Source organism: Mauremys mutica, chromosome 2 (genome assembly GCF_020497125.1).
Source record: "Mauremys mutica isolate MM-2020 ecotype Southern chromosome 2, ASM2049712v1, whole genome shotgun sequence".
Lineage (NCBI taxonomy): Eukaryota > Metazoa > Chordata > Testudines > Geoemydidae > Mauremys > Mauremys mutica.
The window spans coordinates 147,588,727-147,656,037 of record NC_059073.1 but is presented as its reverse complement, the minus strand read 5'-3'; the positions used below and the strand labels follow the sequence as shown (position 1 = coordinate 147,656,037).

At 60.6% G+C, this 67,311-nt stretch overlaps 4 protein-coding genes across 4 annotated transcripts; all 4 read right to left on the bottom strand.

Moving 5' to 3' along the window:
- Nucleotides 1-1,351: 1,351 nt before the first annotated feature.
- Nucleotides 1,352-5,285, bottom strand: LOC123364438 (28S ribosomal protein S24-A, mitochondrial-like). Its single transcript, XM_045006578.1, has 4 exons — nucleotides 5,165-5,285; nucleotides 3,491-3,571; nucleotides 2,351-2,462; nucleotides 1,352-1,888 (listed from the first exon to the last, which is right to left on the bottom strand). The coding sequence occupies exons 1-4, from the start codon at nucleotides 5,195-5,197 to the stop codon at nucleotides 1,605-1,607; spliced, it is 510 nt and encodes a 169-aa protein (XP_044862513.1). The 5' UTR covers nucleotides 5,198-5,285; the 3' UTR covers nucleotides 1,352-1,604.
- Nucleotides 5,286-11,440: 6,155 nt separating this feature from the next.
- Nucleotides 11,441-32,407, bottom strand: LOC123364038 (NPC1-like intracellular cholesterol transporter 1). Its single transcript, XM_045005755.1, is given in 21 exon segments — nucleotides 11,441-12,138; nucleotides 12,845-13,007; nucleotides 13,126-13,239; nucleotides 13,781-14,012; nucleotides 14,628-14,778; nucleotides 15,187-15,242; nucleotides 16,071-16,197; nucleotides 17,357-17,475; nucleotides 18,078-18,268; nucleotides 19,027-19,116; nucleotides 19,361-19,498; nucleotides 19,639-19,766; nucleotides 20,037-20,151; nucleotides 21,350-21,532; nucleotides 22,163-22,291; nucleotides 22,816-22,988; nucleotides 24,322-24,422; nucleotides 27,519-27,681; nucleotides 27,684-28,149; nucleotides 28,152-29,060; nucleotides 32,263-32,407. Coding segments are annotated over 21 exon segments (3,972 nt in total). The 5' UTR covers nucleotides 32,317-32,407; the 3' UTR covers nucleotides 11,441-11,968.
- Nucleotides 32,408-43,511: 11,104 nt separating this feature from the next.
- On the bottom strand, nucleotides 43,512-52,426 carry LOC123364170 (probable ATP-dependent RNA helicase DDX56). The gene is made up of 14 exons (XM_045006046.1): nucleotides 52,322-52,426; nucleotides 51,334-51,495; nucleotides 50,680-50,840; nucleotides 49,237-49,407; nucleotides 48,760-48,850; nucleotides 48,277-48,521; nucleotides 47,678-47,797; nucleotides 47,085-47,198; nucleotides 46,370-46,464; nucleotides 46,016-46,089; nucleotides 45,540-45,629; nucleotides 45,017-45,122; nucleotides 44,421-44,521; nucleotides 43,512-43,915 (listed from the first exon to the last, which is right to left on the bottom strand). The coding sequence occupies exons 1-14, from the start codon at nucleotides 52,373-52,375 to the stop codon at nucleotides 43,829-43,831; spliced, it is 1,671 nt and encodes a 556-aa protein (XP_044861981.1). The 5' UTR covers nucleotides 52,376-52,426; the 3' UTR covers nucleotides 43,512-43,828.
- Nucleotides 52,427-55,551: 3,125 nt separating this feature from the next.
- Nucleotides 55,552-59,417, bottom strand: LOC123365087 (transmembrane emp24 domain-containing protein 4). Its single transcript, XM_045007715.1, has 5 exons — nucleotides 59,204-59,417; nucleotides 58,680-58,780; nucleotides 58,255-58,380; nucleotides 57,664-57,810; nucleotides 55,552-56,942 (listed from the first exon to the last, which is right to left on the bottom strand). Exons 1-5 carry the CDS (start codon nucleotides 59,400-59,402, stop codon nucleotides 56,793-56,795), a joined length of 723 nt encoding a protein of 240 aa, XP_044863650.1. The 5' UTR covers nucleotides 59,403-59,417; the 3' UTR covers nucleotides 55,552-56,792.
- Between the last annotated feature and the right edge of the window lie 7,894 nt (nucleotides 59,418-67,311).

The window sequence follows — 67,311 nt, the reverse complement described above, 5'->3', positions numbered from 1 at the left end:
TGATTGGGAGGTGCGGGGAGGCACTGATCGGTGGGCGGGAGGTGCTGGGAGTGGAGGAGGGGAAGCTGCTGGGGGGCTGCTGACGTATTACTGTGGCTTTTTGGCAATGTACATTGGTAAATTCTAGCTCCTTCTCAGGCTCAGGTTGGCCACCCCTGGTCTAGGTGGTGGGAATCAGCGTGTGTGATTTCTGTGGAGGTTGCTCCAACTGCCTGCATGGATGCTATGGCCGCCTCTTCGCAGGTGACCAGGTGACTCTTGGCCTGGGAAGTGAGACAAAGGCCAGAGGAGGAGCAACGGGCAGGGCAGAGGCCAGGCAGCTGGAAGGAGTCAGTCTCGCCTGGCTTGGGGCACAGGGGGAGGACCAGAGCCCTGGCTTTGGGCTCCCTTCCCCCCAAGATGGACTTGGCTGAAAGTTACTGATTTCTGTGCTAACAAGCTCTGTTCTACGCTGTGTTCATCTCGACTAATAAACCTTCTGTTTTACGCTGGCTGAGAGTCACGTCTGACTGCGGAGTTGGGGTGCAGGGCCCTCTGGCTGCCCCAGGATCCCGCCCGGGCGGACTGGCTGCAGGAAGCATATGGAGGGGCAGGGTTGCTGAATGCTCTGGGGTCAGACTCAGGAAGGTGGAAGCTTCTTGCCCTGGGCACAGTCTGCTCAGAGAAAGGAGGCTCCCCCAGAGTCCTGCCTGGCTTCGTAGGGAGCAGATCCAGAGCATCACCTCAGCGACTCCATGACACAGGGCCCAATCCCGCCACGCTGGCTTTCCCAGATCTGTGTCTGTGTGTAGGCCCCACAGAGTAGGGGGGGTCCTCGGGTGGGAAGGGGGCAGGAGGGAGCCCTCATGGATGTTGCCATGTCCTGGGGTGGGGGATGCGAAGCTGCTGGCTCCCAGGCATGGGCGGCGCATGAACCGCGGCTGGGGGAGGCTAGCCAAACGCCCTGTCCCTTCCACCCAAGGCCACACCCCTTCTGCTACCTGCCGGAGCCCAGAGGGCCCCCCACCGTGGCCACCGGCCCAGTCCCGTAGCTAGCCCCCAGCCCCAAAGGAGGGCCATGAGGGAGGGTGGTGCACGGCCCCAGCACCAGAGCACCAGGAGGGCAGGCAGTGTGCGCCCCCGGAGCGCCAGGAAGGCGGGAGGCGCGTGGCCCCGGAGCGCCGGGAAGGAGCTGGAGGACTGGAGCGCTGGAGCTGGAGGACTGGAGCCACGTGCAGGGAGAGGTCACGGCATGGGGTGGGGCCATGCCTGGCTGTTTGGAGAGGCACAGCCTAAACCTATGCGACCTGCTGCCCATGCTCCCAGGCCCACACTCTGACCACCCCGGGACCAAGCTGGGAGGAAACTGGGCTGCGGTGACTCCACAAATGGACACAGGGGCCAGAGTCCTTTTATTCCCCATTGCCGAGCCGGGCCACTGCTACGTCCAGAGCCATGGTAACACCCGCCCCAGAGCACCCCACAGCCACCATCTGCAGGTCCATGGCCTCCTCGGGCCCATGCAGAGCCACTCTCCTGCCCCACAATGGGCCAGCAGGTGGCCTGGCTCGGGCACGGGAGCCCCACTGCTTGGGCTGGCCCAGGGGAGAGGGGCTCCAGCAGGGCTACAGGTACTTGTAGATGACCTTCTCGGGCACGGTCTGCACTTCCAGCCGGACGGGGCACTTGTAGAGGAAGGAGAGCAGCGTCTCGGTGTAGCCCACCAGGAAGTAGAACTTGTAGGGCGGCAGGCGCTGCAGGAAGACGGCGCAGACGACCAGCACATTGGCGCGGCGCTTCAGCACAATCTCGTTGGCCAGGCAGCCGTGGAAGGTGCCGTAGATGAACTTGCGGATGAAGACGTCCTCCACGGTGCGCTCGGCTGCCCCGCCCTCCCCATCCAGGTTACCTGCAGGGCAGACAGGGCAGCGGGGGGGTGAGGGGACGGCGCCAGGCACGCATGCCCACAGGGCACCTTTAAGAGACGGTACGAGCAGCACCAGCCAGAGCAGGGGGCTGCGTGGGTGTCCAGCCAGGGCACTGCATCAGGATCCGGCCAGGGAACACACATCTGCCGGGGGACAGAGACTCCCTCTCCCTCCGCTCCCCTCCCCCACGCCTGGAGAAGAGCTCAGGGGGGCGGGGGGAGAACAGCCCATGCCAGGTTGAAGACCCCCCACCCCCTTTTGTTAAGTCAGAGGGACTTCACAACAGGGGGCGCTGTGGGGGGGCAGGGCAGGGCACTGGCTGGGAGGAGGCACTCCCAGCTGCTCCCGCCTTGGCCTCTCCCAGCAGCTGTGGGGGGCAGGGCACGTGCTGAGAGACGGGGAAGCCCAGGTACCCCCAGGGCAGCGGCTGGCAGGTCACTCACTGGTGTGCAGGGAGAGCCAGCCCTTGCGATGGGCGATGTAGTGGGGCGGGTGGGCCTGTTCGTACGTCACCGGCTTGTCTCCTTTCCCGACTCGCACCCGGGCCGCCCGGTTCTGTAAGATAACACCCATGGGTGGGGGGGATGAAAAACAACATGGGGGTTTACCCCCGCCCGGCAGGGCCAGGAGCGGGGCACACATCTTCTCCTGCTCCATAGGCGTTAATGGCCCAGAAGGGCCGGGGCAGCAGGTATTTCAGAGCGTTTGGCAGTACCTAGGGCCCAGAGCACTCACCCCCTGGTGCTAGCAGGCTGATCCCACTGTCCACATGCCCCCTTCCTCGGGACTGGCACCGTCACGCCCTGGCTACGCGTGGCAGCAGAACGGCATGCAGCCTGTGTGAGAGGCAGCCTGCAGGAAGCTTTAGCCTGAGAGTTCATTTCCCTGCTAAGGGCATCTCTGGGTCCTGCCCAGTCTGATGCCTCAGAGTCACACACACTCTCAGCAGGCACCTCAGGGGCGCTGAAGGTGCAGACGCAGCGAAGAACAGGCACTGCGAGGTGTAGGCTACAGAACTAAGCCCAGGAGCCGCTCTTTGACATCGACTCGCTGAGCCCCCAGTCCCCTGCCACCCCTGGACAGGGCAGAATCACCTCATGTCCTGGGGGAAATTGAGGCATGGACGAGAAAGGACCCACCCCTGGTCATCCAGTGAGTCAGTGGCAAACCTGCATGTAGAACCCAGGAGTCCTGCCTCCCTGCCCTAACCACACCTGCCACACAGGACTGTTCGGGGGACACGGAGCTGGGGTGGACTCCACAGGAGACAGCAAAGGCTCCTGGCACAGGTTGCTGGGGTACATGGGGGGTTTCCAAGGCCTCACCCAGAACTCTGTGCCTCTGTCCCTGCTGGGGAGTGGCTTTGCTGAGTGGGTGAGGCCCTGTCTCACAGGCCCCTCTCCAGCTTTGGTTTTGCAGGTTCAGAGGGCTGTTACTTACCTTACAGCTCCTGGGATTCTTTGAGGGGCTGTCCATGGGATCCCACGGCTGGCACCTGCGTCTCACAAGTGCACGAGCCATGTATGTCAGTGCTGGGATCCACATGGACAGACCCTTGCAGCAGCAGCCCGCTGTGCACTTACCTTGTGACACACAGCTGTGGTCTGAATAGCCCGGCTGCAGGAAAGGAGCCACGAGAAAGAGCCCCGGGTCCATGGAGCGGCCTAGTAAAGCAAAGCACAGGGTGTCAGGGAGCAGGGGAGGCGGCGAGTGTAACAGACCCCTGGTTGCATGCTGGGAATTGAACAAAGGAGCTGCAGCACCAGAGACACAAACCCCTGGACTGAGCTGCAGGAGTCATGTTCGTGGGAGCCGGGAGCCAGCTGCTAGAACAGGGGTGCTCAAATTACGGCCCGGGGGCCGCATCCAGCCCTTCAGATATTTTAATTTGGCGCCCAAGCTCCTGCCAGGGAGCAGGGTCCAGGGCTTGCCCTGCTCCGGCGCTCTAGCCGGGTAGCGGGGTTGGGGGCTTGCCCTGCTCTGCACATGCTGTGGCTCCACGCAGCTCCTGGAAGCAGCGGCATGTCCCCCCTTCGGCTCTTACATGTAGAGGCAGCCAGGGGGCTCCGCATGCTGCCCCTGCCCCAAGCACCGCCTCCAGAGTGCCCATTGGTCTGGGAACCACAGCCAACAGGAGTTGCAGGGGTGGCACCTGCGGATGGGGCAGCGCGCAGACCCGCCTGGCTACGGCTCTGTGGAGCCGGAGGGGGGACACGCCGCTGCTTCCGGGAGCTGCTTGAGGTAAGTGCTACCCGGAGCCTGCACCCCTGAAGCCCTTCCCAACCCCCTTCCCCAGCCCTGATCCCCCTCCGGCCCGCCAAATCCCTCAGTCCCACCCTGGAGCACCCTCCTGCACCTCCAACCTCTCATCCTCAGCCTCACCCCAGCCCCTGCACCTCTAACCGGAGCCAGACACCCCCTCCGCACCCCAGCCCCCTGCCCAGCCCAGAGTCCCATCCCGCACTCTGAGCTCCTCATTTCTGGCCCCATCCCAGAGTCTGCACCCCCAGCCAGAGCCCTCGCCCCCTCCCACACTCCAACCCCCAATTTAGTGAGCATTCATGGCCAGCCATACAATTTCCGTATCCAGATGTGGCCCTCAGGGCAAAAAGTTTGCCCACCCCTGTGCTAGAACCACTGGAGGGAGATGCGCCCAGAGTCAGTCTATTACTGTAACGCCCCGTTGGCCGGCTCCAAAGCCGCGGGCACCTCTGGGTCTTGCGCATTCCTCCTGCAAGCCCGGCTCCAGGGCCATTTCGGTGCTGGGCCGGTGGATTTTGATGAAATGTCCCTGGGTTGAGTTGCCAGGGGCAGCAGGCTGGGGCAGCAGGCTGGGCAAGCCGCAGCTGTGGGCACGTCCGCGGGGCTCTGACAGGAGCCGGAGCTGGCTCCTCGGTGCAGCAGGCACTTGCATTGCCAGCTCTCCGGGGAAAGGGGTTTAATGCCTGTGGGCAGCGATACCGGGGGGGGGGGGGGCAGCTGCATCCCCCTCTCCTGGTCCCACCCAGCCGGGACACCCCGTTGTTTCACACACCCCCTGCCCCTCTGGGCTCGCACAGCCCTTGGCACAACGTACAGCGCCGTGCACATCCCCACGCGCTGGGCGCTGCCCGGCTGAGTCAGCCGCTAGCCCCGGCTCCGGCCCGTCGCGGTACGTCCGCCTGGCCCAGCGACCCCCGGCCCCACGTGCGCCGGGGGGACGAGTTCCCGCGCTAGGCCCCGCCCCCAGGGGGGCTCGGGCCGCGGCGGCACCTCACCGTCAGCCCCCTTCGCCACAAGGGCGCCGCCATCTTGGAACGGTCCAAGCTCCGCCCACTGAGGGGGGAGCCAAACCGAACCAAACTGCGCCGGGAAGGGGGCGGGGCCGGGGTAACCCCGCCCCCGAGGCCGCCTGCTGCTGCTGGGCGGGGGCGGGGCTTGGGCCGGGGAGGGGCGCGGGGTGCCGGGCCCAGGGCTCGCTGGTCTCTGCTCCCCGCCTTGCTCCCCTGGGCGGGGGCTCCTCAGCAGCAGGCGCTGGGGGCGCGGGAGCATCAGCCCCGGGGGGTCCCCTGTGACCTGCTCACCCCCCCCCCCAGTGCTGGCACGTGGGGCTCCCAAGAGTTACACACACACGTGGGTATTTTGTGTGGTACAGGAGCACCCAGTCCCCCCACCGAGATCAGGGCCCCTTGTGCCCGGTGCTGCCCAGACCCCGACCGAGATCGGGGCCCCATTGTGGCACGTTGGAGGTATGTGTACCAGTGTCCCTTGCCTGCAGGTTCACAGCTTTGGGGGCTGTTTTACACCATCTTGTCCCCTCGCTCTGCCCCTTGCCCGCCTGCCAGGGAAGAGCTGGCTGGTTTCTGGGGTTCTGGGAGCAGATCCCCAAAGCAGGGCCGTGCAGGCTGCGGTTAGCAGGGCATGTGCTCAGACCCAGGGGCTCTGATCTCCTCTGGGAGCGAGTTCTGGAGTCCAGCTCAATGTCATCCCCCCAGTGCCATGTGGCTGCAGCAGGAGTTCACAGCGGGGACGACACAGGTACACGGGACCTGTCCCACGGGCCCCAGGAATAGCAGGGCAGAGCATGCCCAGTGGGGTGGTGTCAGGGATTTCTTCAGGCTGGTTCCTGGGAGCAGTTGTTGAGCCTGGAGGTGATCAGTGCATGGATTGCTGTGTTCAGCTCTGTACCCAGGCCCTGACACCAGGGTGATGGGCGCAGAAAGCCTGTCTTGGTCGCAGATGGGAGTGGGCGTGTCTGTCAGCCTGGGTGGGCGAACATAACCAGCTGAGGGCAGGTGCCCTCCATAGCCCCATGCAGGGGCTGGACCAGCCTCCACTCCATTTGTAGTGGGGTCGGAGTGGGTCACTGCTGGGCCCTGCCCCAGGGAGCATTGTTACAGGTCCGACCCACTCGCAGGGCTGAGAACCAGGCTCCCGGCTTTGCCAAACTCGTTAAGGACCGTGCCTATGTGGGACCCCGAGATTTCCGTGAGGACTGTGGGTCAGGGCCGCGGTGTGTGGCTGGTTGGTTCTGCAAGGGGCTGGGGCCAGGTTCTATGCTTTGTATGCTGCCCCACCCACATCCTGGGGCCCCAACTCAGCATGGGTAAGAGCGGCCTGCAGTGAGAGCAGGGCAGGGAGAAGGGTTGCTGTGCGGGGCAGCTAGATCCAGACTCAGGGACAGGATTTCCCCACTGCCCCTGCAAACTGGGCAACCCCCATGGTCAGGGCACAGGGCCTATCTCCTCCTGCTATGCCACCCCCTGCAGCAGAGAGGGCTGGCTGGGCCACGGGGCCTGACTCCTACCCTGCCCCCCACCTGGCAGGACCCCCGAGAGCAGGACAGAGGAGCCCATGGGCAGGTAGTGCTGCCTCTGGGTGATCAGCGTGTGAATGGCCCAGGGCCCTGTGCCCACCCAGCTGGCCTCCCCTGGAGCACAGAGGCACACCTGCGAAACCTGGGGCTGGAGGGTCCAGCTTAATGGCAGGAGCAGGCCGGGCAGAGGTAGCAAGGGGGGCAGGGCATAGGGCACTGTAGAGTGGATACTGCAAGGGAAGGGGGAGGGGAATCCTGCCCTCTCTGATTTACAAGTGAGCCAGCTCTGCCTATGTGTGTGGAGGGGGAGGGTTAGGACTCAGGACTCCTGGGTTCTATCCCCAGCTCTGGGATGGGAGTGGGGTCTAGGGGTTAAAGCAGGGGGGTGGGGACCCAGGACTCTTGGGTTCTATTCCCACTTGGGGCTGCCTGGCTGCAGCACGGCCAGAGGGAAATAGTCATTGCTCCTGGCCCTCGCTGGTAACAGGCTGGGAGGCCTGGGGCTGCTGGAGGGCCGATCTGTAGGGCTCCACATTGCATGGACCACACAGGGCCCGTAGGGCATGGAGAAAACCTGGCTCACAGATCACACCGGGGCGCTGTTATGAGGAGCTATCAGTGAGGGGGGATGCTTCTAGCGGGGTCCCCCAGGGCTCGGTCCTTGGGCCGAAGCTGTTCAATATTTCCCCTTACTCCCGCCCCCCCCCCCCCCCGATCTAGTGGAGGCTCAGATCTTTGCTGGCACAGTTAGCAGGCAAGTGGAAGGTTGGTGTAAGTCCTGACAGGCTGGGTGCCTGCGACGGAGAGACCTGCTGTGCCCATGGACCAGCAGTGTCTGAATGCAGCCCGAGGCCAGGCAGCACTGCAGGGAACCCAGACTCTGGGTTTTCCCTGCAGGGTGGGAGACGGCACCCTGGTGAGCAGGGACTCAGAGAAGGACACGGGGCTAATGAGCGCTTGGTGCAAGGCTGTGGCTAACAGGGCTCCCAGTTGAAGGCCGTGAGCTTCCTGCAGGACACAGCCTGGCTGAGACCTTACAAGAATCCCAGGTCCAGTGCTGGGGTCCACACCCCAGGAAGGGTGAGGGGCTATGTGGTGGAGTAGGGATTGTCTATGTGGGGAATGGGAGAGCAGGGAGGATGGGAGAGCAGGGAGGATTTTAGGTGAGACGCAGGTATGCAGACTGTAACATGAGCTAGGCCTGGGGGAGGGGAGGTGACACCTCGGCCCAGGAGCTGGACAAAAGAAAAGGAGCTGAGTGGAGAGGGTGGGGTCAGTCTTCGGTTTTGGGACCGGGGTGGTGGGTTTGCAGGGGAACCTGTGCTGGAATCCAGACCCCTGAACCCCCAGAGAGGCCAGAGTGAGGGGTCCTGGCTCTGAACACGAGCTCTGCTGTATCCTGTGTTCCTGTTGTCCAATAAACCTTCTGTTTTACTGGCTGGCTGAGAGTCACTGTGGGTCCCAGGAAGAGGGGTGCAGGGCCGGACTCCCCCACACTCCGTGACAGGCTACTGGAGGGCATCCCAAAAATCACCACTGAGCACGACTGACTCCGCCTATGGATGAGGAGGCCAAGAGGTGATGGGGCACCATGCCCAGGTCCTGCCGCGTGGACGAGGGTCTGGGTTTGTCCCGCATTCCTGGCAGTGACAGTTAAACACCGGGACAGCTCAGTGAAAAGGTGCTGGAATTGCCACGTCTTGGAGTCTTAACACCTCGAGCTGATCACTTTATAAGGGCTAAGCTATAAGCCGGCTCCTGAGAGGAACTCTACAGCCCATGGGTCAGGTTGGGCTGGGGGGAGCCCTTCTGGCCCTGGAGTCTGCGAAGCCGCATCTCCCTGGCTGTCGCCCTCCGTTGTGGCCCTCAGCATGTGCAGAACGCCCTGCACCAAGATAACAATGGTAATCCAATGGCATGCTTCAGGGCTGCAGTTGATCGCCTGCAGGGGTCAGGAAGGAATCTTTCTCCCAGTGCCCAACTGGTCAGACACATCAGAGCTTGCCCACGGTGGGGTCAGGACCCTGTGGGGGAGGGGGTGGGTGGCAAGTGTTTGGAGGTGGCATAGAGAATCCATTCTAGATGCCCAGCACATGTGCCTTTCCCCAAGGTCAGACTGGCAGGGACCTGGGGGGTGGGGGGGAGTATCGCCTTCCCCTGCAGTTGGGGGAGCAGATCGCCTGCTGGCATCATCTGGGCATGTTGCACCTGGTTAAGTCCCTGCCCTCTCAGGGGCCTCACGCATGGGCGCCCCTGTGACATTATTAATATGAACTGGGACCATATACATCATTGTTGCAACCAAGATCCTGTAGTGGTACCAAATCTTGTATAGAGGGGGTCAAATAAGGTGTCTAAGACAAGGTTATGCTTTGGTTATGATTGTGCTGTCTGGATGCATGTATCATTTTGGTATTTAAAGTTATAAGTATTGGTTCTATCCTGTCTGTATTTCAAACTTGTGCTGTGCTTCTTGGGTGACACCCCCAATAAGCTGGTGTCAGCTCTGCCTAGCCTGCTTGATGGCCCATTAAGGACCATCAGCTATACAAGTGACCCATTGAGAGAAGGCAGATACACCACGTGACTCAGCAAGGTATGCAGGGACCTGCCTATGGACAGAACTCTAAGGTTTTTCCATGCCACCTGCTGGATAGCTTGTGTTTGGGACAAAGAAAGCAGAGACCACATGGCAAGAGACTATAAAAGGCTGCTGCAGCTCCTCCATCTTGTCTTCAATCCTGCTTCTTACCTTTGGAGGGACTTTGCTACAAACGGAAGCTCTGAACAAAGGACTGAATGACCCATCTCAGCTGGGGATGTTCCAGAGACTTGATTTGAACCTGCAGTTTATTCCATCGCTGCTACAAGCCTGAACCAAGAACTTAGCCATCACTGTATGGAATTGATTCCATGTAACCAATTCTAGCTTTCATCTATATTTCTTTCTTTTATGAATAAACCTTTAGATTTTAGATTCTAAAGCAGGGGTGGGCAAACTACGGCCTGTGGCACTGCCGGCACCACGTCCCTGTGGTCCCCGGGCCGGGGGGAGGCAGAGGGCTCCATGCATTGCCCTTGCCTCCAGTCACTGCCCCCCACAGCTCCCATTGGCCAGGAACAGGGAACCGCGGCCAATGGGAGCTTTGGGGGAGGTACCTGCAAGGGCAGCGCACACTGAGCCCTCTGCCCTCCCTCCCCCAGGGGCAGCGCTTCCTGGAGCGGCCCGGGTGAGGCCAGGGCAGGCAGGGAGGGACCCTGGCCCTGGCCCTGGCGCACACTGCTGCAACCCCGGAGCCGAGGGTGACCAGATGTCTCAATTTAATAGGGACTGTCCTGGTTTTTGGGTCTTTTTCTTATATAGGCTCCTATTACCCCCCACCCTTGTCCTGATTTTTCACACTTTCTGTCTGGGCACCCTACTGGAGCCGCTTTAGGTCAGCGGCATGAGGTCAGAGCTCAAACCCCTCCTGTACCCCACACCCCAACCCCCTGCCTGCACCTCACATCCCTTGTGCACCCAACCCCCTGCCCTGAGCCCCCTCGTATACCCCACATCCCTCCTGCACCCCAATCCTGAACCCCCTCATATACCCCACACCCCTCCTGCACCCCTGCCCTAAGCCCCCCATACACCCCGCACCCCTCCTGCACCCCAACCCCCTGCCCTGAGCCCACTCATACACCCCACTCCACTCCTACACCCCAACCCCCTGCCCTGAACCCCCTCGTACTCCTCACACCCCTCCTGCACCCCAACCCCCTGCCCTGAGCCCCCTCGTACTCCCCACACCCCTCCTGCACCCCAACCCCTTACCCTGAGCCCCCTCATAGACCCTGCACCCCTTCTGCACCCCAACCCCCTGCCCTGAGCCCCCTCGTACACCCCACACCCCTTCTGCACCCCAACCCCCTGCCCTGAGCCCCCTCATGCACCCTGCAGCCCTCCTCTGCCCCATCTCTTGCCCTGAGCCCCATCCTGCACACCGCACCTCCTCCCACACTCCATACTCCCTCCCGCACCCCAACCTCCTGCCCTGCATACAATTTCCCCACCCAGATATGGCCCTCAGCCCAAAAAGTTTGCCCACCCCTGTTCTAAAGGATTGGCAACAGTGTGATTGGTGGGTAAGATCTGACTTGTATATTGACCTGGGTCTGGGGCTCGGTCCTTTGGGATCAAGAGAACCTTTTTTCTTTTATTGGGGTGTTGGTTTTCATAACCATTCAACCCCATGACGAGTGTCACTGGTGGTGATACTGGGAAACTGGAGTGTCTAAGGGAATTGCTTGTGTGACTTGTGGTTAGTCAGTGGGGTGAGACCAAAGTCCTCTCTGTCTGGCTGGTTTGGTTTGCCTTGGTGTACAAAGGAACCCCAGCCTGGGGCTGTGACTGCCCTGCTCTGAGCAATCTGTCCTGAATTGGTACTCTCGGTTGGGTCCCACCAAGGGCAGCATCATTACAGCCCCTCAGTCTCTCCTGGTCTGGGTTTAGACTGGGTGAAAATTACTGGCCTGTGCTGAACAGGGGCTCTTCTGACTCAAGAGTCAATGAAACAATTTCATCCCCAAGTGCTTAGCAGAGGCAGGAATCCTTTGCACTGAAAAGCAGCTGCCTCTGGGGTGGAGCGCAGCTGCTCTGCAGCAGCCTGCATCAGTGTGGGGTGGAGACGGAGAAACCCCGCACCGGGGTTTCCCGTTTGCAAGGTTAAATGTAGACAAAGGTAGAAGGGTGAGAACAAGGTTTAAATATAATTCAGGTAGTAAATTGTTATGTAAACACTGAGAGGCGGGTTCCACCCGGCCCCAGGGCCAGAATCTGCCTGGAATTAAACACAGCAAATCAGAGGCCCCAGACTTCTGGGGATCAGAGAGATGCAGGCCCCCCTAGCTCGGCCGGTCCTAGGGGCTGACAACTCGCTGGGCAAGGAAAGTGCATGCGCCCCCCTAGGGGCCCGAGTGACGGGGTGTCTTGCTGGGGCAGCACTGAGTGTGAGGAGACAGCGCCCCCTAGTGCCGAGCTAGGACGTCGAGGTCAGTGCTGGAGGTGGGGAACCCCAGCTCACTCCCTGCAGCACAGCACCCCCGGGCTCTGCCCTGGAGCTGGCACTGAGTGCGTGGGGGCCCTCCGAGGCAGTGGGGGGGGAGATTTGAAGATGCAAAGGGGGGGGGGCTGTCCAGCAGCGGAACCCCCCGACCCGCATTGAGTCAGAGAGGAGTGACCCCCCGGCAGTAGCAGCAGCTCGGTGCCCCCTGGCTCTGCCCCTCAGAGGCGGTGGGAGGCCATGGGGGGGTCTCCGGAGCCCCGGCCCTTGCTCTGCTCTTCCTTGTCCTGGAAGCTGGGGTTCCTCGCGGTCAGACTACCCTCAGGGCTCCTCTTCTCCGGCTCCGGCTGCGGGGCCTCGGCCAGGGCTGCAGCAGGGCTGGGGCTGGGCCCTAGGGTACAGGAGGGGCAGGTTAGAGCCAGGTGGGATGGCGGGCGCCATGGCTAGGGGCATAACAGGCAGCTCCCCCCCGCCCCCTGCCAACCATGGTGCTCCCGTGCCCTGCCCCCTACCCCCCAGCTCCCACCTCTGGGGCAGGATCCCTGGGTGTCGGACTGCGTTCCTGAAGATTTGCTCCTCCATGGGGCTACATGAGGGGGTCCCTGGGGAGGAGGTTGGGGCTGGGGGGCGGCTCCCCTCAGAGATGGAGGACAGGGGCAAGGGGTGCTGGGGGAAGCCGGGGGCTGGTGGGCAGGCAGGGGCACTGGAAGGGTGGGCAAGCAGCGAGGGGTGACTGGGGTGCTGGAGGAGATGGGATGGGGGCAGCGAGGGATGCGGGGGGCACTGGGGGGGATAGGTGAGCAGTGTGGGGGTGCAGGGGGGGCAGTGCGGGCGGCTGGGGGGCGGGTGCTGGGGGAAGCGGGCAGTGCAGGGTAGTGGGGCGGGCGCTGGGGGAGGTGGGCAGCCAGAGCGGACACTGGGGGAGGTGGGCAGTGCAGGGTAGTGGGGCGGGCGCTGGGGCAGGCAGGCAGTGCAAGGTAGTGGGGTGGGCGCTGGGGAGGCGGGCAGCATGGGCGGGCGCTGGGGCAGGCAGGCAGCACTGGTAGGTGCTCGGGGAGGCGGGGAGCACGGGTGGCCGGGACGCAGGTGTCAGGCACCGAAGTAGCTGAGCAGCACAGGCAAGAAGACCAGGCCGTGCAGCAGGCCCAGCAGCGTGATAAGCAGGTTCAGGCGGAAGAAGAAGATCTGGATGAGCTGGGCCTTGGCGAATGCCAGCACCACGATGCCCGGCAGGTTGGTCATGGCCACGCCCGCGAAGACCTGCAGGGAAGGGGGTTGGTCAGAGATGGCCCCAGCCACCCCCACACTGTCCCTCCCTGCCTGGGGCTGACTGGCCCCTGACCCCGCCCCCCACCTTGCCCTGCAGCCCCCCACTCACCGCGCTGCCCATGTTGATGGTGGCCTCCTTGGCCCTCTCCAGCCGAGTAGGCTGGGTGCTGACGGCAAAGGCCCGGGTCAGGTGGGACACGAACTCCACCGAGATGCCCACGGCCTACAAGGAACGCAGGGCAGTTAGCGGAGCTGGGGCAGGCTCAAAGTGCCCCCGCAGCACTCTGTGGTCCCCAGCACCTGCACTGTCTGCCCACAGCACCCAAACCCCATGCCTGGGATCAGAGACCCCAGCCCGTGGGACACAGTGGCAGAGAGCAGCGAGGGGTCACTGGGCCTGCCGGGTAACGGGTTCTCCATGCAGCACTGAATCAAGGACCCACCTACCCACAAAGTCCTATCCCAGCATGCAATGGGCTTCGGAGCATCACAGCCATGCCCTCCCCTGCCTTGGCTGGGTCCTGTGGGCATCTGTGAATGGCAGCCTGGGGCAGGATTGGGGGATGCTGGGAAGCAGGCACCTGGGGCTGGAGGTTGGGTACGGGTTCTGGGCAGCTGGGGCTGGGAGTTGGGGGCCCAGGTCTAGGTGCCAGTGCTGGAGGCTGGGTGCCTGGGGCTGGGTGTCAAGGGCTGGGTGCTGGGTACCGGGGGCTGGAGGCTGGGTACTGGGTACCCAGAGCTGGGTGCCCGGGGCCAGCACGCACCGTCACCAGATTGATGAGGGAGATGGCATTGTAGCTGATGTCCCAGAGCGTCATGGCGCCCACGGTGTCCACCAGGATCATGATGATGGTGAGCAGGTTGATGAGGCCCGAGCGCAGGTCCATACCCAACAGCACGCAGCAGACGGCGAAGGTGGGCACCAGGCAGAGCGCCAGGTTGAAGAGCCCCTCATTGACGATGGTGAGGTACTGCTCGTAGAACACGTAGGTGACCCTGGGGGCCGGGCACAGTGTGAGACAGCAACGCCCCCCCCCCCAGGACCCTCCCTGCCTCACCCCTGGGACACGGGCCTGTGGACAGCCCCCCCCCAGGACCCTTCCCTGCCTCCCCCCTGGGACACAGGCCCTTGGACAGCCCTCCCCCCCCCCCGCCTCCACCTGGGATGCCCCCCCGGGACCCATTCCCCTGTGCCTGGGCCATGGCCCCCCAGGCTGCCCTTGCGACCCCCACCTGTGCCCCCGGGACCCTCCCCTGCCTTCCCCTGGAACACAGGTCCCTTCCACAGCCCCCCCCCGGACCCACCCCCATGTGCCTGGGACATGGGCCCCTAGACGGGCCCCCAGGACCATCCCCTCCCTGCCTCAGGGACATGGGCCCCATTGTGCTGCCCCTCTGTCCCTGCTCCCACTGGACTGGCCTCAGCCCCAATCTCTCCAGACATGGGCTCAACCAGGCTGCCCCCCACAGGGAACCCAATGGGCATCCCCTCCCCCTTCTCCTCATGGGACAAGGCAGTGACATCCTTATGGGAAACACCCCCCAGCGCGCCCCCCCGACCCCAGGAACCCCAGACGCCCCCTGACCCCTCCGTGCCATCTGCCCCCTCACGTATAAGGGAAGACCCGGAAGTTGGGGTCGGTGCCCGGCACCCGCCGCATGGAGTTGGTGATGTTGGTCGCCAGCGCCCGTGCCGCCCGCAGCGCGGCCGTGTACTCCTGGGAGTTAGTGAGGGGCGTGTGGTAGGCCATGAACCGCGAGGCTGGGGAGATGGGGGGTAAGACCACTGCCCCCTGGCTTGGAGAGCTCCCCTGGGACCCCCACCCTTTCCAGTGCTCCCCTCCCCCATATCCTGGGACCCCCTCCCCCACTATACCCTCCCAGTACCCTCCTCCCCTCCCCACCACCCACAATGCCTGGATCCTGCCTCCAGTGTGGTCCCACAGGGCCCCTTTATGCCCACTCTTTCCCCAGCAAACGACAGGCAATGGGGCCGGACCCCCAGCGCTGTGCGGTGTGGGAGGGCAGTGCGGTCCTGGCGCCCGCAGGGGGCAGAGTGCTGTGTGCCATTCCCCCCTCCCCTGGGGGCCAGGCCCTCCCCGCTCATCTCACTGCAGTGGGGGTCTCCCCTGTCCCTTGTGTGGGTGTCCCTAGCATGGCTGGCACTTACCCTGGATCTCGCCGTCTGGGCCCAGCTTCACAGCAGTGTCGTAGGCTCCCAGCCCCCTGGCGGGGACAGGAGAGGGGTGGGTGAGAGCGGGACGGGGCAGGGTGAACCACCCCCGCTCCATGGGAAGCCCTCCCCCCACCTGAGTCTGCCGACAGTCTGAGCTGCCCGCTATGGGGCAGGGAGTGCCTGGAGAGGTCCCCAGCGGGGCAGATGTGGGGTCCCCATGTGAGGCAATGCTGGGCCTCAGGGTGCTGGCATGGGGCTCTGAGTCCAGCCCTATCAGCCAGGGTACGTGTGTCCTGCACTGCTAGTCAGGCTGACGACAGAGGGGTGGCTGGGGAGGTGCTGCTAGCTGGTCCCAGAAAGGGCAGGGGACCCCCACCCCCTGAGGTGGTGGCTTCCCAGGGCAGAATGCCCCTAGAATGGCAAACTGGGAGGGGGAGGGGTCAGTTGGAAACATTTCCCCACAGGTCAGGCCAGCGCTCATGGCCAGCATCCCTGGGTCCTGCCAGGAGCCTGTGCCCCGCCCACCCAGCACAGCCATGGGCACAGCTGAGGGCCTGGTGAGCCACAGGCCCCTGGGACAGTCAGATACTCTGTGTGTGTGTGAGAGACACCTCTGGCCAGCAGGGGGCGCTGTCTTTCGAACTCCCTCACCACCAGGGGGCGCTGCATGTGTGTATGTCTCACCTCTCACCAGCAGGGAGCACTGCGTGCATGTGTGTATGTCTCACCAGCAGGGGGCGCTGTGGGGGGGATGTGCTGCACCCCAGTCCCAGCCCCTGTGCCCGCAGGGCATGTTTACAGCCCCCAAGGACTGCCCCGTGCCTGGCCCCTCCCCCGCTGCTGTCCCAGCGCCAGGCCCTGCCCCTGCCAGCACCTACCCTTTGGGGCAGTTGAGGTTGGGCATGTCGTGCAGGAACCAAGGCAGGAAATGGTTGAACTGCTCCACGGAGGGGCGAATGACCTCGCTCAGGTCCCTCATGCAGCTGAACGGGCAGCTGGCGGTTGCTGTGGGGCAAGAGGCTGGCACGGTGAGGGGGCTGCAGGGCATGAATCCTGGGGCGAGGGGGCATGGGGGGCTCTGCTTACCCAGAGGAATTCCCAGGACGGATCAGACCTGGCTCTGCCCGGACCTGTCTCCTCTCCCACAGGGCCAGTCCCAGGGATGTGCCAGAGCCCCCATCCCATGGCTATTCTGGAATCACCGCCCCCCTGGAGCTGTTTCTCCCAGACCCCGTCAGGCCGGGGCCAGCTCATGGCCAGGGATGGGAGGGCTCAGATCCCTGCTGCTGCTTTATCCCCCCACGGAGCTCCAACTGCTTTTGCTGCCCAGATCAATGCAGGGCTCTGCTCAGCTCTTGGCCTTGGAGATCTAGTGGCTGGGAGTTCCACAGGCTCCGCTGGATTGAAAACCAGCGGATTGTGCCCTTTATTGCTTGCGTCTGATGAAGTGAGCTGTAGCCCACGAAAGCTTATGCTCAAATAAATTTGTTAATCTCTAAGGTGCCACAAGTACTCCTGTTCTTTTTGCAGGATGAGCTGTGCACCCAGCCGTGCCCTTTGCCATCCCACTACGGCCAGACACCTCCCCCCACACCCCTTTGCCTCTCACTCCCACCCCCCAAACACACACTGATCAGAACTGAGTCTGGCAAGCGCTGGCAAAGTCACTTTCGGCTGAAACCAGCTTTCCAGTGTGGCTGGGGGGCTGGCCAGACCCCACTGACCCTACCAGCGAGCTCGCTGCCCCAGCCTGCCCCCATCAGGAGCTCACACTGATCTGAGGGGAAATCCGGCTTTTCCGCCCTGCCCTAAACCCCTGGGGTTCTGGCCGGCCCCTGGCATTGGAATCGCCTGGCCGCGGCATTCAGCAGTGGCAGCCAGACGCCATTGGGGCGCGCAGAGCCCTTCTGTCCGAGGTGTGGTCCTGTCTCGCTGAGGGGTGAGCCCTCTTCTCCAGCCCTTCCCCTCCCCAGACTGCAGGGACCCTGCCTTGCCCTGCCCCACAGGGGGCCCCCAGCCCATCTCTGACCCCTCTCACTGCAGTGACCACCTGCCCCTTTGGTTGGGGGGTCACAGTGCCACACCTGCCGGGGGAGCCCTTTCTGTGCCCAGCTCTGGGCAGCACTGTCAGGTTAACCCCCCCAGCCCTCCGGGCGAGACCTACTGTCAGTGGACGGGCAGAACTGGCTGTCGCTGGAGCTGATGCGGCAGCATCTTGACAGCGGGTGGAGCCAGTCAATAAAGTCATCCACCCAGGACGAGGCAGGGATGGCCAGGTAGGATCTGCAAGAGGAGCAGGGGGTGGACTGTTAGACTCTGGGCAGTGAGGAGCCCTGCCTGCTGGGACGCAGTATGGAGGGGGCCTGGCAGGGGGTTGCAGGCCTGGCTGTAGGGCACCACGGGCCCACCCGGGTCAGGCTAGGGACAGAGCTGGGCAGGAGGTGCTGTGTGGGCTGGGGAACCCGGGCTCAGATAATGACTTAGGTCCCAAGTGACCATTAGAGGTGCCCGTCTTTGTCCAAACAGCAAATCAACACAGCGGGGCGCCCAGAAGACACACAGGGCTTGGGAGCGATGGCCTGCAGGTCGGGAGTGAGGGGCACCAGCAGAACTGCGGGGCAGGGGCATCGGGGCAGACCAAGGGGTCCTGGCAGAGCTGGAAGGGCAGGGGTGGCAGGTCAGAGCGAGGGCCCTGGCAGAGCTTGGGGGGCAGGGGTGTCAGGGCAGAGCGAAGGGCCCCGCAGAGCCAGGGGGCAGGGGCTGTGGGTCGGAGCAAGGGCCCCGCAGAGCCGGGGGGCAGGGGCTGTGGGTCGGAGCGAAGGCCTCGCAGAGCTGTGTGTGGCCCCACGGCTGGGCGCCCCTCTCGCAGTCCCAGGGGCACTCACACGTTGGGGAAGCTTGTGGCATACTGGATCTTCTGGGTCAGGGAGTTGTTGTCGCAGCCGGCGCTGGAGCAGACGCCGTTCATGCCGGGCCCGGTGGAGAAGTTGTAACCGCCAGTGGTGACGAAGTAGGTGGGCAGGCCCACCATGAAGTATTGGTTCAGGTACTGGAAGTATTGCACCATGTAGGAGTCCTAAGGAGACACCACAGGACCCGTCATGCCAGCTCCCTGCCCCTGCCACCCGGGGGCGGGGGGGTAGCTAGGTTGGCTCGGAGACTGTGCCCCACCCAGCCATGGCCTTATCCGCCATCATCTCCCCACCTCGCGCTGGCACCGACTTGGGCACGAGCCGTGACTAGCGTGTCGGCCCCCTCCACTGGCACCACAGAACAGATGGCGGTGCCAAGACGTGGCCTGCCCTCCCAGGTGCCCCCAGCCTGGGCCACCCAGAGATGCCAGGCCAGAGCTCCCAGTGGGGCTGCAGCCCCAGGAACCTCCTGCCCCAGGGCAAGCTGGTGTCTTTGAGCAGGAGATGGAGCAACCTCAGGGCTATGGGGCACCCCACACCTCCCTAGCCCCCGCCCAACCCACCAGGCGCCCGCCTCCAGCCAGCCTCCTCGGAGCCCAGCCCAGGGCAATGCCCCAAGGGGAGAGCGAGCCATGCACGGCTGGAACCCACCCAGGCGCTGAGGGCACGATGGGGAGGTGCCCAGATACCCTGGTCATGGGGCGGCAGAAAGTCCTGGGCAGAGCAGGACCAAGCTGCCCTGTTGGGGCTCCTGGGAAGCTGCCAACATGGCCGCGGTGGGGCGACTGCCCAACGGCCAAGGGGCATCAGGGCCAGGCAGCGCCTGGACGGGGCCCGCAGGCAGCCCAGGCTCCGGGCGCCCTGTGAGAGCCGCGCAGCCCGGGCAGACACTGGGCACGTGTGGGGGGAAGGGGGTTCTTACCTTGGGCATCGCCAGCTCCTGGTCCAGCCCCACGGGCACCTGCAGCGCCAGGTAGATCCCAGCACAGAACATGAACAGGAAAAGCAGCATCTGGGGGGTAGGGGGGCACCGTTGTGAGGACAGCTCTACCGCCCCTCCCCCATCTCAGCCCCCTCCCCTCCCTGCTGCAGAGCACCCCAGCCCCAGCACAAGGGCCCAACCCCGCTTGCGTAGAGGATCCCCCACCCTGGCACCTGGGCCCCCTCCCCCAACCTTAGACCCAACACCCTACCTGCCCCTTCCCTATCCTGGCACCTGGGCCCCCTCCCTTTCCCTCTCCCCCGCCCCCACTCACCACCAGGGCCCTGACGACACGGTTCAGCAGCACGGGGGTGTAGATGCGCCGCATGAAGGGGCGCAGCAGCCCCTCACTCCGCGCCGGGCACCCCGCCTTGCTCAGGCGGTGGCAGCAGCAGAGGTCGAGGCGGGCGGCCTGGGGGCAAAGGGAGCGTCAAATCTACCTGCTTGGTGCAGCTGGGGAATGGCCCCACCCTGTCCGTCCCTGTGCCCCCCCGGCAGATGCCCCTCCCCTCCTGCCCCCCAGCCCCATGCCCCCTGGTGGGCACCTCTCACCTCCTGCCTGCGAGCGTCGAGGGAGACCAGCGCCACGAACATGGACATCTGGAGCAGGAAGTCAAAGAGCACAGCCAGGGCGGCATTGAGAGCAAAGGTGCGAACCGCTGGCATCCGTGTCAGGGAGCCTGTGGACACGAGAGCTTGTGAGTGGAGCGGGGGTCCTTGTGCCCAGGGGGAGCAGCTCATGAGCGTGGGGGAGGGGTGCTGTGTGCACCTGGAGCTACCCTGGCCACACTGGCATTTCCCGGGCATGGGACCCGACGCCCCAGCCATGGCCTGGCGGCATGCCAGGAGGGTCACAAGCAGCCATGGTGCTGGGCACCCCCAGGTGCCCCATACCTGGGCCCAGCCCTCTCCCAGCTCAGGCCCCCTTGTCCTGCGCCACCGGCACTCACCCAGGAAGAAGCAGGTGGCCTCGGAGAAGCTGCACAGGAGCATGCTGGGTGCCACAGTGCCCAGCACCCGCCCGATATGCTGCTCGCGCCGCTCGCCCGGCTCCCGCACCGACCTCTGCAAAGCACCCACCAGGGTGAGAGGAGGGGCTGGGCGATACCCCCCAACTGCCCCACCCTGCCGGGGGCACCCCCACCCGGCCCCCTGCCCTCCCATTGCCCTGCCAGGGCCACCTCCACCCAGCCTGCTGCCCCCCAACTGCCTTGCCCTGCTGGGGCCCAACGAGCCCCCCCACTGTTGTGCTGCCCCCCCACTCAGCCTGCTGCCCCCAAACTGCCTGGCTCCGCTGGGGGCAGCCCTACCCGGCTCCCTGCCTGCCAGGGGCACCTCACCTGGCCGCCTGCCCCCCAACTGCCCCACCCTGCCGGGGTACCCCCAACTGGCCACCTGCCCCTCAATTGCCCTGCCAGGGGCACCCACACCCAGCCTGCTGCCCCCTACCTGCCCTGCCCTGGATGGGGCACACCCCTTGCCTATTGCCCCTCCGCCATGTCCTGCTAGTGGACCCCCCAACAGCCTGGTTTTCTTCCTTTCATCACTTGCTCCCACAGCCAGACAGGGTTGATTCCCCACACCCCTGCTGCTGTGGGAAGGGCCCCTCTGACCCCCACGTTCATGAGTGTCAGACCCTGACCCCAGTCCCCTCAGCTGGGCTCCAGTCCGACACCCCAGCCCATGACCTATGGGATGTTCCCCAGCGGGCCCCAGGAGCCAATGGGATGCTGCCCAGTAGGATGTGCCAGGAGAAGACACTGCCCTGGGGTGTGGGGGATAGAAGGGATTCTGCGGGGGGCAGGGGCGGCTCTAGGCACCAGCAAAACAAGCTGGTGCCTAGGGCGGCAAAATGTAGGGGGCGTCCTCTGCCGCCGGGGAGGGCGGGAGGCTGGGCCGGCGGACCTGCCGCAGTCATGCCTGCGGGAGGTCCACCGGAGCTCCGGGACGAGTGGACCTGCCGCAGGCATGACTGCGGAGGGGGCGCTCGTCCCGCGGCTCTGGTTGAGCTCCCGCAGGCATGCCTGCGGCAGGTCAACCGGAGCCGCGGGAAGAGGGGACCCGCCGCAGGACCGGGGAAGGGCGGCGCAGCGCACCGCGCTGCTTGGGGCAGCCTGATTTCTAGAGCCGCCCCTGGCGGGGGGCTGGGCATTCTGGGGGGGCTGGGTACTCCAGGGGGCCTGGGCTGGGTGTTCTGGGGGGCTGGGTACTCCGTGGGGGGCTGGGCTGGGTGTTGGGGGGGGGCCTGGGTGCCCCGGCTCACCTGGTATTCCAGCACAAAGATGAAGATGTTGTCAGCGCCCACAGCCAGCACAAGGAAGGGAACCACCTCGATGATGACGAGGGAGGAGGGCAGCCCCACGTAGGCATAGAAGCCCATGGAGGAGAACACGGCACCCAGCACCACCAGGATCCCGCCCAGGCCCAGCGTCACCTTGGAGTCCACCTGCAGGGGGCAGCGCGGTGAGTCAGGGCGGCTGGCACCCGCGGGGGGCGGGGCCTCTTGGGACTGATGGAGAGTCTGGGGGAGATGCTACAGAGACCTTATAGGGGTTGCGGGGAGCGGGCTGTGGGGCTCGGCCAGGCTATGGGCAGGCTATGGGCCTGGGGCTGTGCATGGCAGTGCCAGGGGCCGGTTGTGGGGTTAGTGGGTGGCGCTCTCCCCTGGCGCTCAGGGCAGGCTATGGGGCTGAGGTTGTGGGTGGCAAAGCCAGGGGGCGCTGGGCTGTGGGGCAGGCGAGCCGGGGCTCTGCAGAGGTGCAGGGTACATGCAGTGGACCTGGTCGTTCTGTGGTGGCTGGTTGAGTCTGTTCCAAGCTGGGCAAAGGACCCAACCGGCTCTAGAGACTGAGGGTCCCCAACAGGCAGCCCCAGCCCCGCACTCTGCAGGGAGAGGGCAGCCCCCTCTCCAGGGCCCGCTCAGCCCCAGGGGGTGCCAGCGAGGGGTGGGCGAAGGGCTGCTTGGCTACTAGAGACTGGCATGAGACAGGCCAGCAGACAGGCACTGCCCCCACCCCAGTCCCCTGCTTCCCAAAGCAAGCCCCATAGCCTCCCGCCAGCCCCGCTGCCCCCGTACCAGGATGCGCCTGCAGCTGGAATACTCGCCCAGGGCCAGCGCGATGTAGAGGAAGATCACCAGGTAGCTGATGGCAAAGATGGGGATGTCCTCGGCCGTGGTGCGGTTAATCTCGTCCTCCAGGGAGCGCTGTGGGGGCCGGGGGTTAGATACAGGCAGTGCCACATGGGGCAGGGGCAGCGCCTGCTTCCCACTGCCACTGGCTGGAACTGTGCCCGCTGGAGCCAAGAGCTGTGCCCAGGGGCCTCCTATGGGGCTAGAGGGCTGGGCTGTGCCCTCTATTTGCCCTTGCCCTGATTGTGGCTGTCCCTCCTCCATCCCTTCCTGCTGTCCCCCCTCTCCTCCCAGCCCCAGTCTGGCATCAGGAAATGCCCCGTGTCTGTCACCGTCTCCCACGCATATGCCCCCAAACCAGAGCTTGCCCACTGTGCCAGCAGCAGAGGCTCATCGTTGGCCTTTAATGGGGCAAGGAGAGGGGGCGACAGGATGGGGGGAGTCACTCCGAGCTGGGGGCTGCTCCGGGCTGTGCAGTGTTGGGGGTCCCGGCTCCAGAGAGCAATGGGGGCTGAACAGCCCTGAGCCATAAGAGAGTTCTTTGAGCCCCCATCGTGCAGGGCTGGCCCCCAGCCGGGTCTCTGTGATGGCCCCGGTACCTCGGCCATGTAGGCGACGGTGTAGGTGTGGGCGTGGGTCCGCTGGAACTCCCCCACCACCTGCAGGAAGCGCTGCTCCCACAGCAGCACCCAGGCGTAGCGCGGGTCGCTGCGCAGGTAGTTGTTCAGCGAGAAGGTGAGGATCAGTGCCTGGGCCTCCGAATAATCTTCACCTGGTGCAGGGAGGGCATTGAGAGCCAGCAGGCACAGACATCCCCCTCTTCCCGCCAGCCCCTGGCAGCCAGCCTCCTGCCCCCGCCCAAGGCAGCACCCAGTCCACAGGAAGGGAGCGGGTCTGATGAGGGAGATCGTAAATATCCACTTTGCCACCCCGCCCCTCCTGGGCACCTTCCAGCTCAGGATCGAGGGCCACTTCCCGAATACCAGCCCCCGGGATCAGTGCGGGAGTGGCATGGGGCCTTCCACCATCACTGACAGGCAGCCACCTCTGGGGTGCAACGTGGTAGCTGGCTAACCCCGCACCGCAACGCCTGCTGACCGTTTAGGACAGGACGTGACAGTTCTGTACACAGCTGATACTGCCACAGGGTGGAGGGAGGTCAGGGAGGCAGGCTGGAGTCCCTGGAGCACTAGCCAGGATCCTTAGCACAGGGTCCTGGGATCTCGAATGGCCCCAAGCAGCCAGGGCCTCAGTTCCTGTCTCCTCTTCCAGACAGGACCTCCAGGAGCATAGCGCCCCCACTGGCCTGAACCAGCTAAGTCATGTGCCAGGGGCTGGGGACTTCTCACCCAGATGCCGGGAGCCCCGCAGGGCCGATACTTCAGAGCAGACCTGGAGTCACCCTGGCTTGACGGGCACAATCCCCGCTCGGTCCCACCAGGCCAGATGCAGGCAAGCAGCTCCATGGCTCCCTGCTGCCCCCCATGTCAGCCCCACCACCAGCTACCCCATGATCCAGCCCTCGAACAGGGTGCCCTCTAGGCTCAGCCCTCTCCTGCCCATTCTTTCTGCAGCCCAGCTCTGTCTGGACCTTGGCCCCTCAGCGGCTGGCACTGCCACTGCTCAGACCTGCCCCGCTCGGACACTGCTGCTCCTCTCTTTGCCTCACACCTTCTTCGGCGCATCAGACACCCGCCGCTGGTCTTCTCTCACTAGGTCCCGCTTGGTTGTCTCCACCCTGCCCATCGCCTCTCCTGCGCTGGCAAGCCCCGCTGTGCTTTGCCAGTCGTGCCAGCTGGCACCACTCATGTGGTACATGCCCAACAAATACCACTGGGCACCGGCTGCCCCTCACGCTGGGGAGAAGCTCCCTGCAAACATCCCCAGAGCTGCCTCGTTATCCACCTTTCAGCTCCTCTGTCACTGTGCCCCGGCCGCAGTGCCAGGCTGCTGGGGCACTGTGCCCAACACCCACCAGGCCGACTCACCACATGCTCCCCTTGTGCCCCCCTCCCCTACGGAGCTGTGAGCCGGTGGAGGAGGAGGGCGGTCGCTGCCTGTGAAGCCGCGGGGCTGGGTACCCGCCTGGCGCTGGTGCCCCTTACCTGTGTAGCCACCCACAGCCAGGAAGGGGAAGACGGGCGCGCCGTAGTCGGCCATGCAGCTCAGCTGCAGGTTGGTGATGTCCTTGAAGGAGAGAGGCGAGCTGGGGAGGCAGAAGGAGTGAGTGAGGGCAGGATGCCTGCCAGGGGCGCTGCGGGGCCCCTGTGCCCTGGTCCTCCTGGTGCCACGGTCCCATTGGCTCTGCGGCACTGTGCCCGCGCACAGCGCTCTGCGAGCTGCAGCCTGTGCCAGGAGCTCCCCTTAGGGACGGACCCAGGGTGGCGGCAGAGAGAAGCGGGGCTGGAGGCAGACCGCAGGGCGGGGAGGGGAACTGCGAAGCGGAAGGGTGGAGAGATCAGAGATGGAGGAAGCCAGTGACAGGGGAGGAGCTGGCAGTGGGCATGGCAGGGGCATCAGGAGAGGACGGTCGGCAGCCTCTAACCACCCCCATCTCCAGCCTTTCTGCAGGGCGCGCCCAGCATGGCAGAGCTACTGCCCCACAGGGAGCTCCCCACCCCAGGGCTGAGCCGCAGCCCGTCCCCCACGGCCCTCCAGGGAGAGACCCCTGTTGTAGATCCAGAGCCTCCCAGCACACATCCCAGCAAGGAGCCCCCTAGAGCCACCCTGTAAGGAAGTGGGAATTTTTGGTAGTATTTTTGTGGTGCCTACCTGTGACTCAGTTTCCCCCGTACTTTTCATGGCAACCCCATGGGGGCGAAAGAGTTGTCTGCCCTTGGGGCTGGGCAGGAGCCGGGGAGGTGGGAGTGGCCAAGGCTGACCCAGGTCTATTGGAAATCCAGGGAGGGAGCGGTGTGTAACAGGCCCAGGGCTGGAGGGGGCAAGGGGAGGGTTCCCCCAGCTCTCACCAGGGATGCTGAGCAGAGGCAGCTGGAGAACAAAGCCCGAGGGGCCTGGGCTGGGGATACATATCTGGCTTCGGGGACAGGCAATGGGGCAGCGAGGCAGAGCCTGGAAGGCGCCCTTGGCCACGTGGCTGGGGGCCACCGGCTTGGCCAGCACCACGTCTCTGTGCTGGTCTGCGCCCAGCTGACCAATAAACCCTGCTCTGCTGGGACAGGCTGCCGGGGGTCCCTGCACATCCGGCTGGCTCAGTCGCGCTCCCGGGCAGAGCTCCGGGTGCGACGCAGGAGGGCTGGGATGCCATGGCCCACCCTGAAGGAAGAGGGGGACCCCTGGGGGGCTGGCAAGCTGAAGGGGTCCCCGGGGCTGTTTAAAAGCCAGGGTGCACCCATGATAACCCCCTTGTCCCCAACATCGGTCCAGCTACCCCCACTGCCATTGCCAGGCCGGTGTCCCCCACCAGCGCTAGCCCAGTCTGCACCACCAGTCTCAGGCCCCCCTCGTCCAGGCCCCATTGCTCCCTTCCCCAGATGACTGGCTCTAGCGCCCTGGAACACCGCCATGCTCCCTGGGGACCTGGTGCCATTACACGCCTTTCCTCTGGGTGGGCACCAGGGGGCGATAGGCAGTGGCACTGCTGGACTCTCTCCCCCCAAGTGCCCAGCCACACTGGGCATTTGTGATGTGGCTATTGGCTTGGGAAGTAACCATGTCCCCATGGAAACCAGATGCCACGGCAATGCCAGCCTCAGGACCTAGTGCTCGGTGCCTGAGCACAACAGCAAGGAAAGCAGCACCTGGACCAGCCTGGCAGCAAATGCCGGCCTGACGGCCCCCGGTATGGACCCCACGGGGGAGGGGATTGACTAAGCCAATCCAGGTGACTCCCAGCATCAGACAAGTGGGAATTTTTGGTAGTATTTTTATGAAGCCTATGTGTGCCTCAGTTTCCCCTGTATGCTGTGAGAGGAAGGGCTGTGTGCTCTCTGGCAGGCTACGACACAGGTGTGAATGGCTCCTAGCTGTCTGGGGCCTTCGGTCCCACATCAGTGGAGCTCTGGAGAAGAGCACGCAAATCCGATTGCCCGGGCATGGAGCCCCAGAGAGCAGCACTGCCCGCCTCTCCCAGGGGCTGAGCCGCAGCTCAGGGAGCTCAAAGTGGGCTGTGGGAAGCAGTTGGGGCACCTGACCTGAGACAAAGGGAGGTCAGAGGGATGGGGCTGAGGGCTCTGGGCTAACCAGGATGGACAGGGCTGGATCTTTCTTTTCTCTGGGCTACCAAAGGCCTCACTGTGCTGTGTCCAGCCGAGTGCCCACGCTGACTGGGTGTCCCTGCAGAGGCTGGTGGAGGGGCGTGTGCTGCTCCCCGAGATCGTCCCAGTCTCCCTCAGGGGCTGCCTGGGTGGGACTCACTGAGCGGAGCTCATGGTGGGAAGCTCGGGGGCTGACAGCCTAAGATGTGGTGAAGCTGCAGGGCTTGTCCTGGTGGAACAGCGAGACCGCCGGGGGTCTGGCTCACTGAAGGGGGCCTCCCAGAGACTGTGCCACAGCTGGGGCCATGGCCCCGGTCCTGGGGATCCGTGAGACTAGGATGTCAGGGAGCTTCCTCCCGGCCGGGGATGGACTGGGAAAGGAGAGAGGCACTGAAGAGCCGACACTGAACTGTCACTGGATTGACTGTGGCATCTGACACTTTGCCGAACTCGGCAGCGCTGTAAGCACAAGAGGCGGCCAGACAGAGACATTAAAGCCAGAATAACGAAGCCAGACATGATTTGCAACCCAAACCAAATGCCACGTGCTGGGCCCAGCTGCCTAGGACAAATCCACACTAGCAGACGGCCAGCAAACCTCCCAAACGCAGAACCCGGGGGGAGGATGAAAAGGAAAGTGATGGGCCAGGAAATGCTGGGTGAAAACAGAGGTGGTAGAACATGTGTGGAGGGAAGAGCTGAGCCAGGGAACGAGGCAGGAGCTGGGCCGGAATCCCGAGGCCGACAGGGGACGGGGCGGACCAAGGAGGGCTTGGAAACGCACGAGAGAAGCAGAGTGGAAAGCGATCAGTCCTGCTCCAGAAGGAAAAGGCCACAGATAGGAGGCTGGGGGGGACATGGAATAAAGGGGCATCAGTCAAGTCCAAGTCTCTACAGACCATTAGCGGGTATGGAACCACGACCTTCTGTGTTGACTCCTACCTCCTGAGCCAAAGGGGAGAGCTGTGGGGGGAGCCCAGGGCTGGGCTAGCGGGGGGCTGCAGGTTGGGAATGAGGGGCATTGGTAGAGCTGTGTGGGAAGTGTGCACGCCCCCTGTTCTCCCACACCGGGGCCTGGCACTTACTTGACGCAGTAGAGGAAGTGGTCTTTCCAGTCCACCATGCCCGTCTGGCCCCCCTGCGTCTGGCTGGCCGTCATCTCCAGGCGGGTGCGGTTGTTCTGGAAGTACTGCGCCAGGCTGTTGACACAGCAGTCGGTGGCGCTGGTGTTGTTGGGGTTCAGGGGGCGTAGCAGACGTCCTTGAGCGTCACGTTCCTGCCATCCTTCTCCGACCAGACCTCGATCTCCTGCAGCCGCGTCTGCAGCTCCAGCAGGTCCAGCAGGACAGCCATGGAGAGGATCCCACTGAAGTTCTTCTTGCCTAGGAGGAGGGAGTCGTAGGTGTAGCTGGGGAGGCCCTTGGCAGTGAGGATCACCTGGTTGGTCCTGAAGAAGGGCCCGAAGTTCTGGTCGTAGAAGTCCTTCTCCTGCCGGGCCTGGCTGTCGGGCGAGGACCAGAGCTCCACGGGGTCGGTGGTGAGCTGGATAAAGACCATCCCGCAGGAGAGTCCTATCACCACCACGGCTGAAACCAAGATGACCGAGACTGGGTGGGAAGCCACCATGGTGCCCCATCTCCTGAACATCTCCCCCAGGACGCGGTGGGTGGCCTGGCTGAGCCTCTCCGAGCGTGTCATCCGGTCCCTCTGGTGCTGCCGCCCCCCTTGCCGCTGGCCTGCCTGGATCTGGAGACGCAGCGCCACACCAGGAAGGCCCCGAAGAGCACGGTCAGCAGGCAGAAGAGCAGACAGCACACAAACAAGACCCCGTCTAGGCTGCCCACCTTGAAGGGCGGGGGCTGGGGCGTGGGGGCGGGGATCTGTGGGCAGGACTCGGCACAGTCCAGGCAGGAGCACGGCTCCCCGTCGGCACTGACGGCCTCACCACAGCGCCAAGTCTTGCCGTTGAGCGGCACGATGCCCTCCCCAACGGCACCATTGGCGGGCACCAGCTGGAAGTCGATATCCAGCGGGGCCAGCCCGTTGCTGCTGTCCCCCTGGAAGTCCAGCCAGCGCTGGCTGGTGCACAGGGTGGCACCGTACTTGCCGCACATGGCAGCGATGGCGTAGCCACCAGTGGCAGGGATCCGGACGCCCTTGCAGGAGTTGTAGGACTGGTCAGCGAAGCTCTGGTTGTAGAAGCACTGGTACTCCAGCACGCCCACCTGGCGCGTGCCCAGGATGGTGGTGCGGTTGAAGAAGCGAGTGACGTTGGTGAAGAGGCTCTGGTTGGGGCTGCAGATGTTCTGGCAGTAGACGTTGGCAAAGTTCTCAGAGCAGGCGGGGCAGCGGGTCAGGACGGCCTGGGAGATGGCCAGGCTGAGCTGCAGGGCCACCAGCTGGTTGTAGGAGCAGCAGGCGTACGTGGTGTTCTCGCCCATGTACAGCTGGGGGCACACCTCCTTCAGCTTGCTGAGGGTGGCGTCTTTGAGCAGCCGGGCCGGTGTGTTGGAGAGGCAGGGCACCGGCGACCACAGCAGGCTCACGTTGATCTCGGGGTTCCGCCCGCACTCGCCGTAGTAGGAGCAGTACCCGGCTTGGTGGATTCCTGTCAGCGCCGCTGTAGCCTGTCCCCACAGGAGAGAAAGGAGATGGGTTACCAGCAGCACGGCTGGGGAGCTGGGAGTCACTGGGGATGGGACCCACCCTAAGCCTCCAGCCCCACAACCCAGGGACACCCCAGTGCAAGACTGACCCTTACGACCCAACCCCCAACCTGGGGGCACCTCCAGTGTGAGCCAACCACCTGCACCCCAACACCCAACTCGGGGACACCCCCAGGGTGAGCCAACCACCTGCACTCGACCCCCAACTCGGGGACACCCCCAGTGTGAGCCAACCACCTGCACCCCAACCCCCAACTTGGGGCTACCCCCAGTGCAAGACTGACCCCCCTGACCCAACCCGGGGACACCCCAGTGTGAGCCGACCACCTGCACCCTGACCCCCAACCCAGAAACCCTCCCAGTGGGAGACCGACCCCCCCACCCTGACCCCCAACGTGTGACTCTGACCCAGTGCCTTGACAGCACCACATGACCCCTCCTAGAGTGCGACTGACCCCCAACCGCACAACCCCCAACCTAATGAGACCATCCTCCTCACCCCAACTCCCAACACTGTGATCCCCCCGCCCAGCATGAGCTCAGCACCAGGCCCTGCACCTGCCTTGCCCTCCCACCCCGCTGAGAGCTTTCACACCGCCTGGCCAGCTGCTCCCAGCGCCCCCTATTTCCAAACTGCCTCTGAATTCTTTTCAACCCCCTCAAGATTGTTTTTTGACCCAACATCGTTCTGAACTTTAAAATGGGGAATTTTCCAGATCAAGCGAGTATGAGTTTGGAAAACTGTCGGGTGCCCGAGCTGACCAATCAAACTGGCAGCGGCCCCACTGTGCCCAGCCCTGGACCTGCGGCAGGATTCGGGGGGAGCTAGGAGCTGGCCCTGGCAAGGTGCTTAATGACTTCTTTGTTTCGGTTTTCACCAAGAAGATTGGTGGTGATTGGACGTCTAGCACAGTGAATGCCAGTGAAAATGACATAGGATAAGAGGCTAAAACAGGGAAAGAACAAGTTAAAAATTATTTAGACAAATTAGATGTCTTCAAGCCACCAGGGCCTGATGAAATGCATCCTAGAATACTCAAGGAGCTGCCTGAGGAGATATCTGAGCCATTAGTGATTATCTTTGAAAACTCATGGAAGACAGGAGAGATTTTAGAGGACTGGAAAAGGGCAAATATAGTGTCAATCTATAAAAAAGGAAACAAGGAGAACCTGGGGAATTACAGACCAGTCAGCTTAACTTCTGTACCCAGAAAGATAATGGAGCAATTAATTAAACAATCAATTTTTAAATATCTAGAAGATAATGAGGTGATAAGTAACAGTCAGCATGAATCTGGCAAGAACAAATCATGTCAAACCAACCTGATAGCTTTCTTTGTCAGGGTAACAAGCCTTGTGGATATGGGGGAAGTGGTAGACATGGTATATTTTGACTTTAGTAAGGCTTTTGATATTATCTCACATGGCCTTCTCATAAACAAACTAGGGAAATGCAGCCTAGATGGAGCTACTATAAGGTGGGAGCATCACTGGTTGGAAAACCGTTCCCGGAGAGTAGTTAGTGGTTCACAGTCCGGATGGAAGGGCATAACCAGTGGGGTCCCACGGGGATTGGATCTGGGTCCGGTTCTGTTCAATATCTTCACCAATGATTTAGATAATGGCACAGACAGTACACTTATAAAGTTTGCAGACGATACCAAGCTGGGCGGGGTTGCAAGTGCTTTGGAGGATAGGATTAAAATTCAAAATGATCTGGACAAACTGGAGAAATGGTCTGAAGTAACTAGGATGAAATGAAATAAGGACAAATGCGAAGTGCTCCACTTAGGAAGGAACAATCAGTTGCACACACACAAAATGGGCAATGACTGCCTAGGAAGGAGTCCTGTGGAAAGGGATCTGGGGGTCAGAGTGGATCACAAGCTAAATATGAGTCAACAGTGTAACGCTGCTGCAAAAAAAGCGAACATCATTCTGGGCTGGATTAGCAGGAATGTTGTAAGCAAGACACGAGAAGTAATTCTTCCGCTCTACTCCATGCTGACTAGGTCTCAACTGGAGTATTGTGTCTAGTTCTGGGTGCCACATTCCAGGAAAGATGTGGACAAATTAGAGAAAGTCCAGAGAAGAGCAACAAAAATGATTAAAGGTCTAGAAAACATGACCTATGAGGGAAGATTGAAAAAATTGGGTTTGTTTAGTCTGGAGAAGAGAAGACTGACAGGTGACATGATAACAGTTTTCAGTTACATGAAAGGTTGTTTCAAGGAGGAGGGAGAAAAATTGTTTTTCTTAACCTCTGAGGACAGGACAAGAAGCAATGGGCTTAAATTGCAGCAAGGGCAGTTTAGGTTGGACATTAGGCAAAAGTTCCTAACTGTCAGGGTGGTTGAGTGCTTGAATAAATTGCCCAGGGAGGTTGTGGAGTCTCCATCACTGGAGATTTTTAGGAGCAGGTTAGACAAACACCTGTCAGGGATGGTCTAGATAATACTTAGTCCTGCCATGAGGCAGGGGACTGGACTAGATGACCTCTCGGGGGCCCTTCCAGTCCTAGCATTCTATGAATGCACCCCCCCACACATGAATGCACCTGCCCACAAACATCCTCGCCGATGCCAGCGTGAGTCCCACCCAGTGCTGGGGACAATGCCAGTCCCACCAGCCCAGAAACTGGGCACCCCTTAACCACGGAGCAGGGACAGCCGGCTGAGCTGCCCCTCCGCACAGCACCCTCGCCATTGCGGTCGGAGAGATCCCCACTGGGGGCAGAGGCAGGCATCTTCGGCCAGCGGGGCTGTGATCACCCCCTGCCCACGGACTATGGGCTCAGACCCCTGCGTAGGGACCCCTCAACTCCATCAGACCTTTGGACACTGAAAGCGTTGGCCGGATCGGGGCCAGTGCCCCCTAGAGGGGAAAGGCCCCGTGTTCCCTCCCCTGCCCCCCCCGACCCAGCCAGTCCCTGCCCTGGGGGTGGATCGGAGCCTGCCCACTCCCTGCCCATCCTTGAAGCTGTCCCAGACTGGCACAATCACCCTGTTTTTGGAAGAGACGATGCCAGCCCAGCCCAGTTCCCTGGGTGGCTCCAGGAGGCCTCCAGCAGCTGTTCTGTATAAGGGTCCCCTGCCCTCCCCACACTCCCCAGACCCCGCCAAACAGCTGGGGCAGTGACTGGCCATGCCCAGGACTCACTCACCAGGCCCAGGGTGGCGCTGAGCAGCACCAGGGTGAGCGGGAAGCGGCCCAGCATCCTCTCAGTGTCGCCAGCCCTGGAGGAGCAGATGGCAGTGGGAGCCCAGGGCCAGGTCTGCCCCACCCCCACAGGCCCTGCATTAATGCAACTACTGCCTGCTATTAGCCCGGCTGGCCTGATGTCCAGGAAGCCAATCAGACTGCACCACAGCCGTAAATCCCTTGGATCATTAACTTGGGGGCAGGCCGTCTGGGTCCACAGGAGCTGCTGTTACACATATTCTAACGGGGATTTTTTGGAGGGGGCGGGGAGTGTCTTTAAAACAAACAAACTGAAAACTAGAAATCCCAGCATGTGGGGTCATGTTGACACCCCTCTGGGTCAACAGCCGAGCTGCACCCTTCAGATCTCCGCCACCTGAGCTACTGCAGAAAGTGACAGCAGTAGTAGGTTGTCATCCTCTGCATGGACCAGCACTAGCAGGGGACGGGACAAACACTCTGCCAGGGGGTTCATGGGTTTTTCTGACAGCAGAGGAAGGGTGAGACTCAGGACTCCTGGGTTCCATGCCAGGCTCTGGAGGGGAGCATCTGTAGTGGGCACAGACACTTCTGCCCGTTTCTCCCAGAACAGATTTGACCCTCACTGCCCCACCCCCTCTAACTTGTCCTCGGCCCAGTCCTGTCTCCCCTGCCCCGCCCGGCTCCACGTCCCAGACCCAGTCTTCCCCGTCCATCCAGCCACCCTCATAGGGGGAAGCCCCACAGTCACATCATACTGACCAGCACAAGGACTCCTCGGGCAGCAACTGTCCTCTGCGTTTCGCGGTCTCTACATAGGTTTGAGAATCAGGCCATGCTGCCTCCTTTCCAGCCAGCTGCATCATCGAACCACCTCCCCCCCCCCCCAGGCGCCCCCCTGCAAAACTTGCTCTGGGGATCCCTCCACTCATCCGCCCCAGCTGTCCTGTCCCAACACACGTTGGCGGCTGCTCATCTTGCCGACCCCAGGGGTATCTCCGGGGATACTGCAGGTTTGGGTGATGAGTGTTGCGTTAGTTGTGTGTGAGGTGCAGCTAATGTGCAGCAATCACCGGGAGTGTGCCAGTTCCCAGGCAGAGAGCCTCTTCGTTAGCGCCCTGGCGCCTCACTGCTCCCCTCCCGTCCCAGACTCCTTGTCCCAATCTGCACAGGAGAGCCAGGCTCCCGGCCTGCCCTCACGCTGGCCACTACCCAGGGCCAGTTCCAGGCACCAGCCAAGCAAGCTCGTGCTTGGGGCGGCAGATTCTACGGGGCGGCTTCCGCCCAATCCTAGGGCAGCACGGCTGCTTTTTTGTTTTGTTTTGTTCGCCAATCCGGCCGCCCTGTAGGGGGCGGCGGTGCGGAGGAGGGGAGCGCCCTGCTGGGAGTGGGCTGAGCGCTCCGTCTGCCCCAGCCGGTGCCAGGTCTGTAGCAAGCCTGTCAGGGCAGCCCGCATCCTTCCCTCCCCGCCAACCGGATCGGTGCGGAGCCTGCCCGGCAGGCGGCGGTCGAGGCCGCGTGGCGAGCGCCCCACTGAAGCCCTGGCTGCCCCCCTTCTCTCTCTCCCCCTGCTCCCACCCCCTCCCACGTCTGCAGTGCAGGGAGTCCCCCTGCACCCTGGCTCTGGCCGCCCCACAGGTTTGTTTGGTTTTTTTCCTGCTTTGCCGCTCTGGCCACACCGCAGATTTTTTTTTTGCTTTGCTGTTCTGGCCACCCCGATTTTTTTAATTTTTTTTTTTTTGCTTGGGGGCGGCAAAAAAGCCAGAGCCGGCCCTGCCACTACCCCAGTCCCCGGAGGATCAATTGCAGGGCATGTCCTGCTCAGCTCCTGCAGCCCTGGGACGGAGCACACTCAGTCACTTTGCGGGGACAGAGCATGCTCAGTGCATTCAGAATCATCAGAATTTAGCAGCCAAACTCTAACAAGTCTCTACTGGGCACTTGCTGCAAAGATTTTTCAAAGGCTCGTAACTTGGCCAAATGTGGGTGTATTTTCAGGAGAACAGCAAAAGGCCCCTCCCAGCCACCGAGGCGACCCCATGCTCCAAAGCTTGGGGATGCTAGAGCTTCTCACCCAAAGGTTATAAGCGGGTTTTTTTTAACATGGGCAAAACAATGTATTTTTCCGCCGATCTCTTTGGAAACATCTAGGCTGAAACTTTTTTGAACACGCAGCTCGAGGCAGATGCTCGGCCTGGAAAATTTCCACCCAAAAGCCCAACTTGAGCCAAAGCAGCTGCAAACAGGATCGTGCGTTGGCAGGCGCCGGGCGACTTTGAGGAGAGATGCTGCTACCGGCTCTGCCTGTGATAAAGAAGGGTGTGAGCCCGGTGCGGCTCAGTCTGATTCACCGCAACACATCTGCCCCAGGTGGAATTGAGCAGCACACGTAGCCTTGCACATCGGCAATAAAAGCCGTCGAGATAAAGGCTATCACGGAGAAATTAGATCAGGGTTCGAGGGCAACGCAAAGTGTTTCCCTGAACAGAGCAGGAACTCCTCTCCCCCACCGAGTGCCAAGTCAGTGGGTTCTAAGTGGGGGAGAGGCCTGGCCCGTGGCTGAAGGGGTAGGTGGGTGGGGGAGGGCAGTGGCTTTGAGCGTGGGCTGGTAGGGGGCTGGTGGGCTGGGGTTGGTGTGTGATGTGGATGTGTGGTTGGGTGGCTGGGGGGTAGGTGAGAAGTTGGCGCATGGGGATGGGGTGGCTGATTGCGGTGGCAGGGGTAAGGGTAGGTGTGTGATGTGGGCCTGGAGATGTCTGGTTGTAGTGTCTGGCGGCAGGTGTGAGGTTGGGGGGTGAGTGGCTGGGGTTGGGGTGGCTGGTTGTGGTGGCTGGGGGTAGGTGTGGGGCTGCGGGTGCGCAGTGTGGGGGTGGGTTGTGTGGTTGTGGTGGCTGGGGGTAGGTGTGGGGCCGGGCGTGTGCACTGTGTGTGTGTGGGGGGGTGAGTGGCTGAGGGTGAGGTGTCTGGTTGTAGTGGCTGTGGGGCAGGGGTTGATGTACGGCTGGCGGCTCCCCACACTGCTGAGGGATCCAGCGGCTGAGTCCCCAGGCGCTTCTCCCCTCTGGTGTCTGTGCAGAGCCCCAGCCCGGCATCTCATGGCGTCCCCTGCACATGCACGGCGTGCGAGCCACCTTACCTGATCGCACAGAGCACGTGGGCCCCTGTGCTGTCAATCAGCCTCCCCGCTGGCCAAGCGCTGTCTCGCAGAGCGTCCCGGGGCCCACGGAGCACCCGGCCAGACGCTTTGCACAGAGCCTAGCCTGTCATTGCTCTTCACTTAACAGCAAACCAGAGTCTAGAGATCACCTGAACCTGCCCCACGCAGGGCCCCACCTCGCCCCGCTTTCCTGGGCAGCGTGGGGGAGTCAACTGTGACCCCCTCCCCATCCGGCTCCTGCACTCAGCGTGGGCGGGGGAGAATGGCTGAAGAGATGGAGGCCCTCCAGGCCCTGCCACCCCGGGACAGTCCCCACAGACGTCCTCCTCTTGCAACCCGGCTCCGCGGTTGCATTAGTCAATGACTCTCTTTCGTTAGCCCTTTGCCACCGGCCTTGGGGGTCTCCATAGGGTTGCCAGGTTTCTACTTGCACAAAACCAAACACCCTTGGGCCAGGTTCCCAGCCAATGGGAGCTGTGGGGGCGGCGCTTGGGGCAGGGTCAGCATGCGGAGCCCCCTGGCTACTCCTATGCACAGGAGCCGGAGTGGGGACATGCCGCTGCTTCTGGGAGCCACGCAGAGCCACGGCAGGCAGGGAGCCTGCTTTAGACCCGCCGCTGACCAGAGCCGTCAGGGTCCTTTTTCGACCAGGCGTTCCGGTCAAAAACTGGACACCTGGCAACCCTAGATCCCCATCCAACATGGAGCCTCCTGCCCCACATTCCCAACAGGGTTTGCAGGTTTGGGGGGTCCATATAATGTGTTCACAATGGCCCCCGTACAGGTGTGGGGCTGGGGGGATGGTTTGTTGTACGGTATGTGCGGCTATGGGGGGGTTGGTTTGTTGTATGGTGGGTGGGTGTGGGGCTGTGGTGCGACCATGTTGGAGGGTGGGGGCTGGTTGCCCCTCTTGCTCAGGGCTGGTGCTGGTCTATGGTTCATGCCCCTCCTTGGGTGTGATGCACTGGGCCCACCCATGTCAGCAGGGCCAGATTAGGACATTCTGAGGCCCTAAACTATGTCAAGTGTAAGAAGGCCCATACTATTAAAAAAATAATAATTGATTATTTTCACAGAAAGGACATCGAATATATAAACACGAAGGCTTTATAGTAGCATATATACAAAGGCAAAGTTGTAAAAATAGAATAATAATCAAACTAAAACATGTCTTGCAATATTACTGTTTGCATTATAAAATAGTTTCAAATTAACGTATTTTCATCTATGATTTCTTAATTAGTAGATATGAAAACTTTATAGCTACAGCAACACAAAAGCAGTTACAGTTACACAGACCAGCTTACTTAATGGAGGCAGGACAACCTGCAGTATGTCTGTCTGCACATCACATTCATTTTAATACTGACTGTCACAGAGTCCCCGGGCGATGCTCTGGAACTGCTCCTCACAAAGCCAGTCAGGACTTTGGGGAGCCTCCTCTCCCATGGAGCAGACTGTCTTCGGGGCAAGAAGCTCACACGGCTTCACCTCCTGGGTCTCTCCTTGGAGCATTCAGCATATGCCCCTCCGTGCGCTTCCCACAGCAAGTCCGCCCAGGCGGGGTCCTGGAGAAGCCAGAGGGTCCTGCACCCCCACTATGCAGTCAGACGTGACTCTCAGCCAGCCAGTAAAACAGAGGTTTATTAGATGACAGGAACACGTCTAAAACAGAGCTTGTAGGTACAGAGAACGGGATCCCTCAGCCGGGTCCATTCTGGGGCCCAGCGAGCCAGACACCCCTGTCTGCCCTCACTCCCCGTCCCCAGCCAGCTCCAAACTGAAACCCCCTCCATCCCCTCCTTTCTGGCCTTTGTCTCTTTCCTGGGCCAGGAGGTCACCTGATCTCTTTGTTCACCTTTAGCCATCCCCTTGCAGGGGGGAAGGACCCTGGCCATTTGTTGCTAGGAGACAGATTGTCGGCCATTTATGCACACTGGAGACTTAAGAAATGCATAGGGGAAACTGAGGCACCCACACAGTAGTCAGAGGAAATATTAAGAACAGTCCCACTTCGTCACATCTCTCCCCTCTTCGAGACTGAACTGAGCGAGGTCACTTTATCCGGTGACCTGGGGAAGTTCGAACCCACCAGCGTTCCCATTGATGCCCCAGCACCTCTCCCATTCCTTGGTGGGAGTTACACCAGGCCTTTCCAGTTTCACCCTCCTGTGGGTCTGTTGTGCTTGATGGCACTTGCAGGCTGCATGTGGGAAGGTTTATGTGGCCCATGCCCTTTTGCCACCCCAATACCCCTGGGGTTTAAACTGAGATTGGGTCTTTTCCCAGCGCTCCAGTTTGGAGGGCTGCAATTTGGGCTCTCTGGGTTAAGAGCCCCCATCTGGACCTTGGCCACCCTCTGAACAGGTGTCTCTGTCCCCAGCAGTTCGGCATCAGCCCATTGCATTTGACACCACCACGTCGGGGGAGAGTGATCAGTATACACAGTAAAGCGCCGCCCAAAATGATACAGCTGCAGCTTTCTAAGGGCCTGCACCATGGCCAGGCATTTCTTCTCTGAGGCCGCATAGTTCTGCTCCCGGGGCAGCAGTTTCTTGCTCAGGTACCCGATGGGGTGTCTCCTCCCCTCAGCATTGGCTTGCATCAGCACCATGCCCAGCCCTGCATCTGAGGCATTGGTGAGCACTGCAAAAGGCTTGGCAAAGTCTGGGTTTACCAGATTTACCAGGCCCTGGATTAGAGAGTCCTTAAGTATACAGAGAGCCCTCTGGCACTGCTTGGTCCAGACCGCCTTGTCTGGCTTACCCCTCTCACATAGCTCAGGGATGGGGGCAGCTAGGGGGATAATGTGAGGTACAAACCTCTGGTAGACCCCCACCTGATAAAGGCCTGGACTTGTTTCTTGGTCTGAGGAATGGGCCAATTTCTGATCATCTCCACCTTGCACTTTTCGGCTTTTACTGTCAGTCCTGCCTCCTTGAGGCAGCCCAGCACCCTCTTCACCTGGGACACCTGTTCCTCCCAGGTCTGGCTAAAGACACACCTGTCATCGATGTACGCCAGGGCCAAGTTCCCCATCCCCCTCAGCTTGTCTAGAATCTCCCCAGGCCTAGGCATGGGGTAGGCATCAGACACGGTGATGGCTTTAAGCTTCCGATAGTCCCCACAGAACTAGATCATCCTGTCTTCCTTGGGAACCAGCCCCAAGGGTAAGCTCCATGGCTGTTGAACGGCTGGATCACATCTAAATCCAGCTTGTCCTTGACCTCTCTCTCCAGGGTTTGGGCTGCTTTCCCAGTGACTCTGAATGGGGAACATCCGATGGGGAGATTGGCTCCCACCTCAGAGAAAAGATCCACCCAGGGGGTCTTCCCCCTTCTCCTCCCAATCCTCCCCTTCCAGGTCCAGGGGTCCCCTCACTCTCCTCCCATACAACAGCTCGAATGGGAAGAACCCTGTGGATTCCTGGGGCACCACCAGCTGCCTCCCGATTTCCCCCAGTTTTACTTCCTCTTGGGGAGCCAATTCCCAGTACAGGAATCCCTTCTCCCGCAGGACTCTGTCCCTGCAGCCTTCCCCAAGGGGGTTTGCAGCGCTGTGGCCAGCAAGTTCCCTCAGCTTTTCCAAGGAGGGATCCTTCCGCAGCTCAGTCTGGAATTCAGCTGCTGGGGAAGGGAGTGGAACCTGCTCCCTCTTGCTGGCTGGGCCTGGGGTCACAGCCCCTCTGAGCCCTGTCCCTGGTAGCTTCCTCCCTGCTGTGTAATCACTTCCCAGCAGCACATCTGGACCAGGCAAACCTGGTTGGCAGCAGACCTGCCCTGCCTGTGTGTCCCCCCACTCAGCTGGGGTCTCAGCTCCCCACATGCTCCGCGCTGCCGTGGCTGTCCCAGTGGGGGCAGGCAGCAAGCTCTCTGCTCTGGTCACAGCATCAGAGCCAGCGTGAGCCCCCTCTCCGGTTTGCAGGGGGGCGGGGAGCATCTCTCTGTCCCATTCAGCCCCAGAGGTCTGGTTACAGGTAGGCAGGTATCCTGAGCCCAGCAGCCGCTCCCTCCTGCCAGCCAGGTCATTTGCATTTTCACTGATCATTTCCATCTGAGCCAATTGGTTCCCTGGATTCAGTCTTGATATAGGTCATTTTTAAAACTGAAATTTCTCCTGAGCAGTTTGTTACCATTGGACTAAAAAAACCTGCAAAATCGCTTCCAAAAACCAGTAAAAAATAAAAAAAAAATTAATTTTATATTATACATATTGAGATTTATATATCTATACAACAACAAATTATATATATATATACACCCAAAACCTGTTATTTTACCAAGATATTTCTGTGAAAGTTAGTGCTATTTTGTCTATGTTCTCACAGGAAAACAAGAGAGGATATATCTTTTTTTTTTACACCATGAATAAGGAAAATTATCCTTCTTTTCATATGAATAAATTAAAAAAAAACATTTGATTAATTTTGTTATTACAAAGTTTATCCAGACTCTCTATAAAATATATTTACAAATGTTTATTCTGATTAATTTTCGCTATGAAACAATGAATTGTTGGGATTTTTCTTTTACCATACTATAAAAATACAATGTATTATGCATATGATATGTGATTTATAAGTCTATATATGAATTTTTACATAACATACTACCTATAATAAAATATTATCTTGTGTGCTCCAAACCTGCTGAGCAGAATATCCCAGTCTTTTTTTCTAGGCAGACATCTCTCTTCGTGTTCGCTTCTCTATCCTCTGTCTCCCCCAGGACCACTAATTAATCTTGAGTAAACACCTCGGACACACAGAGTGACAACAAGCTATATGTGCGAAAGAGAAAGAATTTACCAGAAAAAAGACTGGTAATCTCTAGCCAGGCATTGAGAAAGTGAGGAAAAACTAGTCTATATTCAAGCAAATATAATGAATATTTAATAGCCTATAAATCATATATGCAGATAGTTTGAAATAACTTGCTCAGAAAATTTTGATATATATGTATATCTGCCTTCACTTTCTCTCAAAACCCTCTATTTGTCCTTTCATCAGCACTCTCTGATATTTATTGGGAAGGTTTCAGAAACTGATGGAGGAAAGCCAACACAAATTTATCCTCCTCGAGATCCACTTGACCATAGTCCATAAGACGATCACCTGCAAACTCAGTCATGTGAAGCCTAGATAGCATATGGAGCAGAAAGCGGCGAGTGCACTAAAACACACAATGGTCCGTATGTACAGACCAGAGGAACAAACACACTAACATTTAAGAAAATGAAGAAAAACAGGAGCGAAGACACTATGACTGAGTTTGCAGGACCATAGACAAAAGATGGCGGCCTTCTGGCTATCACCAGCCAAGGGGGACGCTATATGTGACATCACTCCTAGGACGAGTCCCATACGAGTATGAGCTTAGCACGATTGCTACACGACACTGTCATCTCCGACCTCACATTTTCCCCCCATTTTATCGGCAGTGAGATTATTTGTTTATTTAAATAAGTTCTCAAAGCACGGTCAGTATTTCACCCGTAGCAGCTGGCCAACAAAACGCTGCCTTAGGAGACTGACAGCAGACTTACTTATAGAAATACTAATTTTACAAGTGCAGTTATGGCTTTTTTTCTCAGCCCTGGCCTCCCACCTGTCAGTAACGAACAATTAGTGAAGGGTGAGGGTAAGGTAAGGGTATTTGTGCCAGGTATGTAAATGTGTGTCATATTTGCATGAAAATATCTGTATTTAGAGAGAATCTTCTTTCCCCCATATCTCCTTTAGTTATCAACCGATTTTGAGGAAATTGGAAATGGAGTCAGGTTTTTCTTGTTTCGAGGTCCCAAGCTGTAGTTTAGTTTATGCGTTAATCTGGTGCTGCGTGTCAGGGACTGTGGGTGCCCTCTGCCCCATCCTGTTATCACCCAGCTAACCGACGCCTACGGCCTTGGATCACAGTCCCAGGCCCCAATAAGGCTGATGCAGCAGCAGATACGGGGAGCCTGGTCGATGTGCCAAGGACACCTGCTTGCTCTGTCAGGCAGCCTGTGAAGGTACAAGCAAGGGCCCTGGGCAACCCTGACCCCGCCCTCCTGTCCTTCAGGCAACCCTGACCCCACCCTCCCATCCCCCAGGTAATGGGACCCCGCCCTCCTGTCCCCTAGGCAACCCTGACTCCACCCTCCTGTCCCCAAGGTAACAGGACCCCACCCTCCTGTCCCCCAGGTAACAGGACCCCACCCTCCGTCCCCCAGCACACTTGCCCCCTCTCCCCCACGAGACCCATTGCTGTCTGGGATCTACCAGCCACCCTAAGCCCTGGTGTCTGGGGCCGTTAAGCCCTGCCAAGCGCTTGCAGCAGAGTGCCCCCAGCCTGAGCACTGGGGTGCACGGGGCTGAGCCAGGCCACGAAGCCAGCACACCCCTGGCACAGGCAGGAACTTTCCCTTGGCAGGGAGAAGGCCCCGGAGGATGCTCACAGTTGGTGAGAAGCATCAGAGGGGTAGCCGTGTTAGTCTGGATCTGTAAAAAGGGACCAAGAGTCCTGTGGCACCTTATAGACTAACAGACGTATTGGAGCATAAGCTTTCGGGGGTGAATGACCACTTCCTCACACGCATGGCAGTTGGTGAGCTGGCTCCTACCCCAATGGACACCCCCAGGACAGGGCCCAGTGCTGGGCAGCAGAGCTCTCACTTTCCGGGCTGCAGTTGTACTGGCCACCCTAGGGAGTCACGCTGACCACAGAACCCCCAGCAAGACAGTGCCTTCACCTCGACCCCCAGCCCTGCCCAGCGAGGCACCAGGGGCCTGCTCAGGACATGGGACACCTGCTGGGATCCCAGACAGGTGCCCCCAGCCTCTCCGCCTAAACCAGGAGAGTGAAATAACTTGGCAACATGACCCTGGGGCATTAGCCCACCCTATGCTCATGGGCCCTGTAGGCCTGGATTGATGCAGGGACTGGGGCCCTGTCAGCATGGGTGGGGCAGGCAGGAATAATTTCCCTGAGAGCAGCATGGCTGGGGGGCACAGAAAAAGGCCAGGCAGGGCAGATGGAGCATCCTGTCTAAACTGCACAGAACACCCCCCACGCCCTTTCAACGTGGTAGGAACAGCCCCCTGCATGAGCCAGAGAACTGAAAGGTTCAGTGCCCTGATTGCGCCAAGAAATCCAGCTCAGCTCCAGCTCCCCCACGTCTGCTGGCCTGCCACACAGGGGAGGAGAGTCTGGCTCGTTCCTTCAATCCCAGCTCTTGTTCCATGGCAAGCAGGGAAGGGGAAGGACAATGAAATCAGACAGCCCGCACCCTGGGCACTGAGCAGAGGGGCCGCTTTTCTCACGAACTGATGGCTGTATTGGGGGTGATGGCACTGACCGGCCCAGGGGAGATACAAGCACCTGGTGCGTTTCTGACTTTGAAAGGAGAAGAGAACTTGCTTTAAAAGGTGTGGGGGGGGGGGGGCAATCTCTGGGGCCACACAGAAACACAATCCTTGGCTGTACTAAACGTGGAATCCTCCCTATGGCTCACGGCTGCCTCCTGCTGGAGGCTGCCACAAGCAGCCAAGGACCTGAGAGCCCCGAGCCCAGGGGCCGAGTGTTGGCTCCTTTGCCACCCCCCCGACACCAGGGCATGAAACCCGAGGCCACCGTGCAAAGTGGGTTTGCCAAAGCCCCCAATGACATGTGCTGCTGGACACTGCCACAGCAGTGTCCCCTGGAGGGGCCAGCATGTGCCCGGGGTTTGAACTGAGCCAGGCTCCAGGCATGTCCCCCCGGTGAGAGTCCAAGCGAGCCGGCTGGAGAGCCTCGCACCGTAACCGGGAGCCACACACAGTTCCACCCCCTATGGCAGCCCGTGGGATGAGCACTGGCACTCACAGCTAGGCAGAGGGGCCAGCACTGCACCAGGCCTGGCTAGACACCCCCCCCCCTAACATTCTCATCCAGCCCCCACCCCTCCAGCCCAGCATCCTAGCCAGAGCAGGTTGGGGGTGAGAGGACGGAGCAGTTCCCCCTCCTCCAGGCTGCTCAGAGCAACCCCCAGCTGTGCCCTGGCCGGTGCCTCCATGGGAGCAGGGGGCAGCCGAGCCCCAGGAGAGAGACCCAGCCGTGTGGAGCCAGCACTGAGCTTTATTGGGCTCAGATGCCGTCTACAACCCTTTGGCCCCAGCCCCCCCTCCCCACAGCCACACTCAGGCTCCCGAGGCCTGGCACTGGGGCGTGGCTGACGCCAGCAGCAGGAGATTCCCACACCCAGCCACAGATGCCCCATAAGACCCCTGCTCAGAGAGCAGAGCCAGGCAGGGGCAGTGGGGCGCAGGGGGCAGCGTTTGTCTCCTCTTGGCCGAGCGGGGGAATCGGCCCCAGCCACACGGGACATTGTCCATTCTGAGTCCAGCCAGGTGCAGTCGCTGACGGGGGCCCACGGCTCAGGACGTCTTCCCCTTGCCAGCTGGGCGCCGGGGTCTCCTCCCCATGTACTGGAAGCTCCGCAGAGGATTGCGCCCCCCCCGGGCCTAGGAGAGAAGCAGCAGGGGTTAGGGGCAGCAGCTGGGAGTCGGGGGGCGGGGGGGGCGCTCCACCTCCCTCCCCCCGCCAGCTGCCTCCCCTGCATTGGGGCCCCATTCCCAGGCAATGGAGTGGCCTGGCTCCCCAGTGACCCCTGCTGGCCAGATGTGGCTCTGCCTCCCTGGATCAAGAAGAACGTGGGCTGTTGTGACCCACTGGCTCCCAGAATCTCCTGCTGTCTTGGGTCCCTCCGAATACTCCCCCACCCCCTACAATGTGCGTCTGACCCCCACCCCCCCCAGCACATGGTGGTGCCAGCTACCGAGTCCCTAGGATAAGGCCCCCTGGGGCTGGGTGGGCACCATCACAGCCCCTCCCCTTGCTGGGCCCTCTGCCTTGGCCTCAGCTGTATGCTTTGTGGAGAATTTGTGGAGAACCCCCCCTCCAGCCATCACCCCCCCTCCAGCCATCAGTGCTCTGGGGCTTGGGGAGGAGCCCAGCCCAGACACCCACCTGGAAGCCCCCCCTGGGGCGGCTGCTGCTGGGGGCCAAGTGTTTCCGTCGCTTGCGCTTGTTGAGCAGGGGCTGGGCAATGGCGCGCAGGGTGGGGGGCACTGCCGAGGGAGAAGACAGGTCAGGAGCTGCGGCTGGGCCCTGAACCTGGGACTCCCTGCCCCACCCAGCGAGGCCAGGACAGAGCTGGGGGAACCCTACACCCTGGATATCCCTGCTGCAGGGCCAGGGCCCCCCAAATCCTGCCCCAAACTGGCAGGAGACTGTGCCCTGGGGCTAACAGCCCCTGCGCCCCACCCCAGATGGGCTGCGACTCGGTGACTGGTCCCTGTATAACCAGCTCCCATGCCCCACCCCAGAGGAGCCGGGTCTCAGTACTGGGCAAGGGGTCACTGTATAACCAGCCCCCGCACCCTGCCCCACAGGAGCACATCTCAGCGCTGGACAAGGGGGCCCTATAAAGGGTCTGGAGGACCTTTGGGATCATGCTGGGTGAAAGGCGCTAGAGAGGCAACAAGGGACCCCAGAAGTGCCCCTGTCCCCCTCCCCCCCACAGCTGGAAACCTGCGAGCCCAGCCCTGGCGGGTGGCACTGACCCAGGTACTCAGGCACGTTGCGCAGGTGCGGTTTGACGATGGCCGGGTGCAGGGGCCGGTCGTGGCGCAGCAGCCGTAGGTCGTGGGGATTGTCCTCGAAGTACGTCTGGGGGGAGGGAGAGGGTTGAGCCCAGACCCAGCTGCAGAGAGACAGGGCCTCTCTGAACTGCCCTCCCCAGCCTCAACCAGCCTGCCCTGTGGTTCAGTGCCCCCTGCCCAGAGCCCATCACGGGAGTCAGTGCCCCCCCCCCCAGGGTTCCATGCCCCCCTGCAGCTCACCCCACCCCTGGAGTTCCATGCACCCAGCCCCCGCAACCCCCAATGCCTGCTCCCTTCAGCAGGAGTCAGGCTCTGGCGCCCACCCCCCAGGCCAGAGACAAGGCCATGCCTAGGCACGCCCCACTGCAGCCAGCTCGTCTGTGCACACTGGGGAGCCAATCCCCCAGGGCAGGACGGTTCACTCCCTGCAGACGGAGGGGCCGCACTCGGCTTCGTTCCCAGCCCCCTCACTGCTGCCCCCCACCTTCAGCTTCTCCGAGTTGAGTAGCTCCTCCTTGATCTCTCGCAGCCGCGCCTCCTTGATGGCCTGCTTGGTGACGGAGCGCATGGCATCCTGGGGGGCAGCGGGGGGGGGGGGAGGGAAAGAGGGGGGAGGTCAGAGCCCCCAGCACAGACAGGGCCAGAACCTGGCCCCCCAGGCTCCAGCACGTCCCTCCCGCACGGCTCCAGCCCTCTGGTGGGACTTCAACCCAATAGGCCCTGGTAACTCCCCCAAACCCCCAGGGCCTGGCACCTGCTCCAAGCCCCCCAGCTCTGGCCAAGCTGCCTTGGGCCCCACTGTCCCTTCCCTGGCGCTGTATGGGGAGGGTCCCCCAGATGCGGGGGACCCAGGGGGAGGGAAGGGGTGTTTACCACCCAGCCCCTGGCTACTTGGCAGGCTGGGCGCTGTTTTGGGTTGGTGGCTCTGCCCGTGCCCATCTCCCGCCCCCCTCCACTGACCCGGCATCTGTAGCGGAGCCCCTCGACTTCCTCCATCCGGAACTGGTAGGGGCGCAGCACAGGCTCGGTGCTCTCTGTGAGGACAGAAGGGGCCTGTCAGGGCCAGGGACCTGGGCACCATGGCCCAGGAGGGGACCCACAGCCCCCCACATCCTGAGGAGTGGGAGCGGGGCTGGGGCAGGACACAACCTGTGTGGGAGATACACAGAAACCCCCCCTCCCACCCAGCCCCCACCAGACTGGCTGTGCCCTTCCCCAAGAATGGCTCAAACCCTTTCCCAGCCAGGCAACCAATCGAGCTGCGTGCCCAGATCTCCCCACCCCCATAGGACCCCAGCCCCAGCACTCACTGACCTCCTGCGAGAGCTTCCTCAATCTCGGCCAGCAGGGGGCACTCTGGGTGTGTCACGAAAGTCAGGGCTGTGCCGGGGTTGTCAGCACGGGCCGTCCTGCAGGGGGCAGAGGGGAGAGCATTGAGGGGTTCTCCTGCCATGCCTGGGACCCAGCAGCTTCCGCCTGCCCTGCTGCGCAGAGGGGCCCTACCGCCCTGCCCCCCAGACCCATGGGTGGGCAATCAGCCCCAGGGGCTGGGACCCGGCCGAGGAAGGTACCGAGGCCAGGCCAGGGCTGTGCCCTCCCCATAGCACTGTCCCGGATTGGGTCTGATTAGCCGGGTGTCCTGATCTCGCCGATGGGATGGGGCAGGGCCTTGGTCCCAGGGGACAGCCCCACGGACTTCAAGAGGCCTCAGCGCTGGTTCCCAGCTCCATGGGCTCCCCGATGTCCCCCTAGCCCCACCTGGCCTGAGAGCCTAGAGACAGAACCCCCTGACTTGGGGGCTGCTGCTGGCACGGCCCCAGCGAGCTCAGTGCCAGCCAGGTGCCCTACACACGCGGGCACTGCAGGGAGAGCCAGAGGAGCCCAGACTGGTGCCTCTGGCTGGAGGTCCAGCCATGGGGCAGTGCCCCTTGGAGACACCCTGGGGCTCCACAGCCAGCCAGCTGGGTGCTACCAGCCCATATGGACCAGAGCAGAACCTCCCACCCCTCCCCGCAGCCCGAGCCCCTACCTGCCGGCCCGGTGGATGTAGGACTCGACCGAGGGGGGCGGGTCAAAGTTGATGATGGTGGCGACATTCTGGAAGTCGATGCCCCGCGCCACGCCATACTCTGGGTCCTTGCCCCTGCAAAGGAAGGGGAAGGGGCACCTCAGGGCACAGCCAAACCCACCAGCCCAAGCCCCAGCCAGCCCAACCAGAGACCCAGGAGAACAGCCAGCACTGCCAGTGCAGGACAGCTCCCTAGAGCTCTTCCTCCAGGGCAGGGCTGGGATCGCAGGGAGAGCTGGGGGTGAGGGCTGGGACTGGGAGCGAAGAGCCTCGGCAGAGCTGGGGGTGAGGGCTGGGGCTGGGAGCGACGGGCCCCAGCAGAGCTGGGGGGCTGGGGGCGAGAGGCCCCGGCAGATCCGGGGGGTGGGGCTGAGGGGCCCCGGCAGAGCTGAGGGGCGGTGCTCAGAATAAGGCAGGGGCAGTATGGAGAAGTCAGGTGCCCCCTGCTGGTGACAGAGGCTGGCACTGCCGGGCCTGGCTACCGCGGACACAGACCAAGTGCCTGGTCTCTGTTGCCAGCGCCGGCCAGCCCAGGGGTCCCGACGGGTCCTTACTTCTCTGTCTTGGCGCCCTTCCTCCACTTGGTCCGCACCGCAGGCTCTGCCAGCGCCTGCTCGTCGGTGGCGACAATGTAGTCGTAGAAGCCTCGGTTGAACTGGCTGATGATGTGGCACCTGGAGTCCAAGCAGAGGCGCCGGTGAGAGCCGCAGGGACCCGCCCTGGAGGGCGACAGGCGCTGCCCTCCCTCCTTGGGGGCTCGCCCAGCGCTATTGGGGTCCCCGTGGGTCCAGCGGCAGCTCGGGGCTGGCGAGCGCTAACCCTCAGTCAGGGCCTGTCCGCACGGCAGTGCTAGGGCCGGGCACTGCATAGTGTGTGTGGATCCACTGGGGATGAGGGAGGGCAGAGTGCCTGTCCCCTCCACACGGACTGCAGGGACCACCCCACAATGGGCCACCCCTCCCCACTCCCCGGGGTCGTTCCCAACCCCCCAGGGTTCTTCCCCCCATGGATTGCATGGACACCCCCCGCCCCCAAGATCGCTCCTGACCCAATGAGTCACCCCTCCCCACCCCCAGGACACCCCCCCCACCCTGATCTCTCCTGCCCTAATGGGTCACCCCTCCCCACCCCCAGGGCTCGTTCCCCCGCTCACCGGGACTGCATGGGCAGCTCGGAGTTGAGCACGCAGGCTGGGATGCTGAACTGCTCCAGGAAGAGCTTGAGGCGGTAGCCGCGCTCCACGGTGTTGACGAAGAGGATGGCCTTGCCCGGCACCAGCCCCAGCTTGAGCAGCGCGTAAAGCAGCAGGAACTTGTCCTCCTCGCCCGCGCAGCGGATCTGGTACTGGCACAGCTGGGCTGCCTCCGGCAGCTGGGACTCCCGCAGCTTCAGGGTCACCTGCGGGCAGGGCGGGGCTTAGTGCTCAGCCCAAACCCCGCCCCTTGGGGAGGGGGCCCAGCCCCCACGCAGCAGTGGGGCTGGGAGATCTCATTCCCCTCTCCAATCCCAGGGACCCCCAGGATAACAGGCCAGGATGGTTCAGTGAGGAGCCTGCCCCAAGGCCACAGAGCAGAGCTGCCCAGAGCCATGGGGGAAGACGCCGAACCCGCCGAGCTGCCCCCAGGTTCCCCCTTACCGGGTTGTGCAGCACCAGCTCCTTCAGCGCCTGCACCTCCTCGCTGAAGGTGGCCGACATCAGGAAGCTCTGGTAGATCTTGGGGAAGTGGCTGCCAAGGAACCAGAGACCAGCTCAGAGCCTCCCCCCGGCCCCGGAGCGACATCCCCCACAGGTTCCAGGAGGGGCCGGCCACCCTGCTGCCGAGGGCTCTGTCCACAGCCCACACAAGAGGGGTATGATCCTGCCCACAACAGCAGTCGCTGTCTCCCAGCTTTGAGCCCTAGCCAGGACAGGGGAGCCCTGGCTGGGCCTTATAGGCAGTATGGACCCTCGGGCAACAGACAGCAAAGCAAATCTTCCCTCCCCACAGCCCCCTCCCCAATCAACCCCACTCATTGGGTCCCCGCCCCCAGATCACACCCAGGGACCCCCCACCCTCCCAGATCACACCCGCTCCCCAGGGCCCCCTTGCTCAGGCCAGCCCCAGCAGCTCACCACAGCAGGTTCTTCAGATCCTCCTCGAAGCCAAAGGAGAAGAGTAGGTCAGCCTCGTCCAGGACCAGCACCTCAAGGGAGTGGCGCAGGCTCAGGCTGTGGCCCTGCAGGTGAGCCAGGACCCGTGATGGCGTCCCCACCACCACATCCGGCTTCTCCATCAGGATGGGCCTGCCAGGGGCACAGAGCAGCGTGAGGGGCTGGGCCACACGGGGCCGGGGGAGGGGGGGGAGGGTGTCACCACCAGGCCAGGTACACAGCGATCGCCAGCGCCTCCTACGCGGTGCGGGGGACTGGAACTACCCATGGCTGCACAGCAAGTCAGGGACAGCCAGGAAAAGATCCTGCTCCTTGTCCCCTACCCCAAACACTAGATCTTGCTGCCTGCCTGCAAGGTTCTAATACAGCAGCATTCCCCAGAGTGCAGCCAAGAGCCAGCCAGGGCACACACGCTCTCCTCCGGGCCGGGCACCCCACGTGCACACACCCTCCCCCGCACACACGCCCTCCCCCGGGCTGTGCCCCCGAGTGCACACGCCCCACCCCCACCCCCCTAGCTCTTACGGTTGGAAAGAAAAACTTGTAGACCAGGATTCCAGTGCAATTGGGACAGCAGCTGCCTGGGTTTGCAGGGAGCCAGACCGGTCCCGCTCCTTTCCTCAAGAACGACACAGCTCTCAGGGCCTGGCTGCTCCCCACAGCTGGCCAGAGAGCAGGAGGGGCCGGAGCAGAAGCGACCCCAGGCACTGGCAGCCTCTACCAGTGGGGGGGGGGGGGGCATGGGGTAATGATCCTCACTGAGCAGAGAGGCTGTGCCCCCAGCCCCCAGTCCTGCCCCGAGTGGAGCTAGTCTATAGCCTGGGCTGGCCTGGCCAGGTCCATGCTGGTCCTGGTAGCCAGCCTGGCTTGGATCACAGCCGGGCTTAGCTAGTCACTGCACTGCAGAGCCCCTACCCCCAACCAGGGAGGTGTCCCCGAAACTCCTTCATGGGGACTTCGTGAGCCTGCAGAGCTCCCAGGGCTCCTGCCTGGGAGGGAAGGGAAGGGCAGGAAAGGCCGATCCACGTGGAGAGCTTCAGCAGGAGAGCAGCTGCCCCCACCGGGCACCCTGCCTGACACATTGCCACTGGCTCACGGGGGCTCTCTGGTCTCTCCAGGGCAGCAGAGCCCTTGGGGTTGGGAGAGGCCAATAGCTCCCCGTCATGTATCCCCAGGCATGCTCCAAGCCAGCCGGCCCTTTGGCTCCATGGTGCACCAGGGTGCATCGGGTCCCGCGAGCCGCTGGCACTCAGAGCACAGGCTGCTCCCAGGGAGCAGGCAGCTTTGATCACTGACTATGAGTGGGCACCAGGTCCCCTAAGTCCCTATCTTCCCCCTCTCCAGTCCCCAGCCCACTCCCCCTCCTGTCTGCCCCAGCCCGCCCCTTCTCCCGGGAGCTCTCACCTCTGTGCAGACATGTCCACCTGCCCGGAGACATCGGCGACACGGACATCGCGGGAGCAGTACGCCGTCAGCTGCCGGATCATCTGCAGCACCTGCTGGCCCAGCTCCTTGGTGGGCACCAGGACCAGCCCACGCACAGCCTGCTCCATCACCAAGGGGGACTGGAGGATAAGGGTCAAGGTCAGACACCAGCTGGGCACCCAGGGCCTGCCATGCACTCAGTGGGATGTCCCGGGGTATCTCGCTAGAGAGGATACAATGCCTGTGCCCCAGGGATGGACACTGCCTTGAGCCGGGCACTGCCCCCATTCCAGGGCAGCCCCCCCCACCCCCCAGGAGCTACCATCTCCTGTTACACAGCAATGGCCTTGGGGCTCAAGAGGGCACCAAGCTGCTGGAGAGCCAGGTTCTGATCCAATGCACCAGGGTCCCCAGGCTGTCCGCAGCAGAGACAGTCCCCATCCTCCACCCAGGGCACCTTGGCATGAGCAGCAAAAGGGGCCCATGCGGGCTGAGAGGCAGAAGGACCCCAGCTGCTCTGCCCAAGACAGTGGGGCCCTAACAGGATCAGGCCTAGACCCAGTGCAGTGAAGGGCTCCCCCACAAAGGGGGCCCTGCCCGAGCCATTAGTTGTGCCCCTGGGTGCAGACGTACCATCTTCACTTGGAGCAAGTGCTGGATGAGGGGGATGGCATAGGCGGCCGTCTTCCCAGAGCCAGTCCTAGCCCGGGCCAGCAGGTCCTTGCCCTCCAGGGCCAGCGGAATGGCCTTCTCCTGGATCAGTGTGGGCTTGGCCCAGCCCAGCTCAGCGATGGCCTGCGGGGAGGGATGGAGAGAGCCTGGTAGGAACCCCAGAGAGCAGCCAAAGTGTCTGGGGCACAAGTGGGGGTGGTGGTGCTGCAGGGCCCTTCCTGCCCCTTGGTCAGCTGAGACTAGAGCGCTCAGTGCCCTGGGCTCTTCCCACGGGGGTGGGGGGGAGGGCACACAAGTAGCCAGGCTCTATGCCCAAGTCTTGAGGTCCCCACCACAGCCAGCAGCTGGCAGCCGAGATCACACGGAGCTTTGCCAAGGGGATGAATTTCACCCCGGCCCCATCACCCCATGCCACAGAGCAGAGGACATGCCCCTCAGCTCCACACACCTGGGTGGCAGGGCCAGGAACACAACACCAGCACCCTGACAGCCAGGCCAGGGCTCTAGCCACTAGGCCATGCTCCTCCCAGCTGTGCCAAGAGGAGCGGGGGGGTCACATCATCACCCCCCCCCACACACACACCCAGGGCAGCAGCTGGGCATTGCCAGGGGACCCAGGCACCGAGGGGGATGTGATTGGTGGGACGCGCCTGGTCCCTCGCTGAGACACCCCCCACGGACACTGGGAGGGCGGGGCGGGGCGGGGGTCTCCTGTGGCCTCTGCAGGGAGAAGGGCCTCCCGGCCTCCCACCCTGCCCTGGGGGCGGCACTGGCTGGATCCCATGGTCCGCTCCTGGCTCTGCGAGGGGCTAGGGACTGGGGGGGGGGGGCAGGACTCCTGGGTTCCCTCCCCAGCCCAGGGGCGTCGGGGGAATCTAGTGGTTAGAGCTGGGTGGGGGGAGCCGGGAGCCCGGACTCCTGGGTTCCCGCCCGGCCCGCGGGCCGGTACCTGCAGCAGCCGCCCGTCCAGCCCCATGTGCGCGAAGCTCGGCTCCGGCTCCATCTCCAGCCTGCGCTGCCCGCCCCCGGCTCAGGGCGCATGCGCCACTTGCAGCGCGGAAGCACCATAAAGGCGCAACCACGCGACTAGAGCGTCCCCCCCCCCCATTCCGTCTGCTGCCCCCTGGCCAGGAGGAGAGTCCTGCACCCCGCGGGGGGGAGCCCCACCCCCACAGCCCGCCAGCCCCTGCCTGGGGCGGGAGGGGGCAGGAGCAGAGCCCTGGCGAGAGCCCATTGGCGCCCCCTGCTCTGACCCCTGGCCCCCACTCCCCTCCCAGAGCCAAGGACAGAACCCAGGAGTCCTGGCTCCCAGCCCCTCCCCTGCTCTAACCACTAGACTCCCCTCCCCGAGCTGGGATAGTGGGGCTTGGCCCTGCTTGGCCTCAATCCCCAGAGCAGGGCTCAGGAGACAAAAGGGCCATTAATGACCCTTTGGCTAGGGTGACCAGACAGCAAATGTGAAAATTCGGGACAGGGAGTGGGGGGGTAATAGGAGCCTATATAAGAAAAAGACCCAAAAATCGGGACTGTCCCTATAAAATCAGGACATCTGGTCACCCTACCTTTGGCTCAGGTTTGAGATCCAGCAGTGCCAGGCTCCACTCACCCACCTAGCTAGCCGGGGCGGCATCAAAGGCATTGCTACAAGCCAGGGGCCGCGCAGGGAGAAACCACAGGATGGTGGCTGGTTCCAACACCTGGCTCCACCCCAGCCGCTCCCTGGGGCCGGTTCCGATGCCCAACTCCACCCAGCTGCTCCCCGGTTCCAGTTCTGACCCAGCAGTCCCCCCACCTCCAGGCCAGTTCCAATGCCCAGCTGTAGGACAGCCACTCTTCACTCCAGTGTTGCTAACTCTCAGCAGTCTAAAGCACCTGCTCCTGGAGTCAGGTGATTGTGTAAGTTTCTACCAGTCATGTTGGTAGAGAAAAGCTGGGAAATGCCTTGCCTAACAGCTCAGAGACATGAAGGCAAAGAAAAAGAACCAACTTAGAGCATTTTGGTTAAGCTTGGGCCAGATTCGTGGTGTTTAGGCACCATGGGCTGACTCCACATGGAACCAGGCCATTTTACAACTACTTTACTTGTATTGTGACAGCACCCAAATGCCATTACAGATCAGGGCCCCCACAATTTTATAGATTTCAAGGCTAGAAGGAACCAATGTGCGCAGCTATGCTGACCCCTGCATAACCCAGGCCCTAAAACTTCCCTGAATTAATTCCTGTTTGAAGTAGAGCAGATCTTGTAGAAACACATCCAGTCTGGACTTAAACACTGCTGGTGATGGAGACTGCACCATGAGCCTTGGGAAATTGTTCTAGTGGTTAATTACCCTCCCTGTTAAAAATGTGCAGCTTATTTCCAGTCTAACTTTGTCTAGTTTCAGCTTCCAGCCATTGCGCTGCAACATCTTTACCCGCTAGATTGACACACCCCACTGAATTTGTTCCCCACATAGATGCTTATAGACTATGATCCAATCACCCCTTAGCCTTCTCTTTGTTGAGCTAAACAGACTGAGCTCCTCATTACGAAGCAGGTTTTCTAATCCTTTAATCTTTGTCTTGGCTTTTCTCTGCCCCCGCTCCAATTAATCACTATCCTTCTTGAACTGTGGGCACCAGAACTGGGCACTGGATTCCAGCAGCGCTCACACCAGCACCAAATACAGAGATAAAATAACCTCTGTGCTTGTTTATGCATCCCAGGTTCACATCAGCTCTTTTGGCCCCAGTGTGTCACTGGGAGCTCATGTTCAGCTGATGCCTCCAGAAGTCCTTTTCAGTCACTGCTTCCCAGGATGAAGTCTCGTCACGTAAGCATGGCCTGCATTCTTTGTTGCTAGATGTAGAACTTTATATTCACTCATATTAAAATGTGTATTGCTTGCGCCCAGCTTACCAAGCAATCCAGCTGGCTCTGTATCAGTGACCTGTCCTCTTCGTTACTTACCACTCCCCCACCGTTTGGGGCACCTGCAAACTTCATCAGTGATTTTATTCTTTTCCAGGCCATTGATAAAAATATGAAACATACCAGGGCCAAGAACTGATCCCTGCAGGATCCCACAGGAAACACCAGAGTGATTGCCCCAAGGGGAGGATGTACTGTAGCATGTACCTCATCACGTACCCCTTTTGCTTTCTTATTGCGTGTCAGTTGTGAGCGATTCACTCGGGATCACTGTGGCTGCGATTGTATCTACATTCTGGGGTCGTGTCCATAGGTGAGCACAGGCATCTCCCCTCTCTTCCCACATGCTTTGTGGGCTAGCTGTGGAGCTCAGAACAGCTCCTGTTGTGACCCAAGACCTTCGGAATGGCACTGACAAGGGGCTTACAGATATATCCTGACTGGTCTGTACATGCTGGTTCACCAATGGGTGTCAGGTGAGGTTTCATATGAAAGCCAGGGTCACACTGCTCCTTAGCATTGGCGTGAAACGTACACCCGGATAGCCTGTAACGAGTTACGTACATAGACCGAAAATGTGTTGTCAGAGTCTGCAGCGAAGTACAAGGCACCAGCAGAGGTGTAAAGCAGGTTTTCTGTCAGCCAAGAGAGATTTATTCCTCTCGATGGCTGCCCAGCTAAATGCACTCAAATGTTAACAAAGAGATGTGAAGTCAACAGGAATGGAGCATGCAAGCCTGCAGGCAAGGGGGCGGGGGTTATCCTGTCCATAAGCAAAGACAACTAAGTTGGGGGGAGGGGAGGAGATTTCTAGAAGGCGGAGAACACCCTCCTACCCGGGAAGTAAACAGACTGTGCGGTTGCATTCATGAAAACTGGCTCAGCCAACCTTGGCTGAAACGCTGCAGAGGGCTTTGGGTGAGATACACTTCTCTAGAGAGGAAGTTAATCTGGTGGGAGGCTCGAGAAAGCAAGTTATGATTGTGTTGTGTGTGTAACCATTTGTTCACTGTCACCTCAATCTCACGTTTTTGATAAACTTCGATTTAGCATGAAAACAAGACCATCTTTACAAAACCTAAATCCATTTTCTTCCCAGCATGTTGGGGTGGGGCTCAGTGCTAGGTACTGTACATATGGGCCTCCCCAAAGAATTTACTGGGGTTGTTTTTCTAGGGTCTCCCCTGTTTCACCAGCAGTAGAAACAGCCAGACAGAGTGCTCAGAAACCAGCCCCAGTTCAATAACCATCCCCCAGCACGCGAGTTACCAGAAGAGGTTTTATTTCACTCCAAAATCGTAACAAAGAACATCTGTTATGAATTCTCCCTGCAGCATGGGGGCTGGGCCCAGACAGAACCAACCCAATTCGGTAGTACCATAGGGGAAGGAGAAAACATCAAACTGCATTTCAGATTTACTGCATCTTAACTATACCAGGGCAGCCCCATACCCATCTGCCTTCACCACCATAAATACCAAAAGGGAGGGGAGTGTCCACTGACACTGGCCGCTTCCCCCTGCCACGCAACAAAGCTGGGAAGAAACTCCAGGGGAAAGCATCCACTGCAATGTACTTCACCCCCTGAGTAGACCCAGCGCCAACCCAGCTGAGGGAGGGTGCAAGAAGCCTGGGATCTCAGATGAAACTGAACAGGTCACGTGCCGGGGGTGAGACAGGCCGATACAGCTTGGCATGGGGCCTGCCCTAGAAGGCTAAATTCAGCTCTCCCTTCCTGCGCGCTCCTGGCCACAGTCAGAGCATCTCTAGTCTCTTATGGGGGACTGGAGCAGATGACCTGGGAAAGAGGAAGTGGAGTCTGGCCTCCCCTGCAGGTAAGGGGCAGGGCGCCAGGGGAAAGAAGAGGCCATGCCACTGTCCTGGGCTGCAGTTATCAAAATAGATTCTGGTATAAAATAGCGGCTGCCCCTCACCTCTCCTCGCACCCAAGGGCTGAAATACACACGCCAGGTGCGAACCCGCCGACCAAACGCACCAGACGCACTCCACTCCCTAATGCCTCAGCTATCAACCACAGGCGGGATGAACCAGAGCGAAACAGGTGCCAGTAGGGTAAAGGACAGGGCATCAGGGCCCTAGCAACTGGAGGGAGAGCAGCACGGATGGCACCCCTGTGCGAGGACAGAGCGACCTCTGCCCAGGCTGGCACTCCCCTGATGCCCTGCCAGTAGAAAGGCAGATCAGTGCCAAGCCCCCAGGAGGAGCTGCTAGCCCCTGCTGGCAAAGACAGCCAGGATCTGGCCTCCTGCTGCCAACACAGCAAGATGCCTGGTGGCCAGGCTGGCTAATCATGGCCCCCAAGGGGCTTGGGAGCATGGTGCTGCGACAGCCAGCAGGTACCGATGCTTCCCAGCTCCAGTGCAATTCAGTGCCTACCTATGCCCAGAGGGGGAGGGCCAGCGAAGGGCATGCCAGCGTGGGGGGGGGGGGGGCAGGGGGAGTGGAGGGAGGAGGGCGCTGCAGTGGCAATTGGGGAGGCCGGGGATTAAACCAGTTTCTTGGCCTCGAAGAAGCTCTTGAGGTGTCTCATCTGCCAGATGCCGGTGAGGATGAGGATGATGGTCTGGGCAATGGACCACCACAGCACCCGCTGGTTGGTGCTCTCGCTGGTCATGCGGAACCGCTCCTCCCGGTACTGTGGGGGGAGCACATGGGAAGAGGAGTCAGAATGGGTGGGGAACCCTCCCCAATCCCTGCCCCCCAGGCGCAACGCCACCCCCCCTCGGTAGGCCCCTCTCCATCTCGCCCCAAGGGGATCACTGCCCATGCTACCGTGCAGCCAGCATATGGCGCCCTCTTCATGTGCACAAGCAGGCACCCCCACACTTACTGCCCCCACCAATGGCTTCCAAACCGGGCAGGTCTCCCACATGCACACTTACATCCCTTGCCAACAGCTTCCAGATTAGGCAGGCACCAACCCACTCAGTCCCCAATGGTCCCAGGTGTGACACAGACCAGGATCAGGTGAAGCAGAGGGGGTGGGCACTGCCATCCTATGCCCAGCTGCCTCATGTCACCCTCACTCCTCATGAATCCCACCTCACCCAGCCACAAGCCGAAGCACATCTCGCACGGGCCCCTTTGTCAGAACATGAGGCCAAGTGTGTGTTTTCAGCCTGTACGGCCCCCTAATGAGCCCTCTCTGCCATGGCCACTGGGCTGGCTTTCCTGCCACGGTTCCCTGTCCCAGCCCTATGCAGATTCCAAGAACGCCAACCAGCACTGTGTGAGCAGATGTTACAACCCTGAACTCTCTGGGGCGAGTTGTGTGTGTGTGGCGGGGGCGGGGGGGTTGGACAGTCACCTCAGTAACCCTCAAGAGCCCCACACCCACATACCCCGGGGCCCCTTACCCTTTGGTAGTTCTGCTCCTTCTGGATCTGCTCCACTTGGTCTAGCAGCTGCCGGGCTCGGAGCTGCAGCTCTGTCAGCTTGTCCTTGGCTGCAATCTCGGGGTAGTTGTTGGTGTGCTCTCCGACCTGGATGTCCAGGTGCACGCGCTGCACATGGCACATGTGGGGTCAGAGGCACAGGGCTTCCAGCAACATGGCACATGCAGTTACAGGTTAAGGCCCCAGGGAATCTGTCCTTCAGCTTCCATACACCCTCTGGTCCCCTCCCTCCAGCATCTGAGAGCACTTTACACATATAAGAGAGACCCACTTCCCCTTCCCACAAGCAGTAGGTATTACCCCTGTGCTACGGCTGGAGAAACTGAGGCACAGAGAAGGCAGGCAATGGCCCATGGTGATCATCCTGGGAGAGAGTGGCAGAGCCAGGACTGGTGCCCAGTCAGGCACGTTAGGCTGACAGCCCTTCCCCATAGCCAACAGGCAGTGTTTCAACTGCTCTCCCTCAAGAAACGGACAACCTGCACCCTGAGCCCTCTGCCTCGCCGGGTTCAGAGGCAGAGCCAGGGCGAAGCACTGATGGGATTCTCTTACCAGCTTGCCGCCTGCGAAGAGCGCCATGCGCGTAGAGTTGGAGTGCAGGCAGATCTGGTGCTCGCCCGGGGTGTGCGAGGTGAAGGTGAAGCGGCCCTCTGAGCCATACTGCCGGGACAGAACCACCTGGAACCACCAGCAACAGAATCGTGAGTGCCGAGCAAGCCCCGCCATCCTACCCCACAGTGCCAGCGTGCTGCTGATGGTACTTTCCTAGGGCAAGGGAAGCCTTGGGCCAGCGAAGCCTGCAGCCCCTGAGATCTGACCCCAAAGGGCAGCAGAGGCCTTACCAAAGGGAGGCACCAGGATCTGGGCAGCAGGAAGGAAGAGGGCACACGAAGGTGCCCCTGTGCAGGATAACTGGGCTCTGCCTGAAGCAGCAGGGCAAGTCCGGGCAGGAGGCGCACAGCCACCCCCAGCGTTACCTTTCCATCAGGGTCCTTCACTTCCACATGCATGCCCAGCCCCGGCGTGGAGGGCAGGAACGACTCTGACTGCTTGTCCCACAGCTGGGTGCGGTAATTCCCTGCATGACAGAGACGGGGATCAGGGCAGGGCCTCCCCTCATACCACCAGCTGGCCCTGCCCCCCGCCCCCTACTCCATTACCCTCCACTGCCCTGTACTACTCCACCCCCCGACGTCACTTCCCGCTGCCCCCACTGACCTGTCACCCCAACACCCCCACCCCTGCTGCCCATCACCCCAAATACCCTGCCCCACATCAAACCCAGCCCGCTCGCCCCCATTCCCACGCCACTCCCCTCGTGTCAGCCGCCCACCCCCTCCTGTCAGCCCCCCGCACCCTTTACCCCATGTCCGCTTCCTCCTGTCAGCTCCCACCACACCCCTCGTGTCAGCTCCCACCACACCCCTCGTGTCAGCCCCCCTGCGCTGGTTGGTCTCTCCCATCCCCCCCCCCCGCTCCGGTTGGTCTCGCCCCCCCTCACCGATCACCATGGTCTCGTCTGGGATCTCCTCGATGAAGCAGCGCTTCTCGGTCTCCCCGATGTGAAAGTAGAGCGCATGCGCCCCCCGGCCCGCCAGCTGCGCCAGCAGCACCAAGGCCGCCACTGTCCGCAGCATCCCGGGCAGCCGCTCCGCACCGCCGCCGGCCATGGACAGCCCCTCTCCCGGCCTACCGCGCATGCCTTGCCACGGCTCCCCGGGGATTGAGGACGACGCGCATGCGCGACCACTCGGACGCCTGGCCCTGGAGGAGAACTGCGCACGCGCCATACCTGGGAGACGGGCTCTGAGCATGCGCAGCGTACAACCACCACTCACGCAGCCACACGCCTCAGGTACGGGTGCGCGCTGGGATGCGGAGGGTCCTCCTGCCCCGCCCCTAAACCTGTTGCAGGAGGAGATCGCGCATGCGTAGCATCTGTTAGCGCCTGAGTGTAATGAGCATGCGCTCCGTAGCCACGCTGCTTGGCGGATTGATTCAGTGGCTATAGCCCACTGCTTACAATGGGGAGCTAGAGGTTCGAGGCTGGTGCTATCGGCCAGGACGGCTGGGTCCTGTTTGCAACTGGGACAGGGCTCCTAGGTCCCATCCAGTCTCTGCTATTGCTCTGTAGCCTGCTATCAGAGGGGTGGCTTGTGGGGAGGGCAGAGTTAAGGTGTTTCTATTCTGGAGAGGTGCTTGTTGCTCACTGATTTCCCTGCTGTTTTCATATCCTGCCAGAGTCCAACCAATATTCCTGAGCACTTGGAGCCGAACGAGAAGGGGGTGGGGGCTCCATTTTGGAAGTTCTTCCCAAAGTTTTCTTGACTCAGGCAAAGCTGCTTGGCTGAGAAACTCTGATTTTGATCTTCCTGGGGAGGGACATTGACCAGGACCAGGGGAGGGTGTGTGGCCCAGTTAAAGTCCACAGGGGCTGGTGCAGACTTTTTGAAGTACACATGGCCCAGGAGAGGCTCTGCTATAAATTCTGCATGGCCCAAATGCAGATGGGTGGAATTAACACAGGACCAGCCTGGAAGGAACCAGAAGAAAACTAGCTCATAGGAGGCGCAGGGTTGGAACTGTACAGGCAGGAAATTGTCACATGGAGGTTGGGGGATTTCTGGAAAGGAATGGGTTCAATCCAGCATGGGTCCTGCATGGCTAACAGTCCACTAGGATCCCTGAGTGAGCTGGAAGATGTAGTTCATGGGAGGCAGTGGGGTGTCCAGTGCCTGACCTTATAGCACTCAAATGAATGTTCAATTCCGGATGACCACAAGGTGCTGTTGTCATAGGTTTTAGATACGTGGACACAGATGTGGCTACATGTCTCAAACACTGGATCTCCCATGTCCTAGGGAGCAAATTAATTCTCCCTGTCAGTGGATGATGAGGCCAAGATGACAGGCACAGTCACACAAATAGCTCATAAAAATCTTACAGAAAATTCCCATCTCTGTCACACAGGGACAAGTCAATCAGGCCTGTTCTGGGTGATGCTGGGACAGGTTAGGCAGTATCAATCCAGCCTCCTTCTCAAAGCAGGACCAATCCCCAGACAGATTTTTGCCCCAGATCCCTAAATGGCCCCCATAAGGATTGGGCTCACAACCCTGGGTTTAGCAGGATAATGCTCAAACCACTGAGCTATCCCTCCCCGCAGCTCCTGTGCTGATGTGGGCTGTATAATCGGGCTGCCATCCTGCCCTTTCTGAATGTATTCCCTAGCATTTCAGGGGTAACATGAGACCCATAAAGCAATCCAAACTCAACACCTCTGTGATAAATGAAAAGGGCGGGGAGCCCCCTTTTATGGACCCAGCCAGCCAGTAGCTATAAAATCCCTCTTAGTAGCTGTTCTCTAATTGCTTTACCTCTAAAGGGTTAAAAAGTCTCACTGCTCTGCATTGGTAAAAGGAAGAGCCAATAGGAAGGCTAGAACTTTTTAAAATTGAAACAAGACTCCCCTTTGGTCTGTCTGTTGTTGTTTTCCCAGGGAGAGGCGGCCAGGGCAGAGCCTTGCTGTAAGAAACTTGGGCCAGGTATGAAAAAATCATCAGTATCGTAACTAGAAACTACTCATTTAAACCCCCAAATATGTAAGTAGATCAGGAAATGTCTTGGAAGACGCAGTTAGGTTTATTACCTTTATTTTGTTATGGCGTGTGAATTCCTCTGTGCTAACCCCAGGTGCCTTTGTTTTGCTTGTAACCTTTAAGCTGGACCTTCAGAGAGCTATTCTTGATGCTTAATCCTTGTAGTTGCTCTTTTAAAATCTAGCAATAGCCTGAGTTCCCAGATGTATTTTCTTTTTTTTTTATTAATAAAATTTACTTTTTTTTAGAACAGAATTGGATTTTTGTGTCTTAAGAGGTTTGTGCACATGTGGTTTAATTAGCTGGTGGCAACAGCTGATTTCCTTTTTTTTTTCTTTCTCAGCTCTTCCCCGAAAGGGTTTGAGGGGACCCCACAGGAAGGAATTCCCAAGTGCTCCTTCCTGGGCTCTCAAAGGGGTTCTGCACTTGAGTGCTGGCAGCATCTACCAATCCAAGGTCAGAGAAGAGCTGTAACCTTGGGAGTTTAATACAAGGCTGGAGTGGCCAGTATTAATTTTTAGAATCCTTGCGGGTCCCCACTTCCTGCACTTGGAGTGACAGAGTTGGGGATCAACCCTGATAACCTCGTTCTCTAAACTTGCGGCTGGGATGGGCATCATTTTTAAATGGGGAGGCCGGGAGGGAGGGAGATGAGGTTTCAGGGAAGCAGAAGGTAAATAAGCCACTGTAAGGAATGAGGCACGGATGCAGTTACCAAGCAACATTCCCCTTCAGCAGCGGGCTCAGCTGCACTCACCTGGTACGACTGGCTTCATGGCTTGACTCTGGTGGAGTTTCAGACAGTTCCTGGCTCATGGTGTGTTTGAGTCCCCACCACATCGTTCTCCACCCTTTCTCCTCACTGTTCATGGCAGGGTCTCTGCCTCGGGCTCCTCTGAAGTGTCCCTCGTGGTCTGCGGGGGGGCACAGGGCCAGCATGCAAAAACGGCATGGCTGCAGGGCAGCACCTGAATTCTTGTCCTCCCTCGTGGTGTGCCTGGCGAAGCTCATTTGCTCACACACGGCCCTGCCATGGTCCTGTTGCAGCATCCCCTGTGCAATCTGCACGCAGATGGCGATATTTCTACAGCCTGTCCGGAGCTGTGCTTGCACTGCCTCTTCCCCACAAAGCTGGAGGAGATCCTGCTCTGGGCAGAAGCGTGTCTGCAAACTCTCTGTGTGGGGCAGGGGCTGGCGTGGTCAGATGCACCCCGAAAGGTGAAGTGGTAGGTGGGCTGGGTTTGCTTGCCATGGTGGGCAATCGGGAAAAGGCATTTCAAAGACATGCAAAGAATTTTAATGGGGCCACTTTCCAGGCTCTGTGACAACTGGGCTGTGACAGAGTAGGGTGTAGGGAGTTTTAACCTGGTAATGTTGCATGGGAGTTTTACTAGTTTACTGTATGCATTGATACTAGATAGTGGTGGGATATAAGAGTGTAACTTCATGTGAGGGATGGTACTTGAGCACGTAACCTAAGCCCAGGAGGGGGTTGGGGCCCGGTGACACCTTCTGCCCAGGAAACTGGACAAAGGCTGGAGGAGGAGCTGGGGGTGTGGCTGGGTGAGACTGCTGCAGAGGGGTTCAGTTTGGAGCTAGCTGGGGAAATGGAGGGAGGCCCAGAACCAGGGTCTGGGCTCCCTACCCCCAAGATGGATCTGACTGGGGGGTCCTGTTCTCTGTACCTACCAGCTCAGTTTTAGACTGTGTTCCTGTCATCTAATAACCCTTCTGTTTTACTAGCTGGCTGAGAGTCACTGTGAATTGCAGGAAGTGGGGCATGCAGGGCCTTGACTTCCCCACTCTCCACGACAACTGGTGGCAGTGGTGGGATGTACTGCACCCCGTGGATGGCGCTTCCTGCAGTGAGTGACTGGGGAGCAGTAAAACGAAGGGGGATTAACGAGGACCAGGCGTGCTGAAGGCTCAGAGAGGAGTGGTTTCAGGAGGCGAAGGAGCTACACTTAACCCCTCGGAGTGTGTGACCTGGAAGAAGAACTGTTGCAGGAACGAGGTCCCCCTGGTGAGTGGTTCCAGGGGTGGAGAAGTCTGCGGCTTGATTCTGGAAGAGAGATGGCGACCTGGAAAAGGGCTGGCACAGTAGGGGTTCTTCCTGGAAACCATGGGGAGCTGAGAGCAGACAGGCCTGTGAGTCCACAGCCACTTGGAAACAGCAGGAAGATGTATAACCATCTTAAGATGGACCTTGTAGAGCCGTGCAAGCAGAGGGGGCTGCGCACTGGAAAGCTCACTAAAGCACAGCTGATGGCCCAGCTGGAGGAAGAGGATCGCTCGGAGGAACTGATCCCTGTCCCTGAGGGAAGCAGCCCGGCACATGCAGCGTGGGCACCGGTGTCTGTCCCGGCTGGGAGTGGTCAGACTGCTGCCAAGGGCACTTTGAGGCCCCTCCTACCTATGGCTATGGGAGGGGCTGGAAGGAGCCTGGCGAACCCTGGGTGCACCGTGACCCCCGCAGCCAGCTGAGGATCCTCACGGTGGAGCTCCCCATTGCTGGAGCGGAGGCGGATGGAATGGGAGAGGGAGATAAAACTGAAAGAGCTGGAGCTGGGGGATTGGGAGAAACAGCGGCAGCATGAACTGGAGTTGGCAAGGCTGAGGAGCAGAGAGCCCCCTGCTGCAGTGAGTGAGGGGGAACCCAGGATTACATGGAGCTTTGATAAGCGCATCCTGTCCCAGTTTAAGGAAGGGGAGGACACAGATGAATTCCTGATTGCCTTTGAGAAGGCAAGCAAGCTGCACAGGGTTGACCCTGCAGACAGGCTCCGGTTTCTCACCCCCTTACTGGACCCCAAATGGAAGGCGTGGATGTACAGCCAAATGGAAGGGGTGGAGGCAGGAGACTATGAACTGTTCAAAAAGACTCCTCTATGATGGGCAAAGGTCTCAGAGCCGCTTTCCCCTTGTCCTGGGCCTTCCCCACCTTCTGACAGGGGTCACAGGATCTGCAGTACTGATGGACAGTAGTAAAGACTCCAGGCCAGTAAAAGCTCTGTAGCAGCCTCTGCCTGGTGCGCCGGATTCCCTGGTGTCCTGAGAGAGGGATGTCATGGGCCAGGTACAGTAGCTTGCAGCGATACTTCTGGGGGCCCACTAGCTGCCTCTGGATCCCCCATGACTCCACTTCCCCAGGGGAGCCCATTCTCAGTATAGGAACCCCTTCTCCCACAGGAACCTCTCCTGGCAGCCTCTCCCCATGGTCTGTACCTCACAGAGGCCAGCCAGGTTCTTAGCATCTGCAAGGAGGGATCTTTCTGCAACTTGGCCTGGAACTCAGCAGCTGGGGAAGGGATGAGGACCTGCTCCCTCTCGCCGGCTGGGTCTGAAGCCGCAGCCCCTCTGAGCCTTGTCCCTGGGCGCTCCCTCCCCTCCAGGGTAGGGTCCTGTGCCTCCAGCGAGGTACCCTCCCCGAGGTCAGGGCATAGTGCCCCTCGCCGGCTCTGGCTACGGATCATGACTAGGGCGTTCTGGGAGTTGCTTGGCCAATCCTCTAGGTCACCCCCATCAACACCTCGGTGGGCAAATGGTGGTGCGCCCCCACGTCTTTGGAGCCTTCCTTGGCCCCCCATTTCAGATGTATCCTCACCACGGGCATCTTGAATTGGGTCCCGCTCACACCCATCAGGGTCAGGTAGGCATCGGGCACCACCCGATCTGGGGCCACCATCTTGGGCTGGGAGGACCAGCATCACCTCAGCACCTGTATCCCAGTATCCATTGACCTTTCTCCCATCCACTTCCAGGGGAACAAGGCACTTCCTCGGCAGGGACAACCCTGCGCCCACCCTCCAAACTGAGAACCTTGAGTCTGGGGCATCCAGCCAGCCAGGGGAGCTGGTCTGGGAAAGTCCTCCCTCCTGAGCAGTGGGTAAGCTGCCAGCCCCCCCTCCCCCACACACACCTGGGAAGCCCGCCCCTCCTCTGGCTGGGTTCCTACCCAGTTAACCCTGTGAGGGTTTGGTTTGCTCAGTCTGTCCTTGAGCTTGGGGCACTGGGTCCATATGTGGCCTCTCTGGCCACGGTAATAACAAGTCACATTCCATTGGTCCCCTCGAGCCGGTCGGTTGATCCTGGTGCTGATTTTTCCCCTTGAGATGGGGTTCTCCACATTCCCCCTTTGGGGGATCCCAGGGTGACACACTCTCTGCACTGTGGTGGGCTTATTCTTTTGGGACTCCTCCATTCCACCCCCTGACCGGCTGTCCACAAACTTGTCGGCCAGCTGCCCTGCGGTCTGCAGGTCCTCTGCCTTTTTGTCCATCAACCATATCCTGAGGCACAGGACCCTACCCTGGTGGGGAGGGAGCACCCAGGGACAAGGCTCAGAGAAGCTGCGGCTTCAGACCCAGCCAGCGAGAGGGAGCAGGTCTCCATCCTTTCCCCAGTCTCTGAGTTCCAGGCCGAGTTGCAGAAAGATCCCTCCTTGCAGAAGCTAAGAACCTGGCTGGCTTCAGTGCAGTACATACCATGGGGAGAGGCTGCCAGGAGAGGTTCCTGTGGGAGAAGGGGTTCCTGTACCGAGAATGGGCTCCCCCAGGGGAAGTGGAGTCATGGGAGATCTGGAGGCAGCTGGTGGTCCCCCAGAAATATCGCTGCAAGCTACTGTACCTGGCCCATGACATCCTTCTCTCAGGACACCAGGGAATCTGGGGTACCAGGCAGAGGCTCCTACAGAACTTTTACTGGCCTGGAGTCTTTAATACTGTCCATCAGTATTGCCGATCCTGTGACCCCTGTCAGAGGGTGGGAAAGACCAGGGACAAAGGGGAAAGCAGCTCTGAGACCGTTGCCCATCATAGAGGAGCCTTTTCAGAAGGTGGCTGTGGACATAGTGGGGCCTCACAGCAAGACAACCCGGTCAGGAAAGAAATACATTCTGGTGGTGGTAGATTTTGCAACCTGTTACCCCGAGGCAGTGCTCTTAGCTTCCATTGAAGCAGACACTGTGGCGGATGCACTGCTGACCATTTTCAGCCAAGTGGGGTTCCCCAAGGAAGTCTTGACAGACCAAGGATCCAACTTCATGTCAGCCCTGCTCCGGTGCTTGTGGGAGAAATGTGGGGTCCAGCACAACTGGGTCTCAGCATATCACCCCCAGTCCAATTGGCTGGTGGAGAGGTTCAGTGGAACTCTAAAGATGATGCTGAAAAGCTTTAGGAACCAGCACCCGCAGGACTGGGACAAGTACTTACCTCACCTGCTGTTCGCGTACAGGGAAGTGCCCCAGGAGTCTACTGGGTTTTCGCCTTTTGAACTGTTATATGGAAGAAGGATAAGGGGGCCCCTGGACCTGATGAGAGACGAATGGGAGGGGAAGGCCATTCCCGATGGAGAGTCTGTGGTGGAGTATGTCTTGACCTTCCGAGAAAGACTTGCTGAGCTCATGGGCTTGGCCAAGGAGAATCTGGCCAGAGCTCAGAGGAAGCAGAAGGTCTGGTATGACCGCACAGCGCGGGCCCGTGCCTACGCCACCGGAGACCAGGTGATGGTTCTCATCCCCGTGAGAAAAAACAAACTACAGGCCACCTGGGAAGGTCCTTTCAAGGTTGTCAAGCAACTAAATGAGGTAAACTATGTGGTGGAGCTGTCTAACCAGGCACATCACCGCCGGGTGTACTATGTTAATATGATGAAGCCATATTATGACAGGGGGAATGTGGTGTTGGCCATGTGTGGACACTGGGAGGAGCAGGGAGGTGACCCTTTAGTAGATCTATTCCCTGAGACAGGAGCTGGCTCCTCCCTGGAAACAATTCCCCTCTCTGATCAGCTAACCCCTGCCCAGCAAGCTGAGATCAGAGGGGTGCTACATTTGTACCAACAGCTGTTTTCCAGCCAGCCTGGATGCACTAATCTGACTGTCCACCGGGTAGAGACAGGATCACATCCTCCTATAAGATGCTCCCCAAACTGCTCAGGACCTGGAAAGAGAGGTCAGGGAGAGAGGTTGGGGGTGATTCAGCCGTCTTCCAGCCCTGGGACCTTGTCTGTG

What these genes read in the sequence shown, in the direction of transcription:
- LOC123364438 (XM_045006578.1), bottom strand. Translation starts at nt 5,197, where the DNA reads ATGGCGGCGCCCTTGTGGCGAAGGGGGCTGACG. An exon ending in TGTGGCGAAGGGGGCTGACG is followed by an intron (nt 3,572 to 5,164) that starts GTGAGGTGCCGC and finishes TTGCTTTACTAG; the next exon opens with GCCGCTCCATGGACCCGGGG. An exon ending in CCACAGCTGTGTGTCACAAG is followed by an intron (nt 2,463 to 3,490) that starts GTAAGTGCACAG and finishes GTTATCTTACAG; the next exon opens with AACCGGGCGGCCCGGGTGCG.
- LOC123365087 (XM_045007715.1), bottom strand. Translation starts at nt 59,402, where the DNA reads ATGCGCGGTAGGCCGGGAGAGGGGCTGTCCATGGCCGGCGGCGGTGCG. An exon ending in TGAAGGACCCTGATGGAAAG is followed by an intron (nt 58,381 to 58,679) that starts GTAACGCTGGGG and finishes TGGTGGTTCCAG; the next exon opens with GTGGTTCTGTCCCGGCAGTA. An exon ending in TCTTCGCAGGCGGCAAGCTG is followed by an intron (nt 57,811 to 58,254) that starts GTAAGAGAATCC and finishes TGCCATGTGCAG; the next exon opens with CGCGTGCACCTGGACATCCA.
- LOC123364170 (XM_045006046.1), bottom strand. Translation starts at nt 52,375, where the DNA reads ATGGAGCCGGAGCCGAGCTTCGCGCACATGGGGCTGGACGGGCGGCTG. An exon ending in ACTTGCTCCAAGTGAAGATG is followed by an intron (nt 50,841 to 51,333) that starts GTACGTCTGCAC and finishes CTTATCCTCCAG; the next exon opens with TCCCCCTTGGTGATGGAGCA. An exon ending in GTGGACATGTCTGCACAGAG is followed by an intron (nt 49,408 to 50,679) that starts GTGAGAGCTCCC and finishes TGCCCCTGGCAG; the next exon opens with GCCCATCCTGATGGAGAAGC.